Source organism: Oryza sativa, chromosome 2, assembly GCF_034140825.1.
Source record: "Oryza sativa Japonica Group chromosome 2, ASM3414082v1".
Lineage (NCBI taxonomy): Eukaryota > Viridiplantae > Streptophyta > Magnoliopsida > Poales > Poaceae > Oryza > Oryza sativa.
In genome coordinates, this window is record NC_089036.1 from 7701058 (window position 1) to 7753010 (window position 51953).

At 43.3% G+C, this 51953-nt stretch overlaps 5 protein-coding genes across 6 annotated transcripts; 3 read left to right on the top strand and 2 right to left on the bottom strand.

Annotated features, from left to right (window-relative positions):
• The first annotated feature begins 843 nt into the window (after positions 1-843).
• Positions 844-11383, top strand: LOC4328826 (large ribosomal subunit protein uL5). The gene is made up of 5 exons (XM_015771254.3): positions 844-963; positions 1058-1165; positions 1254-1296; positions 1396-1591; positions 11033-11383. Exons 1-5 carry the CDS (start codon positions 961-963, stop codon positions 11229-11231), a joined length of 549 nt encoding a protein of 182 aa, XP_015626740.1. The 5' UTR covers positions 844-960; the 3' UTR covers positions 11232-11383.
• A 2892-nt stretch (positions 11384-14275) lies between these two features.
• LOC9271032 (berberine bridge enzyme-like Cyn d 4) lies at positions 14276-16182 on the top strand. Its single transcript, XM_015767207.3, has one exon. It carries the CDS (start codon positions 14350-14352, stop codon positions 16051-16053), a length of 1704 nt encoding a protein of 567 aa, XP_015622693.1. The 5' UTR covers positions 14276-14349; the 3' UTR covers positions 16054-16182.
• Positions 16183-30712: 14530 nt separating this feature from the next.
• LOC4328828 (aspartate aminotransferase, mitochondrial) lies at positions 30713-34951 on the top strand. Of its 2 annotated transcripts, none has more exons than XM_015770738.3 (10): positions 30713-31013; positions 31144-31229; positions 31794-32000; positions 32199-32322; positions 32584-32688; positions 32771-32943; positions 33383-33542; positions 33631-33726; positions 34382-34476; positions 34563-34951. In XM_015770738.3, the coding sequence occupies exons 1-10, from the start codon at positions 30816-30818 to the stop codon at positions 34633-34635; spliced, it is 1317 nt and encodes a 438-aa protein (XP_015626224.1). In that variant the 5' UTR covers positions 30713-30815; the 3' UTR covers positions 34636-34951. The 2 variants fall into 2 exon arrangements, with proteins under 2 accessions (XP_015626224.1, XP_015626225.1); XM_015770739.3 differs by having other exon boundaries at positions 32217-32322.
• A 219-nt stretch (positions 34952-35170) lies between these two features.
• LOC4328829 (probable LRR receptor-like serine/threonine-protein kinase At5g45780) lies at positions 35171-39792 on the bottom strand. Its single transcript, XM_015770737.3, has 11 exons — positions 39520-39792; positions 39298-39430; positions 39113-39184; positions 37732-37875; positions 37573-37644; positions 37414-37473; positions 37140-37213; positions 36919-37071; positions 36491-36826; positions 35855-36246; positions 35171-35752 (listed from the first exon to the last, which is right to left on the bottom strand). Exons 1-11 carry the CDS (start codon positions 39626-39628, stop codon positions 35435-35437), a joined length of 1863 nt encoding a protein of 620 aa, XP_015626223.1. The 5' UTR covers positions 39629-39792; the 3' UTR covers positions 35171-35434.
• A 3463-nt stretch (positions 39793-43255) lies between these two features.
• LOC4328830 (shaggy-related protein kinase GSK4-like) lies at positions 43256-47730 on the bottom strand. Its single transcript, XM_015771211.3, has 12 exons — positions 47467-47730; positions 46479-46568; positions 46330-46389; positions 45981-46253; positions 45812-45886; positions 45665-45721; positions 45110-45250; positions 44964-45014; positions 44769-44864; positions 44591-44674; positions 43858-43959; positions 43256-43764 (listed from the first exon to the last, which is right to left on the bottom strand). Exons 1-12 carry the CDS (start codon positions 47584-47586, stop codon positions 43708-43710), a joined length of 1206 nt encoding a protein of 401 aa, XP_015626697.1. The 5' UTR covers positions 47587-47730; the 3' UTR covers positions 43256-43707.
• Positions 47731-51953: the final 4223 nt, after the last annotated feature.

The following is a 51953-nucleotide window of genomic DNA, read 5'->3' on the forward strand; positions in this document are numbered from 1 at the left end:
TTATCTTGCGACTAGTTAAGCTAATATGATTGAAATGTACTCGAGCTACAATAATTACAACTAGCGGATATTTTCGTGTAATTTTTTCGTAGAGCAAGATTTCAAAAAGTTGAGTTGTATTTTGAGATACAACTCTTAGGTCCCTCAAATATTTGGATTGCAATCAAAATCTATAATAATATAATTTGATTTTGATTTTGAGATTATTCTTTGTTGGTCATATCTCTTTTTATGATTGCTCATACAAATAAAATTACGAGTAAATTTTATAAAACTACAGTACTTTGATCGAAGTATTATAAAAGTACAGATTTAAGGCGTCGTATTATAAAACTACATATTTAACACAAAATTTATCACAAAACTATAGATTTAATACTAGAGTATCACAAAACTACATATTTTACAGCTTAAATTCCTACCACTACTGCTATGTTAGAGTGATAAATGTGTAGTTTTGTACTTAACATGATGCAAAACATGAACTGTTGTGATAATTTTATTACTAAATTTATAGTTTGGTGATCTTCCACCTTAAATATGTAGTTCTTTGATGAATTCGGTCCTAAATCTGTAGTTTTGTGATACACCTTTTTAAATCTATAGTTTTATAATAGTTTGTCAAAGTATATGTAGTTTTTTGAAATTTACTCAAAAATACCGAATAAAATGTTCTTACCATTAGAACATTTAAAATCCCAAAAATAATCCAAAACTCATCAAGCGGGCACATTTGTACGTGGTAGAATTTGGGCTTTTGGCCCATTTTGTGGTTGCATCGAAGCATTGGGCCATTCTTTTCGCTGTCGTTCAAAAGGCCACTTACCACAATTGGGCCCATCCAGAAACCTCTTGGTCGCAGCCACCGCCTAGGGTTGCGCTCTCTCTTTTATCCCAGCGCCGCCACGCCACCTTCCCTCCTCCCTCCTCGCCGCCGACGAACTCCCGGCCATCTCCGCCATGGTCGCCTCCTCCCTCCCTCCTTCCCGACTCATCGCTGTTCATCTCCTCAACCTAACACCCCTCTTCCGCGTGCGTGTGGTGAGTTGTGGTGCAGGCGTCGGAGAAGAAGCAGTCGAACCCGATGCGGGAGATCAAGGTGCAGAAGCTCGTCCTCAACATCTCCGTCGGCGAGAGCGGCGACCGCCTAACCCGCGCCTCCAAGGTCACCAACCCCCCTCCCCCCAAAATTCTCCCAACCCTCCTCTCGCCAACCTCCATTTCAACCCCCCTCTCTCTCCGGTTTCTTGCAGGTGCTGGAGCAGCTCAGCGGGCAGACCCCGGTGTTCTCCAAGGGTAGGTTAAGCTCTCCGCCATTGCCGTCTCTCTACTCTAGTTTACTCTTAGCTTCGTTGTGGTGATGACGAGAGTTTGCGGGGGGCGCTTTCTTTGCAGCGAGGTACACCGTGCGGTCGTTCGGAATCAGGCGTAACGAGAAGATCGCGTGCTACGTGACGGTGAGAGGGGAGAAGGCGATGCAGCTGCTGGAGAGCGGGCTCAAGGTCAAGGAGTACGAGCTGCTCAGGAGGAACTTCAGTGACACCGGATGCTTCGGCTTCGGTATCCAGGAGCACATTGATCTTGGCATCAAGTAAAGGCCCCGTTACTCTTTCTCGGATGAAACATTTCGCTTTTCGTATCTGCCTGTTTATGTTAGTCCTGTGCCTAGAAGATTTTAAAGCATTCATTGTCTCCATTCCCTTTTGTGACCTAGGATAGCGCTTCCAATATTTGCTTGAAATTGCCTCATTCAATAGATTTGTTTTGGATTGATGTTTACAAGTGATAGAATTTTATTAGTTGTAAGTTGCTAAACCTGAAGATGGTTTTTTTAAGTGTTCTCGGGTCATTGACAATTCATTTGGTACCTAGGAATTGTTAGCATACTGCTAATGCTATAGATGTTTATTTGATTGAGGCATAAACATTGATGCTTTTGTTTAAGTGGTGTTGTGATTTCTAAAGAGCATTGAGCTCGATTTTGAAGCAGACCATGGACTAGATCTTTTATAATCTGGTCCATTTGAAAACTTACTTTATAAATAGACCTTGACAAAACTTATAAAATAATTGGACCTGAATCTCGGCTCCAAGATCATTAGCACCAATATTCATGGTCTATTTAGATTGTGCAATTACCTTTGCTTGGCCTAGCAAGCTCAAGCTAGCCCATGAAAGCTATGGCATAAAAAAGCAAAAGTACAATGCTTGGATGTTTAGCCCGACAAATTGCCATCGGATGCTAACCGATTTGGCTTTTTGTCTTGGGTGAGCTTTTCTCGGTAGTTAGTTGGCCTTACTAAGCAATACTTTTTTTTTCTTTTGCTAATACTAAGCAACTCTCCTTGCTAGGCTAGGCTATGCTTTTCCTTGCTTGGGATTCAAACATCCTCAATATCTTGTCACCAAAGATCCTAGCATTGATACCATGGCACAAGTGGCACAAAATCCACATTACTAGATGGTCCGCGCCAATAACTTTGGTTCTGGGCTCATATGTTTCTAACATATTAACACACCCATCCACATAATGGTACATGAATGGTGTAGTGGTAAGATGTCTAAACTTGCCACCTAGTTGAGTTCGATCCTTGGCCAGTGCAATTTTTTTAGTGATGTCATTAAACAATTGGTATATTAATCAACTTATTATAGAATATAGCTCATTATCAACTGTCATATGAGCTCACATATGCATTACCAGGAATGCGTAACACAACATGGCACAATATTGATGCACAAAAATTGTATCTAAAATATTTTGTTGGCGATGAGCTCATATGAGATTAAGAATTTAATGGGCTATCATCTATAATAAGTTGACGAGTGCTTAAAGTGGTTAAATGAACTCTTACGTTCCTGGAAATCATGTGATCAAATCTTCATGATGGGTGTTTTTTCCTGTCTAGTCTTCTTTTGCTGGTCCATTCAAGGTGTGCATGCCACTTAAAAAAAGGAAAACAAAAAAGATTCCCACCCAATGTTCGAACTAAGCTTGCTAGGAGGCAAGAGCAGGCATCTCATCACCACACCACACATGTATAATTGTTCTAATGGTGTGTTAATATTTTAAGAAGTATATAAGCCCAATGCCTGATGGAATAAGCCTTTTGTTGTTCTGTTTTGTTTTTAGCATCTTAGGACAACATCCTTTCAGTTTTGCTTTTAGCATCTTAGGACAGCATCCTAGCGATCCTAGGACAACATTCTTTCAGTTTTGCTTTTAGCATCTTAGGACATCATCCTTTCAGTGCCCGTCGATCCTCGTCGTAGTCGACGTCGCCGTACCGAACTGCCTCCCACATGTGCCGCACCTGGAGCCTCACCCTCATGACCGCAGCTCACTCGATGTAGTTGGTCTTGGTGAAGGCAGGCCAACCACCGCCGGGGCTGACTTCCCTGATGACGGCCTGAATCCCGTGGTGTCCACGGTACCGGTCCGGGGAGGGAGAGACGAGCCGCCTGCAACGGCCGCGATCTCCGTCGACCAAGCCGTTGCCGCCGGGAGCACCGCCGTCATGCGCACCCCTGCCAAGGGGTCCGCCAATGCGTCCAAGCCCGTCTGGGCTACCGCTGCCGCGCGCGCTCCTGCCAGGAACGCCGCCGACGCATCCACGCCCGGCTGGGCTGCTGCTACGGCGCGTGTGGGGTTGCGCGGCTGCCCGTTGCTCCACCCGCTCACGAGCTGCCTCCCTCGTCAGCTCATCAGCAGGGATGTCGTAGGCGGAGACAGAGCTGCTGGAGCTATTGTCGCGCAGAGCCTTGAGCTCTGCCGCCGCCGCTTGCGCTGCATCCGCCGCTGCTTCCACTTCCACCCTTGCCGCCACCAATTCCGCCGCAGGCAGCCTTGACGCCCTCGCTGCCATCGCAGCAGTCTCTGCTGCCGCTTGCTGGCGTTCCTCGGCCGCGGCGAGCTCGGCCTCCTGCCGGAGCCGCGCGCTCGAGGCGACCGAGCGCTAAGACTGTCCTGCGGGCATGGCATGCTATTGGGGGCCTGCAGTGTGGGGGAAGAGTTTGCCTCTGACGAGCTGCTGCTCGTCAGTGCAGGGGAAGAGGGATGAGCAGGAATAGCCGATGTTCCAGCTGCCGGTTGAGGACAGAGGGGAGCTCGTGAAGGGGATGAGCAAGAGATGTCTAGACTACAGGATAGAGTGGCTCTAGTACCAAGTCATACTATCCGGGGGAGGTTGGATACATATTTATAGCCATAGCTTGCTAGCTGCGGGCTAGTCTAAAGGTGAAAGGAAAACATAAAGCATAAAAGGGATGCTGTCCTAAGATGCTAAAGAGCAAAACCGAAAGGATGTTGTCCTAAGATGCTAAAAGTAAAACTGAAAGGATGCTGTCCTAAGATGCTAAAAGCAAAACAGAACGACAAAGACCAAAAACCAACAAGGCTACTAAGAGCACAAGGCTTATTCCATCAATGCCAAGGTTCCTGGAGCTGACCATCTAGTGACGTGGATGGTTCCTGGAGCTGACCATCTAGTGACGTGGATTGCTTACAACGTGTGACAAGGTCTTGGCGCCATCATCTTTGAGATAATCCAAGAAATGCTATTGACAAGCGTCCAAATCCAAAAAATGCCATTAGCAAGTGTGAGTTCCAAGAAATACCATCGTACAAACGATTTTGTCCCAAAATGCCATCGCCGTTAGGGTTCTGTCTATTTTGCACTGTTAAGTACACTGTTCATCCTATAGCACTTAATGTCGCGGAGTTAAGTACATTGTTCATCTTATAGCACTTAATGTCGCGGAATGGACGGAACCCTAACGACGATAACGGCGATGGCATTTTTGGACAAAGTCGTCGTATATAGTGTATTGAAATTCTTCATTGAATACCCATAAAAAATCTTTAGCGAAGAATTCCCTTAGACCGTAGCGCAAAAACTGAAATTAAATCCAACTCCAGAATATCTTTGATACGAAAGGTGTTAAAAAGAAAACACTAAAGAGACAAGCAATCATACACCTTCACTTGTTTTGAATTTAAACTCTTAAAAGCCCTGAAGGCTATCTCTCATAAAGAAGTACACATCCATGGGCAGAAGGGACACTAAAGAGATTTTAAGGGACTACTCCAAGGGGCTCTAAAGGGACACTACTTTCCCTAACATCCACCCCTCTATTTATAGTCGAAGATGACGGAAATCCCACTACGAAAATGTTCAAATTGCCCTCTGGGTGAAACCCTAGCTCAGATGAAATCTAGGCCATCCGTTGTTCCTTCTCAAAGGAAATAACTCGGATGTCCTCCATGTTGTTGCCCGCTCCAGATCCCATTTTCCACATAAAATATGCATCGAACCACTCCTCCCGCGCACCTTGCTAGCTAGGCCCACCTACCAGTGAGATGAGCTGAAGGCTGAAGCTTCTCCGGCACGAGCAATCTACGGTGGGGCCTGCTATCCGCGCGTATGCTCCTTGGCCAATCACCACACGTACTTGGTCGTCGTTGATCCACGTCTTTGCCGCTCGCCGAATACCCGTTCACCACGCGTCTCTGGGAGGCGCGCTCCACCTATGCGACCTTATGCGCTTGTGCGGCGAGTATGAGACAACCGCATGTCCCGTACGGCTTTCGCCTCCATGCCCTCGCTGCGTCTTGCATCTAGCCAGGCCTCATCTGCAACTATCGTCTTGGACCATCACCTGGACCAGCATGGTTCGGCCTCCCTGCCAACAAGGCTGCTAGCCGGACGCCTTACCGCCTCCGTCTTGGGTCAACAAGCAAGAGCCTAATTGGCTTGACCTCCTCCAAGCCAAGTCGATCAGACTCATGCACAAGTGCATGGCATTGGGCCACGTGCACATATGCGCAACCCAATCACTTGCTTGCATGAGTACAGTACACATACGCTGTCCAAGTGCATGTATCGTCTAGCATTGTACATTACTCTTCGCGAATCTCAGACACTTGCACACTTGACCTTGTGAATCTCGTTGCGAAGTACTACTGACACGGTGTTCGTTCATCGGGCACCGCCTTGTACTCAACCGTGTCAACTGGCATCCTTTACTCTTCTGGACCTCAACTCTTCCATGAGTTTAGTCCCGATCTGCCGTTGACCTAGAGAGACCTCCAAGGATCCTGACGTCAGTCCCACCTTGTCACATGGCCTCTTGACTGCGTCGGACCTCCGTTCCTCCCTGAGCATAGTCCCGGTCCTCGCCATTGACCAAGGTTGACTTCGATCACCTGCACACACACGTAAACAAAACGCCCGTTGTTCGGGCATAGATATCACAACCTTACTCGTGTTAGTCAGCACACATTTCTTGCACTTCCGACACTCGCCAATTTTCCATCACAATAAATCAAAACCACAATTTGTTTCACAATCTCCCCCTTGATGGAAACATTGGCAACTTCAAGCAAAATTTTGAAAATTTGATTTTGCTCCACAAAGCAAATAATATTGCAAGTCAAACTTGGTTATTTGAAGAGATTGAAAAATCAAGACCAAGTGACAGATAAGGATGCAAATGCAAGCAAGTGCGTGCGGTGATTGGCCGAGGAGGCGTTCGCGCGAATCACGGGTTCACCCTGGAGTGCGTGCGCATGAGAAGCTTCGGCTCGTTTGGACATCTGAGATATTTCCTTTGAGGAGAAGGAACAACGGATGGCCTAGATTTCATCTGAGCTATGGGTTTTGCCCCAAGGGCAATTTTGACATTATCTTAGGGGGATTTCATCCATCTTGGGCTATAAATAGAGAGGTGGATGTTAGGGTGAGTAGGCTCCCTTTGGAGCCCTTTGGAGTAGTCCCTTAGAGTCACTTTGCCGGCCCATTTGCCCATGGGTGTGTACCTCTTTATGAGAGATGTCCTTTTGGGCTTTTGAAGTTTAAATTCAAAACCACAAGTGAAGGTGTATGGTTGCTTGTCTTTGAGTGTTTTTTTTGTGACAACAGTGCAATTAACATTGTTAAGAATCCGGTTCAACATTCAAGGACCAAGCACATTGAGATACGGTACCACTTTCTCCGAAAATATGTTTAGAAATGTACCATTGTGTTAACGCCAAAATTTACCAAAATTTGGTAAGATTCTTTAGTGGATTTGGTTAAGGAAAGAAGTCAAGCAGCCGATGTAATTTTATCTAGAAGAGATCGAGTTTAGGAAGGAATCGTGAAGACCATGGCATAACAGTTTAATTCTATCTAATAATTAGGTAGTTTTTAGTAATTTTCCTTAAGTTTTGTCTAGTGTCTGATCAAGACTTCTATCTTTCTTTTTATCTTTAGGAAACTTGTAACGTGTCCGATTAGGACTCGTATCAGCCCGAGGGTATAAATATGTACACTTGGGGTCATTGCCATTTATCTCTGGATCAATATTGGCGCATAACACCCTCTTTTCCGAGGTTTTTGTTACCTGCAGAACTTGGCACCTAACGCGGGGCTGCATGTCTTTGATCTTCGGTGAAGGGGTAACCCCTAAGTTCTGCCGGCCCTGGTAGTTGTATTGGTTATATTGGTGTTGTTCAAGGCTCCATCGCTTTGACCTCTTGGATTGCTCTGGTTCGGTTGGTATATTTTACCTACCTGATATTTGAATTGTATTTTTAATTGCATTGTGTTTAGAGACGCATCAATTTAGTTAGGACTATCTTGGTTAGGTCTGATCTTGTCTTAGCCGACATATCTCTACAATCACAATGCTATTTTAAATAGATTTGTTATATCCATCGCATTAGAAAGTTTTATCGACTCATTGAGATCAGATTATTAAACGCAATCTCGTGCTGCATCGGTTAGGTCCGACCTCAATTGTTATTAATAATCAAAGTCTTGTTAAGCCGATAGGTTCGTGCTAATGTTTCATCGGGGGGTTTATTTGATGTGTTAAATTTCTCTTTGATGATTTTACTGTCTTAGTCAAATTTAATACATGATCACTTTGATTGGTGTCATATTGGCTTGCTTAAATCTATCAGGTAATTATCAACCTTATGCTACATCCAGTTGTGTTCGCCCTGTAGGGTTGTGGTTGTAAGTTAGATTTATTTAAGTTAGTAAACATGAATCAATGTTTCATTGGGGTTTCAGTCGATAAGTTATTTAAATGTTGCATCGGCTTATAAGGATTATATACAAGTTGGTTTTAGCCAATTGCAGCAAGGTTTTATTGATTGCCTAATCTTTTGGATTTAAATTCTAATGACATCAGATTCCCAGCCGATGTATGCTTTAACCATCAGATTAATATTTATTCTATCATATCATTGTTGGCTAATTGGTTTATTGGATATTTATTTCATTATATTATCATCAGTCGATTGTCTTTATATCATTATTTATCTAAGTGTCAGAATCTATATCGGACATATAGCCGATGTGTTCAAAATCCTATCAACATCGTCTGGTATCGCCATATCGCCTTATTGGTCGATCGACTATGTGATCATCAATTTATCTATCCTGTCAGTCGCAATATCAAACTGACTGGCACGCCCGCATTCGAATCCAAATTTTTGGACCTGCACTGAAGCTAAGCAGATCTCCCGGCAGCTAAGCAGATCTCCCGGCATTGTGTTTGTCGACATAGTTCGCATCAACACAGATTTGGCACCATTAGCTGGGCGTGGATTTTTCGTCAACACATTGTGCTAGAGTTTGTTAAATCCGAGAAACGACATGCTGATATTTTTACAAAACCTCTCTATTGAGCATGATGTGAGTTCTTGCAAAGTGAGTTAGGGGTGATCCACCCCTGTGGATTGCGTTGAGAGGGAGTTCTTTTCTTTTGCATGCATTTGTAACATTTGCATCATGTTTACTTTCTTGCATTGTATTATACATCTTTTCATTAAAGAGCTTTGTTAACAATTTACTGGACATCTTTTTGATACTCATCTCTTACTTTTATGCAAGCTAGATCTTTTGTCTAGGTTACACGTGCTTAAGTAGCTTGTATGTTCATGCTATGCTCTTCATGCGCATTGATACTTGCTTAAATTGAATCTACACTTGAACTTAATTAATGTGCACAACTTGCTCTAGAAGTTTGCTTTTGATGCAATATCCTTCTCATAGATATGCCATGTTTTTATCATCTTAGCAATAGCTTTCGGCACATCCTTTTGAATGCTCACGCTTGATTGTTCATGGGTGCATCAATTATGTTCTTTCTATGCTTTATGTGTTTTACCACTGCTTTTGTCCCAGGCTACTGAGTGTGTTTACGCATAAGTAGTGCTGAAGATAGCACTGAGACTACCTGTAACAGGAGCTCTAACTGGAAAACTTGTTTGAGATTTGATGACACTGTTTGGCGCCCTCATCACTCGCTGACTGATAAGATTAGGCGTACCATCGCGATTGTGCTATAGTTTTCTTCAAAAATCCGAAAAGGAATAAAATGCAAATGTGATAGAGCTAAAAGCCCATGTTCTATGTTTTATTACCATCTTGATACTCTCTTGAACTGGGCATTAGCATGGTATCATGGGTTCATTTTTGTTTTTGATAATGTTAATCTTGCATATTTATGCGTTGGATTGCTTACTCTTAAGCTTCTTCTAGAAATAGCATGAAAGCTTGCTAGTGATATAACCTTGTTGCTCTTGTCATGTTTCATACTTCTTTTGTATATGTCTAGCTGGTAACCTCCAAAGTTCACTCAAATTAAAGTTTGCAATGTCTCATTTTTTGCATTTTTGCATGTCATCATTGCCAAAGGGGGAGAAATATTCAGCAAAATGCACTCATTGAGAATTTAAAATTTTGCTTTAGATCTTGGTGAAAAGGGGAGTTAGGCACATAGGGGGAGCATTCTTGCATTTGCATCATACATTACTCTTCGCGAATCCCGACACCTGCACACTTGACCTTGTGAAGCCCGTTGCGAAGTCCTCCCAACATTGTGTCCGTTCATCGTGCACCGCATTGTATTCAAGCTTGTCAACCGGCATCCCTGATCGTTCTGGACCTCAACTCCTCCCTGAGTTTAGTCTCGATCCGTCGTTGACCCCGGTTGACCTCTAAGGATCCTGACGTCAATCCCACCTTATCACATGGCCTCTTGACCTCACCGGACTGCTCCTCCCTGAGCATAGTTCTGGTCCTTGCCATTGACCAAGATTGAATTCGATCACATGCACACACGTAACAAAACTACCGTTTTTCGGGCACAAATATCACATCCTGACCTATGTTAGTCAACACACACATTTTCTTCACTTTTGACACTCTCCATTTTCCCATCACAATGAATCAAAACCACACTTTGTTTCACAGTTGGGGGTCTATTTATAAAATAAGTTTTGTAAAAGAGCCACATTGTCAAAAATCTAGAAGGTCTGGAACCACGAAACAGTACAAACTTCGTATTTCTATGGTAGAAACATCACCCTATTAGTAAATGTACTGTGAGTTAGAACTCTAGAACCTCTGGGAAGCTCTTCTCACCATCAGTGCAATTTTGTCATTTGTCTATTTTGTTTACTAATTGAGCAGTTCACTTGGCATTCAGCATCAGAGCATGTTTACTCATGATGATTGTTTTTTATACTTGCAGAAAAAAACTATCTAATTGAATTGTCAATTTATCCCTTGTTTCACCTTTGGATACTTGTTAGTACTGTCTTTTTACGGACCCAATTACCTCTATCCATCATGGACGTATTAACAACTGTTTAGTGACTGGAAATGCTTGGTTATTTGAATCATAGAAATGCCTACCAAATTAGCAAGTTTCATACTAACAAATGATCTGAGCAACCCTTTGGAACTTCTTCACAATCCAATTTAGAAATGATCTACACGCTCACCATCTTTGATCTTGACCGTCCACGAAGTTTGTCCACATATGCACCATAATAGTTTCGTATGTGTAGTTTGCATTGCTCTTGAGCTGTGCATAGCTGATGATGGAGAGAATGCACCAATACGATGTTTGGTATTCGCCAAAAGCACATTGAAATAAGTGTGTTTTTGTTTTTAATTTATAATTTTCTGCACACATCACATGGTTTTACTATCCTTCGAAAAAATACGGCTAAACCGTCTCTTGTGTGCTGCAGGTACGACCCCTCAACAGGTATCTATGGAATGGACTTCTATGTTGTGCTTGAGCGTGCTGGCTACCGTGTTGCCCGTCGTCGGAGGTGCAAGTCTCGCGTTGGGATCCAGCACCGGGTGACCAAGGAGGATGCCATGAAGTGGTTCCAGGTCAAGTATGAAGGAGTCATCCTCAACAAGGCCCAGGCGAATACCTCTTAAAACATTTTCACCTGTAGGCTCAGCTGTTAGAAAAGCTTTTCCCTTGTTGGGCAGAAGTTCACCTTCCAAGTTTTATGTTACTTGATGAATTTTCCGGCCAGATGTTTTTGTCAATTACCTGAAAGCTAAGAGCATGATCTGATCTTACATCATCTTGTCCAATGTCACACTTGTGCTTTTGCATGGAAACATGTAGCTACCTCTGAATCTGATCACCTACTTACAATTGCAAGTTCAGGAAGGTAGTCCCTTCTAGATTAGATATTTTCAAGAGATTGGCGTTTTTTTTTTCAAATACTACCATTCTTTTTCCCTACTGCTCTAGCTGGCCTGTCGAAATCATTCGTGACCTGAGTTATCGTTGAAAGCTTGATGCCGTCCGACAGAGACGTCGAGCTGCCTCTTTTTTTCTTTTTTTTTATGATAATCCAATGGTTTTACATCGCTCTCTGTTAATTTTATGTTTTAATTTCAAGCGGAGTAGCACAGCTCAAAAGCTTGTGTTCTGCGCGGTGGCGAGACGGAGTTGTTTTCTGGCCGGTCACCGGCTGCAAGAGATTGGCGTTTTCTGATATACCGCTTTTGTCTCCTGCTTCCAGTTGGTCAGTCGAAATGCTTGATGCATCCGACAGAGACATCGAGCTGTGTCTCAAGAATGAATCGGGCCCCTTTTCCTCTTCTTCCCATGCGGTTTATAAAATAAATGCTCGTGGTCCAAGCGATGAAAAATGATTTTAAGGTGATCCTCACTAGTTTTAAAACATATGCTCTGATCATTTAAGAAAAATGAACAAAGCAAAAAAAGTAATAATTCACAAATAAAACATAAATATTTGTGTTATTACGGTTTAAAAGCCAACGATAAAAAAACAGACTTAAAAAAAACCCTAAAATTAAATCTAATTATGTTCACAAAATTTAAACTTTGAGAGACCAAGGACCTATTTAGTAGGGCTCTCAAACTCATAAATCTAATTTCAAGTTATGGATTGGCCCAAACCCCACTTCACCTCTTTATTCATTTTTTGATCATCACAACCAGCTCCACTTTCTTTCCACTGGGACTGAAAACGTTTGGTTGGGTCTGCCCTGAGACTAAAAAAAAAAACTCTATAATGTTTTTTTTAAAAAAAGCCTTGAAATTTAGCTGTGGGCTTAACAGGAAAATTTGGCTAGTTATCTTTCATCAATTACCATCACCTACTAGCTGAATAATTAGGAGTATTTTTTTTTAAAAAAAATACCACATCATGTTCTGGTTTTGGGGGCATTCTTAACTCAAAATCCCAAGTTTTATAATTTGCTTCATGCAATCTTACGTTTTAGGGCAAAATATTTCTTATAACCTTTAGGTCCAAGCCTAAATCATCCACTTTGGCTAATATTTTTCTTTTAAAACTGTAAACAATTGTATGAGATATTTTGTCTTCCTCCGTTTCATAATGTAAGACTTTCTAGCATTGCCCATATACATATAGATATTAATGAATATGAGCAATGCTAGAAAGTCTTACATTGTGAAACGGAGGGAGTATATAATATAAATGTCAGTTGCTTTGCAACTAGCGTTGATCATCGATGGTTTGATAATTTATGTGTATATTTAGCTTATTCTCATGTCATGAATTACGTTAAGTTTTTTAATACCACAGTGCAGAATTGAGGAAAAGAAGATAAAATACACGAGAGGGATGCATATTTTGAGTCAACTAGTATGAATTTATGTAAAAAATAATCATATAGTACCTCTATTTTTTAATAGATGACACGGTTAACTTTAGAATAATGTTTGACCATTCATCATCGGGCTAATTCGATCCATGCCACCGCAACTTTGCCAAATTAAAAAAATACTACTACTATTCATCGTATCGGCTGGGCGCCACTGCAATTTTGGGAAATTGGATCCATACCACTCCGTCGCGTTTTCCATCCACTCCCGTTGACGCCGTCTTTCCCCGTCCGAGGACTGAGCCAGAGGACACCACCACTGACTCCGGCTTCGGCGACGACACCGACGCAGGCGCAAGCGGCGGCGGCGGCGGCGGCGGCTTAGGGTTCTCGTGGTGGCGCAGGCGCGAGTGAAGGCCGGAATCCCGTGCGGAGCAGCCCCCATGCCATGACGGCGGTTGAGGACACCGCAGGGAGCGATGCGGCTGCTCCTCGTCGCCTCGCCGGTCGTTCGCTGCGAAAAGGACCTCGTCGTGCGCGTCCTTGGCCAGGGACGCTGACGCTGCTGGCCGGAGACGGTGGCGCAGCCGCGGCCCACTCTGCCGCCTTCTCCTTGGATGCCTCGGCTTCCTCACCACATGCCCCGACAGCACGATGGTCGCCGAGTCGACCCGTGAGGTGGCTTTCGTTGTCAGCGTCGTCAACGGCAAGGCCGACCTGGGTGGCGGCGAAGGAGCTCGGCGGTGGCGAAGGAGCTCGGTGGCGGTGGCGAGGGAGCTCGGCACCGGAGACCGCGCCGGAGAGACCCCACCAGGGCCGGCCGTGACCGCGCCAGCTTGTCTTCCGCTCGTGCCGGCCGTCGCGCGGTGTGGAGGGGATGAGGATGAGACGGTGTGAGAGATGAGATGGAAAAAGTGACGGGAGTGGCATGGATCCAATTTTCTAAAATTACAGTGGCACCCAGCCGATATGATGAATAGTAGTGGCTTTTTTTAATTTGGTAAAGTTGCAGTGGCATCGATCCAATTAACCCATCATCTTATTAGATTAAAAAAATAATGTAAATATGATAAATTATAAGTCATACTTAAAGTTTTTTAATTATAAAATATGTTGCAACAAAAAAAATGACATTTATATAATTTTTCAGTAAGACAATTAGTCAAACGTTATGCTAAAAATCAACGGCGTAATTTGTTAAGAAATGAAGGGAGTATAATAGTAAAATATGAGGTTTTTTTTGAAAAGTATAAGGCTTTTTGAAATATTTTATCTTAAAATCGGAGGTTCCTTAAAAATAAATCACAATAATTGAGGTTCTTTCTGGTTATGGATGCCTCATTACGTGTAGCCACCAAACCCAAAGATCGAGCAGGTAGGTGACCCGTTCGACGCAGTGGGAGCGGAGCTGAGCAAAGCTCCGGCCGCGACCTCGAGCAAGACGACGATGGAGCCAAGCCGCCCGCGCCTCCCTCTCCTCCTCCTCCTCCTCCTCCACTTCTCGCTGCTCGCCTCGCCGTGTTCCGCGCGGTGGCGAGACGGCTGCGGCGTTGGCGATCTGCGCGAGAGCTTCCTCCGGTGCGTCGCGCGGCGGTCGCCGGCGACCGCCGCCGACCCGTCGCGGCTCGTGCACGCGCCGGGCGACGCCTCCTACCCGTCGCTGCTCGACTCCACCATCCAGAACCTCCGCTTCGCCTCGCCGCGGACGCCCCGCCCGGCGCTGGTGCTCACGCCCGTGACCGCCGACGAGGTGCGCGCCTGCGTCGTCTGCTGCCGCGCCCACGGCCTCACCGTCCGCGCGCGCAGCGGCGGGCACGACTACGAGGGCCTCTCGTACCGCTCGCTCGGCCGGTCCCCGAGGTTCGCCGTCGTCGACGTCGCGGCGCTCCGGGCGGTGCGGGTGGACGCGGCGAGGGGCGTGGCGCGCGCCGAGGCGGGGGCCACGCTCGGGGAGCTCTACTACGCGGTGGCGGAGGGGAGCGGCGGGCGGCTCGGGTTCCCCGCCGGAATCTGCCCGACGGTCTGCGTCGGCGGGCACCTCAGCGGCGGCGGGTTCGGCCCGATGATGCGCAAGTACGGCCTCGCCGCCGACAACGTGGTGGACGCGGAGGTGGTGGACGCCGAGGGGAGGCTCCTGGACAGGGCGGCCATGGGGGAGGGCCTCTTCTGGGCGATCAGGGGCGGCGGCGGCGGCAGCGTCGGCATCGTCGTCTCCTGGACCGTCAACCTCGTCCCCGTCCCGGCCGTCGTCTCCGCCTTCACCGTCCACCGCCTCCTACTCCGGCGAGGTGGCCACGACGAGCAATCTCTCCTCCGCCTCCTCACCAAATGGCAAGCCGTGGCGCACGCTCTCCCCGACAACCTGTTCGTCAAAATGTCCATGGAGGCCAAGACCATCAACGACGGCGACGACTCAACTCGTCATCCATTGGTGACGTTCAAATCATTGTTTCTTGGAAATTGCAGCGACATGATCACCCAAATCGACCACCATTTGCCCGAACTCGGCATCAAACCAACCGATTGCAGGGAGATGAACTGGCTGCAATCCATGCTGTACTCCTACGGCTACACCAATGGCCAACCAGCAGAGGTGCTTCTTGACAGGACACTGCAACCCAAGGACTACTACAAGATCAAGCTCGACTACCTAACCTCACCAATTCCGACACCCGGCCTGATCGAATTGCTCACCAAGATCGTCGAAGACGAAGACGGCTCCATCGACATTGACCCACAAGGCGGCGAGATGAGCCGGATACCGGAATCCGGCACGCCGTACGCTCACCGGAGCGGATACCTCTACAACCTGCAATACTTTGTCAAGTGGGGAGGTGACAAGAATGTGTCCTATGAGGATGATCATCTGAGCTGGGTGAGGGGGTTGCATGAGCTGATGACACCCTATGTGAGCAAGAACCCCAGGGCTGCATACATCAACTACAGGGACCTGGATTTGGGGCAGAATGTGGAGGGAAACACAAGCTATGAGGAGGCCAGGGTGTGGGGGGAGAAGTACTTCAGGGGAAACTTCAGGAGGCTGGCAATGGTGAAGGGTGAGGTGGATCCTGATCAGCTGTTCTGGAGTGAGCAGAGCATCCCTCCTCTGGTTGTGAGCACAAGGGATGCTGGATTGGTTTCAGATAGCTGATGATGGTTCAGTCTGCAGCTTGATGTATAGTAAGAATCTGTGCCTTTTCTTCAGCATATATTTCTCCAATAATGTGTGCTAGAAAATCAAATACTCCTAGTTCATCGAATAGACAAATCTTTTTTTTTATCCCGAGTACAATTTGGATGCACAGATGCACTCAAGCGTGCACACCAAGATCACGTGCGCCAACACCAACGAGGGTGTGTCCTATAGCACATGTTTTTGAAAAATGGAGACTTGTAACCTCATGTAGGCTGCGTTCTTTGCCGGGAGTTCCCAACTCCCCCACATTCGTTTTCCATGCGCACGCTTTTCAAACTACTAAACGATGTGTTTTTTTTTTTGCAAAAAGTTTCTATACGAAAGTTGCTTGAAAAAAATCATATTGATCGATTTTTGAAAAAAAATTAACTAATACTTAATTAATCACACGTTAATGCGAACATCGTTTTGCGTGCCGGGTCCAACCCCTCCTCCGAACCCAGCCTTAGGCTATTCACGGTACAGTGAGGTGGTGTTAGGTACGTCACGATGGAGATTCTTCTCCACGTACGAAGATGATAGGTCCGTTTGACACAGCTCCAGAGCTCAGCCAAATAATTTCAGCTCCACTTAAAATGGGTACAGAGCTGACTAGAGCACTATCATAAAATAAACTAGAGATGTGGAGCTGGGTTTGGGCTTGTCGGAGGACGAACTCCTCGAGCGGGGGACCGTGAGGCCCCTCCTTTGTTGGTTCGGCCGAGGGCAGCGAGTGAAAGCTAAGGAGCTGGGAAGATTGGAAGCTGTCAAGGGGATCGGGCCCCTCAAAAAGGATGAGACAAAGGGAATTATACCGGTTCAGGCCGCTAAAAAGTGTAATACCCTACTCCTGTGTATGATGATTTTTCTGAGCTTTCCAAATCTCTGAACCTCTGGTGTACAAACTAGGGCTAAGCGATCCAACTCTTTGTTCTTCGACCCCCCCTCTTCACTGGACATGAACCTCCTTTTATACTCCAAGGGGTTCTCTCACATGCGCGGGGGTGTGCCGCCCAGTGAAGGGAGTAAATATTCCCTATATTAAATATGTGTCTTGCACCACAACGTGGAAGTCCTCTTAGTATCGGCTGTTGTGCGGGGCCCATCAAATCATGTCGGCTGACGCAGGCCGACACGGGAAGGATCCCCCTCATTCACCATTTAATGGAAGTGGATTTTGGGTGTGCGAATGCACCAGGAACACCATCCCTGGTGTGTAACTCTGGTTGTCTTTCCTTATCCGGAACTCTATCCATATCCGAAGGTTATTTCCGTATAAGACATGGTATGTGGTGGGTCCTGCCGAGATTTAGTCAACTACTATTAGGTATGTGGTATCCATAACCCTGACAGACTTTGTAAATCATTGCTGGGAATTATATTTCTAGTAATGTCGTTAAGAAATACCAACACATTCTTTAAACCAAAAGGCATAGTTGTATAACAAAATGTGCCTACAGGAGTAATGAAAGCAGTTTTTTCCTCATCCTTCCTAGCCATGCAGATTTAATGGTAACCTGAATAAGCATCTAGGAAACACAAAAAGTCGCACCCCACGGTGGAGTCAACTATCTGATCTATGCGTGGCAAAGGGAAGGGATCCTTAGGGCATGCCTTGTTAAGGTCGGTGTAGTCGATGCACATCCAGAGCTTGCCGTTCGCCTTGGGGATGAACACCAGGTTTGCCAACCACTCCAAATGGATGACCTCTCGGATGAACTCGGCCTCTAGGAGATGCGCCACCTCCTCGCGGATAAAAGCTTGTCGCTCCGGGGCCTACCGCCGCACCTTCTGTCGGACGGGTCTCGCGTCCGGCCGCACGGCTAGATGGTGCTCGATCACTGTTAACAGTGAAATTTGGTAAGCCCGGAGTAGTCATCGGCTTCGAAGTCCTGAGATTAGCCGATGAGAGTTGTCAAGTCGTCAGTTGTCGGATTCTTGCTATATTCGGTTAAGGAAATTGATCTACTAAAGGAAGCTTATCCAGAAGAGACCGAGTTCAAAGAGAATGCGGCATGACAAGTTATCTATTAATTAGGAATAGTTTGTTAGTTTCCTTTTATCTATAGGAAAGTGTGTTTAGTGTCCTATAAGGACTTTATCTTTTACTTTTATCTTTAGGAAAGTTTCTTTCTTGTCCGACAAGGACTTGTATCAACCCATGGGTATAAATATGTACACCCGGGGTCTATGTAATCTATCTCTACGATCAATACAATTCGGCGCATCGCCATCTTTTACCTTTTCTACTTTATTTTATTGTCCGGCGGGACATGGCGCTTGACGCGGGGCTGCATCGGTGTTCGATCATCAGCTAAGGGGTAAGTCCAATGTTCCGTCGGCCCAGGCAATTGTCTCATCTACATCGGCGTCGTTCAAGGCTGCATCAGCACATTCGACCTCTTGGATTGCTCTGGTTTGGATGATATATTTGCCTACCTATTTATCATATGTCTCTGTTAATCTAGTCTTAGCATATCAATTTACCTCTATCGGCTTCTCGCTTTAGGGTTTCTGCCGGTATCGGCTAAATCGTGTTGTTAGATTAGATTAGCTTAGACATCTACCACCCTAAAAACTCAGTCAATGGCTTGATTGTCTAGATATTATGTTTCTTTTCATACTTAGTGCTGCATCAGTTAAGTTTGATCTACTAAGTCATGCTTAGAACCATAATCTCTAGCCTGCTTCTTGATTGTCAATAAGGGTTTCATCGGGGTTTCAGCCGATGAGTTATCTGGACGTTGCATCGGTTCATAAGGATTGCACATACATATAAGTTGGATTTAGCCGATGACAACAAAGGTTTCACTGTTTAATCTAATCTTGTGGATTTCATGACATCGGACCTCCAGCCGATGTGTGCTTTAACCTTCGGATCCATGCTTATTTATCATATCATTGCTAGCCGATTGGTTTATACTGGATTATATTGTTATTTTATTACATCATCATCAGCCGATTGCATTTATATTATTATTTACATTGGACATATAACCGATTGCTTAAACCCTATCGCTATCGGCTGGTATCGGCATCGGCTATTATCGCTATCGGCTGGAACTACTCCATCGGCTTGTCAGCCGATCGGCTGTTTTGATCTACTATTTGTATATCTTGTCAGTTGCAGGATCAAACTGACTGGCACGCTCGCATCTCACCAATCTTTGGACCTGCACTGGAGTTAAGCAGATCTCCCAGGCCGGTGTGTTCGATTTTTTCGTCAACAATCACCTCCCTGTGGACCCCAGGCATGTCCAACGGCTTTCAGGCAAAGACGTCGGCGTTTGCCCGCAGGAAGGAGACGAGCGCGTCTTCCTATTTGTCGTCCAAGTTACCACCAATCTTCGGTCTTGGACGGATCATTGCCAAGGATAATCTTCTTGACGGACACCTCGTCACCAGAAGTCATCCGCTTCTTCAAGAGACGAGAGGTGGAAGTCTCAGGCCCCCCGCCGCCGTTCTCCGGCTGCGAGGTTGATTGCACGTTGCTTCGTGCAAGTCAGGGCGATCTTGACATCGCCACTAATGGTGATGGGGCCGCCGGGGCTCAGCATCTTCATCTGGAGGTAGGCGTAATGGGTGACCGCCATGAACTTCACCAATGCGGGCCTGCCAAGGACCGCGTTGTAGGGCAGATTGAGATCCGCCACATCAAAGTCGAGCCGTTCGGTGCGGAAGTTGGTAGGATCACCAAAGGTGACCAGGAGCACAATATGACCGGACGGCCACGTGTGTCCCGGGGTCACTCCTATGATGGGTAGCGACGTCTTAAGCTTCATCCCTGGGGCCTTGATGGCGTCGAAGGCCGCGGGGGAGATGATGTTTAGTGCGACCCCGCCGTTGATTAGGACGCGCTTCATCTTAACGTTGCAGATGGTTTGCGATACCACCAGCGCCAACTGCCCTCCCCGGGAAACCACTGGCGGGTGGTCGGTTTGGTCGAAGGTGAGCTTCACCTCCGACCAGCGTGCTCGCCGTGTCGCCTCATGGGTAGGGACAGCGGCCAGAAGCTCGCGCTTCATGGCCTTAAAGCTACGGTCGGATGCGTGGGCGCATGCTCCACAGTCGACGGTGGCGATAGTGGTGTCAAGCTCCTAGAACTCCAGGTCCTCATCACCATTGTCGACGGGGGCCTTCTTCTTGGCCTCCTCTCGCCGCTTGTCGGCCGAGGTCTCCGGGGCTTTACCCTCCCGGTGACCCTGCCGCTTCTCCTGATGCGACTTCTTGACGCGCTTGGCCAAGGACTTGATCGTGCGACAGTCAGCAAGGCTGTGGGTGGAGGTATTGTGGATGATGCACCACTTATCTAGTGAGCGGCTCTCACAAGGGGCGGCGGTGTCCTTCTGTTTGATGCTCGCGGCCTTTTCTTTGTGCGGGGGCCGCAAGGTGCCTTCGGCGGTGAGGACGTGGTCCTTGTCGCCGGATCGGACCGATCTCTTCTTCTTCCTCTTCTCTCGCCGCTTGGAGCAGGAGGAGGACTCAGGGGCAGCCGCAGCCGCCGCGCCAGAGCTGGAGGAGTTCCAAGCCCACGCCTCCTCTTTGCGGGCCACGTGATCCGCGAGCTGAAAAAGCTCCGCGTATGTTTTGTGCTCCTTGGAGGCGACCTTCTTCAGCACGCGGTTATGCCACACGCCCCCCTAAATGCGTAGATGACCGCGTGAGGAGGGATGCATGGGATCGATGGTGTTGCGGACCTGACAGAACTGCTAGATGTATGAGTGGAGGGACTCATCGTCCTTCCGTTGTACCGCACGCTGTTAACGACGAAATTTGGTAAGCCCAAAGTCATCATCGGCTTAGAGTCAGTATCGGCTTCAGAGTTATGGAATCAGCCGATGGGAGTCGTCAAATCACCAGCAACCGTGTTCTCGATGGAGTTGGATCAACTAAAGGGAATTTATCCAGAAGAGTCCGAGTTCAAGAAGGATGCGGCATGGCAGTTTATCTATTAATTATGAATAGTTTGTTAGTTTCCTTTTATCTTTAGAAAGTGTGTTTAGTGTCCGATAAGGATTTTATCTTTTCCTTTTATCTTTAGTTTCTTTCCTGTCCGACAAGGACTAGTATCTCCCTATGGGTATAAATATGTACACCCTGGGTCATTGTAATCTATCAATCTATCGATCAATACAACTACTCTCGGCGCATCGCCACCCTCTTTACCGAGGTTTTTACTTATCATTCGATGGAACTTGGCACCTGACGCGGGGCTGCATCGGCTTTCGATCTTCAGCGAAGGGGTAAGTCCTACGTTCCGTCGGCCCAGGCAATTGTCTCATCTACATCAGCGTTGTTCAAGGCTGCATCAGTACATTCGACCTCTTGGATTGCTCCGGTTTGGATGATATATTTGTCTACCTATTTATCATATGTCTCTGTTAATCTAGTCTTAGCATATCAGTTTACCTCTATCGGCCGCTTCTCGCTTTAGGGTTTCTGCCGGTATCGGCTAAATCGTGTTGCTAGATTAGATTAGCTTAGACATTTACCACCCTAAAAATCAGTCAACGGCTTGATTGTCTAGATATTATGTTTCTTTTCATACTTAGTACTGCATCAGTTGAGTTTGATCTACTAAGTCATGTTTAGAACCATAATCTCTAGCCTGCTTCTTGATTGCCAATAAGGGTTTCATCGGGGTTTCAGCCGATGAGTTATCTGGACGTTGCATGGGCTTACAAGGACTGCATATACATATAAGTTGGACTTAGCCGATCACAACAAAGGTTTTACTGTTTATCTAATATTGTGGATTTTATAACATTGGACCTCCAGCCGATGTATGCTTTAACCTTCGGATCAGTGTTTATTCTATCATCTCATTGCTAGCCGATTGGTTTATACTGTATTATATTATTGTTATACTATATTATCATCAGTCGATTGCCTTTATATCATTATTTAAGTCAAGTGTCAGACTCTACATTGGACATAAAGCCGATAGCTTAGAACCCTATCGTTATCGGCTGGCATCGGCTATCGGCTGGTATCGGCATCGGCTGGAACTACTCCATCGGCTTGTCAGCCGATCAGCCGTTTGATCTACTGTTTATATATCTTGTCAGTTGCAGGGTCAAACTGACTGGCACACCCGCATCTCATCAAGATTTTTGGACCTGCACTGGAGTTAAGCAGATCTCCCAGGCCTCGTGTTTTTCGCATCAACACGCTTTTGGCACGCCCGGTGGGACCATGATTTTATATCCACATGTTTGAAGAAGAAGTCAATGCCAAGATCATGGTCATAGTGGAGGATTTAACGGAGGAACAAAGGCAACAGATGGAGCAGTTTGTAGCTGATTTTCAAACGCGTTGTCTTCAATGTTTCATCATGACACCAGAAGAGCCAACTCAGAAGACTCGATTCCCCAAGCCGATAGTTGAAATACTTCAAGATATAGTTGATGAAGCAGTTCATCGCACATTGTTTGATCAGTTTGGAGTTTTGATGAGTAGACTACAAGATGTGGTCAAGAAGATAGTTCCTGAAATAATTGTTCAAAAGAATCAGCTCGAGGGGCAAGCATATCAATATCGGCCAGAAGAACTTCGTCAATATGGGCATGATGAAGAATATCAATATGACAATGATTTGCCCGATAGAATTGCAAAGATAATAGAGGAGAAGTTTGGAATCAAACCTAAGGAACATACTTCTGTGTATCGGCTGCCATATCCTGAGTGGTTTAATAGGGTGCCATTGCCACACCGATACAAAGTTCCAGATTTCTCCCAGTTTTTAGGGCAAGATGATACATCTACAATGGAACACATCAGTCAATTCTTAGCACAATGTGGGGAGGCATCGGCTGAAGAAGCTCTGAAAGTTAGATTTTTTTCCATTGTCTTTGACTGGATCAGCTTTCACATGGTTTTCATCGCTACCATCAGATTTTATCCAAGGATGGGCCGATCTTGAGAAGCAATTTCATGACTATTTCTTTGTTGGAATCAAAGAGTTGAAGCTTTCAGATTTAATATCGGTTGAGCAGCAAGAAGGAGAATCGGCTATGGAATATATTCAGAGATTTTGTAATGTCCGCGGTCGATGTTATAGTTTGAATCTAAGTGATGAGCAGCTCGCAGATCTTGCATTCCAAGGATTGTCAGCACCTATCAGAGAGAGATTCTTCTGCCACGAGTTTGACAGTCTAGCTCATTTAATGCAGACAGTATCGGCTTATGAAAGCCGATTGCAAGAAGCAAGGGAAGATCAATTTTGGAGTTAACAAGATCAGACAGAAGAGAATTTTGGAGCATGGGTCCTCACACTCCAAAACTGGGGGGCATGTGTTAACGACAAAATTTGGTAAGCCCAAAGTCATCATCGGCTTAGAGTCAGTATCGGCTTCAGAGTTATGGAATCAGCCGATGGGAGTCGTCAAATCACCACCAACCGTGTTCTCGATGGAGTCGGATCAACTAAAGGGAATTTATCCAGAAGAGTCCGAGTTCAAGAAGGATGCGGCATGACAGTTTATCTACTAATTAGGAATAGTTTGTTAGTTTCCTTTTATCTTTAGAAAAGGGTGTTTAGTGTCTGATAAGGACTTTATCTTTTCCTTTTATCTTTAGTTTCTTTCCTGTCCGACAAGGACTAGTATCTCCCTATGGGTATAAATATATACACCCTGGGTCATTGTAATCTATCAATCTATCGATCAATACAACTACTCTCGGCGCATTGCCACCCTCTTTACTCTCGGCGCACGGGCGGCTCAATGCACATCCAGCCAGCGCTCGATGTCAAGCCGAGCGTCCGGTTCTCCGTAGATACACTCATGGCGCCCACAGCTCCCTGCGGGCATCGACGAGGGGTGTGAGGACGAGTGGCGGGAAGCTGCCGCCACCCGGTGTGCTCTCCATCTTGACGACAAAGAGAGGGCAATCGTACTACGTGATATACCAGCCGCCGTTGTCCGGCCGCCAGCGGCAAGCTGCCGCTGTGCGGTGGTGACCAGGTTGGCCACATCGTCCAGCCAGCACCGGACCGAGGTCTCTGGCTCTGGATCGACAAGGGGTGGCGCAGAAGTGCGCCCTGAGGCGTGCCACCGTCGTCGTGAGGCGGCAGCGCACTCTTTCTCAGCGTCCTCCCTTGCCTGCCAGCAGTGAGATGGCCGAGTCCCCAGACTTATCCCGGCCCTCCCCTCGCCTAGGATTGCGGCGAGGGGGAGTCGAAGTAGGTCGTGCTTGGTGACGAGGGTCAAGATCCTCCTCATCAGCCACACACCACCAGCTTGCCGTCCATGACTCCCGCCATGGATGTACCGGACAAAACTTGGGGCGCACGAAGATGAGTGCTCCTCAGGTGAACACGAACGCGCCCCCTACCTAGCGCGCCAGCTGTTGGAGGATGAACTCCTCGAGTAGGGGACCGTGAGGCCCCTCCTTTGTTGTTTCGGCTGGGGGCAGCGAGTGAAAGCTAAGCAGCTAGGAAGATTGGAAGCTATCAAGGGGGTCGGGTCCCTCAAAGAGGATGAGACAAAGATAATTATACAGGTTCGGGCCACTAACAAGCGTAATACCCTACTCATGTGTATGATGGTTTTTCTGAGCTTTCCAAGTCTCTGAATCTCTGGTGTACAAACTAGGGCTAAACGATCCAACTCTTTGTTCTTCGATCCCCCTCTTCATTGGATATGAACCTCCTTTTATACTCCCAGGGGAACTCACATGCACCGGGTGTGCCGCCCAGTGAAGGGAGTAAATATTCCCTATATTAAATGTGTGTCTTGCGCCACAACGTGGAAGTCCTCTGAGTATCGGCTGTCGTGCGGGGCCCATCAAATCATGCCGGTCGATGCAGGCTGACACGGGGAGGATTTTGGGTGCGAATGTGCCAGGAACGCCGTCCCGGGTGTGTCCAGGTCGGTCAAGCCGGCTCTGAATGGTTGCAAGTCACTGTGCCCCTCATCATTTTGACGGGATAAGGCATACCTACCGCACCGCACGCTGTCTGACACACGGCCAGGGCGCGCGTGGCTTGCCGCCATCTCGTCTGTCACTCAACCGGTCATGCACCGGTCACGATTCGGTCAAGCGTGCAGCACGCCACATTAAATGAGGCGTGGCACGTCCGCTCCGTCTGCACTACCCTTGCATGATGGCCGCGTGGTGACCGTCCCAAGGGGTAGGGGCGGAGAGGGGCGGCTACCGCTCATCCATGGGCCCAACCCCTCGGGGGAAGTGCCACGTGGACGTCGAGGGCGACCTCTCCCCTTTAAGCACGATATCCCCGGGCCCATATCATCGACAGTAGCCCCCGGCCGAACCAACAAAGGAGGTGCCTCACGGTCCCCCGCTCGAGGAGTTCATCCTCCGACAGGGCTACTCCACAACTCTACTCCAAACCCAACTCTGGAGCTACATTTAGGAGTTGGAGCTCTACCAAACAGGCCCAATGTGTCTCTTGTGAGCCCCTCGTCCTCCTGTTAGGATCCAATTAGGAAGGGAGCCCGCACATTCGCGTGGGCATTCATGAATCATTGCTTAAATATTTGATATATCTTACTATTAAATTGTTAGTTTATAATATGTAATATTTACTTCATCTATATAATCACCTATCTATAAAGTTAAGCTTCTTCATCATTTAAGAAGACGAAGAAGCTTAACTTTATAGGTAGGTGATTATATAGATGAATTAAATATTACATATTATAAACTAACAATTTAATAGTAAGATATATCAAATATTTAAGCAATGATTGTAGAGAGCATGACCCATCTATTCTTCTCCTGCACATTTGCACAACAATGCTGGCAGCAAATAGGCATTCAGTGAAATCTAGCGCTGGAGCTCATGAACATGATTACAACAGCTAAGTATCTTTTCATCTCAACTTCTTCTTTGAAGCTCAGGCGATTGGTTGTTGGCACATCTGGTGTAGAAGGAATGATTTTATTTTCAACAATGTGACTATCAGTTTAGTCAAGTGGAAATCAGAGTTCAAGAAGGATTTTGCTCTGCATATGCACAGAGTAAAAAAGCAGACAAACCCATCCTGCAATCATGGATTGATTCTCTCTCTCTTAATTGTTTTGTATTTTTGTAAATATTGTAAACCTTTTATTTATTATTAATATAGCGCAGTAGGAGCCTCTCCTGCTCCTGCTGTTTCACGTAAAAAAAATCATTTAAGAAGACGTAAATCTTTAGGTTTAAATTTTAAGTCTAAATTAAAAAGTAAGGTATTGTTTTTCTTTTTAATTGAATGTTTTGGGCTCTTATTTTTAACAAATCTAAATAAAGGTTACTGCTAATAGATGTGTTTTATTCCTTGTTTTAATTGGTTCACATCTAACGCAATTTGTTATACGTACTTACCTATCAATCAATAAAAATAGAGTAGATATATTCTAGACCTCGCTGCCTATAATATGTGTGATCTATATTTTTCTTAAATACATTTAGTCAACCCGAATGTTAAAACTCAAATTTAATAGTAAGAAATATAATATTAAAACCAACTATCTACTGCTATAGCATAGAATTCCCTAGCATAGAATAGAGGGAAGTCTATTCATACGTAGTCACTTAAAAACGCAGTGGTTCTTTCCGTAAAAGATCTAACCAGTAAAACAAATTATATATAACAAGGGCTGAAATGAAAAAATTATGTTGGCCCAATGAAGAGACGGCGCACCGTAGGCAACTAGAGATACGTGGTTATACTTAAGCCTGGTTTAGTTGAGGAAAATTTTTAGATTTGATTGTTATATTAGATATATTAGACATATATTTGAAGTATTAAACGTAGTATAGTAACAAAATAAATTATAGATTCCGCCAGGAAACTGCGAGACGAATTTATTAAGCCTAATTAATCCGTCATTAGCACCACATTGTTAAATCGTGGCGCAATTAGGCTTAAAAGATTCGTCTCGCAATTTCCTAGCGAACTGTGTAATTGGTTTTTTTCTACATATAATATTCTATGCATGTGTCCAAATATTCGATTGTGACAGTGTAAAAAATTATGTTTGGGAACTACTTAGATGTTTACTTGACAAAAACATAAAATTAAAACCGAAACATAAAACTAAAACCGATTCAAACACAGGCTATGTTTAGTTACAAAATTTTTCTTCCAACTTCCAAATTTTCCATTACATCAAAGGTTTCCTACACAGACAAACTTCCAACTTTTCCTATCACATCGTTCCAATTTTAACCAAACTTTTAATTTTGGCGTGAAGTAAACGCAGCCACATATGACTAGCGGAAACATCTTCAATTTTTATAATTGTAGAGATTTAGTCTAACTTAAAAAACTTTAATTAGAAAAAAATTTAAAAAGACTTTTTATGTGAATAAAACTAAGGGAGTACTTGCTCTGTGGCGGTGGCACCGTACGAGGTACCCAACTTTTTCTTCCACGGAACATAAGAAAACAGCGTACATATCATGCGTATGGTACACACGCACACATCTTTTTGAGGTGAATTTTTTTTTGAGGTGGACAAATGCACACATCTGCCGAGCCTGCAATTAGCGTACGGTACACAAGCCATTAAGGCAAGGTTTCCGGGCAAGCTAGTACCGCGATGAAAAACACAAGCGATTAGGCCAATGTTTCCGGGCAAGCAGAGGCCGTGGCTTGCAGTACTAGTGCCAGTGGGTGCAAGGTGATCAATCGATCCTAGGCTCAATACTCTGAACGGTAGTCTAGCTGCCACGGCTGCAGCTAGAGTCGTCATCCGAAAATCTGAAAAGAACGGACCCTGAATCAATTCCACCGGCAATCGACCGGCAAATGATCACTATCGTTGAGTTTAATTACAAACGTCGGGGAATAGCAGTGAACGTAACCTTCCTATACGGTTTACAAGAGTATTTATAGAAGATAAAAGAAAAAATAACTAACAGGAAAAGGCATCAAGTCCTACTCGAAAATTAATCTGAATATAGTGTAGACCTAAATTCGGATCACATATTTAACAATCGCTACCTTGAGACGAATTTTCTCTTATAGCATAAAAATTATCAATCACCAAAATACCTCATGTAGGCAAAATCACCATGCGCCAAATAGTATGTAGAATTAAAGTATTAGAAAAGTTTTGGATGGATTAATTTGAACAAAATCATAGCGAAATGATTAATCACAAGTTAATGCCAAAAACCGAACAATCTCTATCTCCACTATTATAAAAATTAAAGATGTTTTTGCTGGTACTTTGTTTGGTTGTTTGTTTGTTTGCCGGTATTATAAAAATCTCTATCCCATGTATTTTTGTTTGTTTGTTTTTACACTAAAATGCGACATAAGCGACATGTTAATGACACGTGGGATGAAGACCGGGTCAACACTCCCACGTAGGCGCCACGTCAGCCAAAACCGCTTCCAATACCACTAAGAAATATATTTTGCATTGGTTTTGATAGTTGGAGGAGTCGATATACCCGGTTTTTTGTTTGGAGGTTTTAAGTCATACTTGGACCATAGTTGAGGGAGTCGAAGTATACTTTTTCCACAAGTCTGTTCCCTCGCTCATCTCTTTGGGCCATCTTATATTTCTAGAATAAGTCTATTCTGCATCCCTATTCTCTTTTATCATGCCCTGAATTAAGTCTGTTTTGAATCCCTCGACCATATTTTTCTTTCGTGCTCATTGGTTCGTGTCATGCCGGGCCAGTCCACCATGCCAAGGCATCAACCCAGACACGGCCCAACTATCGGGCTAGGCCGGCATGGGCTCGACACCAGTCATGGCATGCCATGCTTAGACCGGGCCAAATAGCCATGCTATGGGCCGGGCCGTCTAGCCTAGCTTCGGGCCTTATGGCCATCTATATGACGTGCTAGTCTGCCGCATCAAGAGTGAGGCAACGTCAATGTGGGTGCCTACACACAAGCGAGGAGTTAGGGTCTGTCCTTTAGCCTTCCCGTTTAAAATTTTACACCGTGATGGTACTCATGAGGAAATTAAATTTGAAAATATACCGTTCATATCTTTTTTTTCTTAAAAATATCCTAGATGCAAATCTTTGGACACAAATATACCGTTGGTCTTGCTGAACCGTTGTGCAAAATTGACGTGGGATGAAGATGCAGACAGTCTTGTAGAGGGGCAGCGTGAGACCGCGCGGTGTCGAGCGACGAGCGTGTCAAACCGCGAGCATTCTCGTGCAACAAGTCTACGAAAGTGTTTCGAAAATTAAAGGCAAAATTTGCTCTTGGACACTCGAAAAATATGGTCTTTGCTGAGGAACACCATAAGAACGTGTATTTGCTTGAGGACACTTAAAAAACATGGTAATTTGTTGATAGATACTTATACGTATTATTTTATAATTTTTCGCTATTACAGAGAGAGAATTTTCACAAAATGACACTTTTGCCCCTGAGACCAATCTTCGTCGACGGGGATCAAATCCGGTCGACTCAGCACCAAAACCGGCCTCGCTGCCCGTCGCTTTGTCCACCCCCGCCATCTTCCACAGCAGTTCGTCACGGTGTGTTCTCCCCGCGGGCGACAACTCCATCCATTCATTCACAACAAAGAGCAGCAGCAAGTGGAAAGTCGTCCGTCTGCCCATCGCGACGGCGTCCTTGCCACCGCCGCTCGGCGCCTCGTCCTTCAATCATTCGTCCGCGACCCATCCTCGATGTCCAATGCCACGAGCCGTCGCCAGCCTGTGAAGTAACAGCAACAGGAGTAGCATTTTTGTCTCTGTTTATGAAGCAACAGCAGCTGCGAAGCCAACATCCTCGCCGGCGGCAACCCCATCCGTTTGTTCAAAGGCTCGCAACAGCAGCAGCAGCAAGCTAACTTCAAGCTCGCAGCAAACAAAGAGCAGCGGTAAGCCATCAAACCTCGTCGGTTCTCAGCCGTTGTCCTCTGCCGCGAGATCCAACCATCCGTCTCGGTCGCGGCTCGTCGTGGATCTGCAGTCCTCGTCGACGGTCGTGACGCTGCCCCTCGTCACCGCCCGTCGCGGTTGCCCCTCATCGTTGCTCACGGCTGCTTCGCACAACCTGTGTAGGAGGAAGAAACGGAAAAGGAAGAAGAAGACGAGGGTAGAATAGACATTTTATGTGATTTCTCTCTCCTCAACTAATTGAATATTGTATTTTAATGCTCGTGGTGTCCCGTGGTAAATTACTATGTTTTTTCAGTGTCATAGGACAAATTCACGTTTTCGAGATGACCCCTAACCAAGACCGCTTTCTTTGAGTGTCATGTAGCAAATTTTGCCAAAATTAAAAGATTAGCGATCAATTAATGATGATTAGCGATTAATTATCTTATTATTTAATCACTAATTAATTGTTGATTAGCGGCAAGTGTGACGGTCTCGCTCATTGAGCGTGCGAGACCAATGCTAATTTTATGCAAATAAAATTACATCAAGTATATTTCTGAGAAATAAAAAAAAAGTGAATGGTATATTTTAAATTTAATTCCTCGCGAGGTGCTCCCACACTGTGGAACTAGCAGTAAAACGGTAAAAGAAAAAGAAAGAAAAAAAAGAGTTGCGTCCGCGCCGACTGGTATTCGCAGCCATCCGTCCATCCGTGTCAGCGTCACTCATCACGCACGCACCCATCAAAAAGCTTCGGAGGACGACGCAAGGAATCATCAAAGCGAGACACCTTTTCTTTTGGCCTCCTTCCTCGCGAAAACCACCAAACCAAAACCCACACACCCACAGCTTTTCTCCCCCTCACTGCTTTGCTCTCCAGTCTCCACCTCCTCCTCCTCGCTGCCGCGCCGCCCATCCGCCAGCCATGGCGATGTCGTCGTCCCGCTCGGCGGCCGCGATCCGGGGGCGGCGGGTCGGGGCGCTGGCGAGGGCGAGGAGGCACGCGACGAGGGCGATGGCGTCGCTGTTCGGCCACGTCGAGCCGGCTTCCAAGGACCCCATCCTCGGCGTCACCGAGGCCTTCCTCGCCGACCCCTCCCCCGACAAAGTCAACGTCGGCGTCGTACGTCTCTCTCTCTCTCTCTCTCTCTCTCTCTCTCTCTCTCTCTCTCTCTCTCTCTCTCTCTCTCATTGGGATCCCCGATCTCGCTTGATTCTGACGGAGATGTTGGGCGGGGATGCTGAAACTGCAGGGCGCCTACCGGGACGACAACGGCAAGCCCGTCGTGCTCGAGTGCGTGCGCGAGGCCGAGCGCCGGATCGCCGGCAACCTCAACATGTCAGAACGAGATCCCTCCCTGTCTCTTCCAGTTAGCTTCAATGCTTGATTACTTGTGCATGTGCGGATCTGAGCTATACCTGCTGTGTTTTGTAGATATGAGCTTCAATAATCTTTGGTTCTTGATTCATTTTTAGTTCCATTCTGAAATAAAAGCATGCTGATACCGCTGGTTCGTTCTGAAGCGTGATCTATCACTAGTATTTTGTTTTCAAACATGATCTGGATCATGTGTAAAGCTTCCTTTTCCTTCTTCAATCACGCAATGTATGTACGCTTGATGCGAAAAAAAAAATTATTGTTGTCCCATCCTGCCGCGGTTTAGACCTCCTGTAGGCATTCTGTGGTAAAATGGTTTCCAGATGCTTCTTTATGCTCTTTTGTGGTGTGGAAGTAAACATCATTGCAGTACAGATTAGACACTCCAATCCTTTTTTTTTTTTGTCCTGAAAAAAATGATCAACTAAAGCATAATACTGTCTTGCAGTTGATGCTACACCTGTTTTAGTGCTGGACCGTTGGAGGTTGCCTTAAGTTCTAATTTCCACTAATTTTGTAAAACAGGGAGTACCTTCCAATGGGAGGAAGTATAAAGATGATTGAAGAGTCACTAAAGCTGGCATATGGTGAGGATTCTGATTTCATCAAAGATAAGAGGATTGCTGCGGTGCAGGCTCTTTCAGGCACAGGTGCATGCCGGCTCTTTGCCGATTTCCAGAGGCGTTTCTTGCCAAATTCACAGATCTACATACCTACACCTACATGGTCCAAGTGAGTTGGAATCCTGCTGAGACATGAATTGTTGTTGTTTTCTTTACATCTAAGAAAAATCTCTTAAAGAAAGAAATAGGAAGAGAAAACATAGATGTAGATGGTGTGTATTACTGTCTCTACATGATATGGTAGGCACCTGTGATTCTTGCTCTCCAATATTGTTAACATCATCAGTATCTAACATTCTAACCTCAGTGTGTGTAACTTCTCCAGTCATCATAACATTTGGAGGGATGCTCAAGTACCTCAAAGGACATTCACCTATTACCATCCAGAGTCAAGAGGGCTTGATTTCGCAGGACTGATGGATGATATTAAGGTGATTCGTTTCTCCAGTATTGTTAGAAAGATATCTTACTTTTAGGAATTATTACATTGTTGCTGGTATCTGTAGCAAGATCATGGATATTGTTTGAAATTAGATATTTGTAGAGTCAATACTGATTTAGCTTTCTTTCTCATTGATAAATGATAAGTTTTAGGTACACTTAGTTTTTCTCACTTTCTTATAGGTGCTTCTGACCTGTTGATGGGTTTCCTATAGCTCCTTTTAATTTATTTTTGTTCCTCTCATCTGCAGAACGCTCCAAATGGTTCATTCTTTTTGCTTCATGCTTGTGCCCATAATCCTACTGGAGTTGATCCTACAGAAGAACAATGGAGAGAGATATCCTACCAATTCAAGGTAGCAGAAGTGAAAAGGACTGGCTTTTTGTTGGTGTTATCACCAACGACAGATATCACATTTTCCTTATGTGTTTTGACAGATAAAGAATCATTTCCCATTCTTTGACATGGCATACCAAGGATTTGCCAGCGGTGATCCAGAGAGAGATGCTAAGGCAATCCGAATCTTCCTTGAAGATGGGCATCAAATTGGATGTGCTCAGTCATATGCAAAGAACATGGGACTGTATGGGCAAAGGGCAGGGTGCTTGAGGTATTCACTCGCCTAGTGTCATTTATGCTTGAAAGTTATATAGTTGTGCAATGCAGTGCTCCTATGCTCTGGATATAATTAAGAGGCACAAAATTTACATCATGTTAACTACTGTTGATTCAGGATTTGTACTGTTTTCTTCAGGGAGAGCATAGCAAAGCTACTCTCTGTATTGCATGACTAATTCCATGCATGGTCCTTGAAAATGAAACGTGTCTTAGAGCATTAGTTATTTGATTTCTCAAAAAAAAAAGGAATTTGCAAGTGGAACTCATATCTAGCGAGACTGAAATATTTTCCCTTCAGGAAGCCCTCCTGTTCCATTAAGGGGAAGAGTATATAACATCAAATAGAATTGAGTGATCCAATTTGTTATCTTTTCTTTAAACAATGATCATACTCTAATGATCATAAAACTGATTTTGTATTGCTGTTTCAGTATTCTGTGTGAGGATGAGATGCAAGCAGTTTCTGTTAAGAGCCAATTGCAACAGATTGCAAGGCCAATGTACAGCAACCCACCTGTTCATGGTGCACTGGTTGTCTCCATAATCCTTAATGATCCAGAATTAAAGAGTTTATGGTTGAAAGAGGTCAAGGTAAGAAGTCTTAACTACGTAAGTTCCTAATAGATTAATCTATGTGAAGCATGGAAAGGAGTTTAATATCGCCACTGGGTTGTCTCAGGGTATGGCTGATCGAATCATTGGAATGCGGAAGGCACTCCGGGAAAATCTCGAAGGCCTAGGTTCACCATTGTCATGGGATCACATCACCAATCAGGTAAAGAAATCATGAAAATGTACCATTTCTGAATATGAATTCAGTGACATGCAAATTATACCAGTTCAAAGTAGTTGCCAGCATCTCCAAGGCCCACAATAGATATAGTCAGGTTGTACCATAAACTTGTTGGAGTTTGGTTCATTGAGGTATTAGTTCATGTGGACTGATGTACTCTAGTGCTGGTCCTGTTGCTTGAACTTCCAGCATAATTGCAAACTAGTCAAAGTGGATTTTGTATCATAAATATTGTGTTCTAACTCGAGGCCTTGTCAAAGTGGTTGTCTTGAGTCCCAACTAATCAATTAGAAATGGATAATTGTACAATAGCTATTAAGTCTTGTCTGGGTATAGTTGATTCGGTAAGTAACAGTGTCAGTCAAAAACTAGTAAGAACCACTAGCTTCACTCGTTCTCCTTGTAAGCTTACAAGTACAGACATATCCATTTTGTACGATTGATATATGTTGGGCAAGAATTATGTGCAACTTAAATGTCCATTTACCCATACTTGGTTCAAATTTTCACCATGTATGCAACTTGATATCATTGTGTGTTATGTTCACTCAGTCTCTATGGAGATTGATATTCCACATTCAGCCTAATATTATTGTTAGTTATATGGTGAATATTAAAAACGTAAGCGTATTTGCAGATTGGAATGTTCTGCTACAGTGGGATGACACCTGAACAGGTGGATCGCTTAACCAATGAATACCATATTTACATGACCCGTAATGGCAGAATAAGGTACAATAACAGTACTTTTAGTTTTTCATGTTGCTGAATCTTTGTTTTAATCGAATAAAAATCTAACTTTCTGTCATTTCTTTCAGCATGGCTGGTGTAACAACAGGAAATGTGGCGTATTTGGCTAATGCTATTCATGAGGTCACTAAAACGAAATGAAGCTACTTCCTCTTCCCTCTTCGGCCAATGAAATGAGGCTTGCAAGCGGCGGCGTTTTTTTTTTGGGGGGTGGTCTATTGACCTTTAAGATGGTTGTACTAGAGAAATAATCCAGTGAACATGCTGGTGTTTCTCCAACTTCGGATTTTCCCTGTATGGAGGAGAGAACTAGAAACCTACCCAATTTTGAGAGCTATAGATGCCGATCCTGTTATTTCAATCGTCAGATGTTATGCCTGTGGCAGCCTGGCAGGTCACCTCAGAAACAGAGATATGTGAAAGAGAATAAATGCAAATGAGCTGAGCATTTTGACAAGTCATGTGTGGCCCTGCCGACCGACCATGAGAATTTAGATAAAATTTGCTGCTTTTTTTGTATGTGATATCAAGACGAGGCAGGCGTATTCTGCTGAATATTTTTTGGTAAACGTAGCATGAGAGTTTAGCATGTAGACTCGCAGGAATAAGCCGTCTCAGCGAAGAACATTTCATATTGATTCGTGCTTTTGGGCTCTTTCATACTGATTCTTGTAACTGAGAAAAACATGCAAGATGCAATGTAATTTTCTCGAGAACATATTGTAGGATGGGTAGCATACTGATTTGCACTGTACAGTGCATACGCCAACACGACCAGAAATGACCGATCTACCTAGCAGTTAGAGATTGGATCGTGAGGCATTTGCAACACCAGCAAACTCCTTGCAGATTCCAAGTAAAACTACATCCAGACTATACACGTTTTTGTACAATTGTCATCCTTTTGTTTGTGGTTCTCCCCCCTGATGTACAATTGTGATCATCTGGGACCAGATAGCTCAATTGGCTCTATTATGAAGGATGATGAATCATGAGGATCCTCATGCCTTACTGAGAAACTGCAAGATCCTCCATAGGGAGGCACTTCTCTATTCAAGTCGATGCCGTTCTCTGGCAGGGTGACATTAGCTTCAAGGGCATTAAGGACTTCCGACATCTTGGGACGCAAAATGGGATTGGTCTGAGTGCATTGCAGAATTACGTCAACAGAACACTCCAACTCGGCGAAATCAAATGAATATTTCAGATCCCTGTCAACCAGTTTATCCAGTTTATTTTCTTCCTTGACTTCTCTAACCTGCAGAGAATTAAGATTAGGTGGTAAGAAAGTATACAAGGATATGGGCATCAAATGACAGTAGTTAGGTAATTAGATAAAGATTGAACTAAAAGGAGATACCCAATCTAGAATCATTCCCTTCTGAGATTGCGCGTGCCCATTGCTCAAGGTTTTAGGCCCAGTGATCAGTTCCAACAAGAGAATACCAAACCCATAAACATCGGTCTTTTCTGAAGACTGTCCTGTTGATAAATACTCTGGAGCAATATGTCCAATAGTGCCCCTAACTGCAGTAGTAACATGTGATTCTTGTCGGTCAAGAAGTTTTGCCAATCCAAAATCCCCAACAATTGCTTCAAAACTTTCATCAAGCAAAATGTTAGCTGCTTTAACATCCCTGTGAATGATTTTAGGATTGCATTGTTCGTGAAGATACAGCAGTCCCCTGGCTGCCCCAACAGCAATCCGCATACGCTTGCTCCAATCAAGAGATGGTTTTCCATGATGGTAATCTACAAATTAACTTTGTGTTAGTAAGAGAGTGAAATGGAAAAGAAATGATAGGAGAATGATGCAAAATCAACCAACACAGGATCACAACACACATCTTTGTAAGGAAGCTATCATAGTTTTACATAATCATCATTTTAGCTTTTGGATCAACAACAGTCTACCTTCAATAAGAACTACAACTGGAAACTGGCCCAGCTATATTAAAACATAAAATCAAAATTTGTTTTGGACGATTGTAATTACCTCTCAAGCGATCAGCAACACTGCCATTTGGCATATATGGATATACAAGCAACCTTTCTTTTGAGGTCATGCAGAATCCATATAACCGCAAAAGGTTCCTGTGCACAGCTAGACCAATCAACTCCACTTCTGTCTGAAATTGAACTTCACCAGTAATATCAGGATCTTTTAGTCTCTTTACAGCCACCAAAGCTCCATTTCTCAGACAGCCTTTATAAACAACACCAAAGCCACCTTGACCTAATATGTTCTTTGAGTTGAAATTGTCAGTTGCACTCTGAAGCTCGTGAAATGAGAAGTGCTTTAGATGGCCCAATTCAATTTCAAGATCTTGGTCTAGAAGTAACAAAAGAAAAGAATGTTTATCAGATGCTATATATTCTGAACTCTGCAATAAGAGAGTAGATGCTTAACCCTTTGAAAATTACCAGCAGAAGCAAAAGGCAAGCGCCATCTGCAATATTTTAGCCAACAAATGACAAACAGAACAAATACTGTGGCACAGATGATGCTTAATGAAATTGCCAGAGCTAGTTGATGATGGCTGTTTGTTTTTTTCGACGGGCTAGAAATTGTTGATTCTGCAAAGGAAGGCAAATTAGGTCCAACAGATAAATATGCAAGTATATGACATCAGGTAAACAATTACCATTAGTTAATACTGTGAGATCTTTGCAACCATGCATAATTGATGAATTGCAAAGGAACCTGTTTCCTGCAATACTGGAAATCAGAGGAAAGTGATCATCAGGAGGGTATTAAAACTGATGAGAAGGAATTATGTGCATATGCTTTGGGAAGGAATTATGTGCCTACGCTTAGTTTAGCATAAGAACACAGAAAATATGCAGGTGCCAAACACTTTGGTTAAGCAAATGGAAGGAAATAAGCAGAGCTTATCGTACGCACTCTCACCAACTTACCTGTAGTCATGTGCATAGATTTTTGGAACCGGGCCGCTCAAATTATTGGATGATAAATCACTGAAACAATTTTCCCATGTTGGGTAAAAATCAATAATTACGTTTATACACAACATTTATAACAGAAGAGAGAATATAAAGTGGTGAAAAGAGACATACAGGAATGTGAGACCTGGAAGCTTTGCGACATCTTCAGGGATCTGTCCAGACAAGTTGTTCTTATCTAGGCGCCTGAAGGATTCACAAACAGAAGTCATATTTTGGGACAAGCAAAATATGTGGCACAAAATTTGAAGCAATATTTTGGCATCTGCTCACAGATAGTTTAATTCAGTCAGCCGCCCTAGAGAACTTGGGATTTCACCAACAAACTGGTTACCAGAAAGATCAAGAGCTTTCAGATTGGTCAACTTCCCAATCTCTGGAGGAATGCCACCTGATATCATGTTATTCTGTAGTAACCTGAATGAAGACAATAAAAATGTTGAGTAATCAAGTAATGGTATTTTGTTTCATTTTATGAGGACAGACAGATGTCAAGCAAACAAGTTCATGGGAATCAGTATGAATACACGATCAACTTAAGTATATGACACTGCAAGATGTAATATGCTCATGTCCTTACAAATAGGATGAAGACAATCAAATGTTGGACAAACCATACTCATAAACATTTCAATGTTATATTCAAATATGAATCAAATGAATATTCTATAGTGGTCACATAGTAATAGCCTTCAATCCACATATGCAGCACAGTTGATCATTCTGATTTGTAGGGTTAGCCAAAAGAAACATGAATCTCTCTACAGATTAAGATACATTTCTACTAAAGCAGTCAGTTAAGGTGACAATATACTTCCAGACTATTTATATACTAAAAATAATAATTGCTATAGAATCTGCATATAATTTTCACGTTTGGGTCTGTAGACAAACTTTGGTTATGAATTCTAGTGCTGCAAGGTTCAGAAAAATGTTTATAGAACAGAAAATGCACTAATTAGTGAGTCATGATTATCTCAACTCTTTATATGGATCTATTTCAATGATACTTAGACCAAACAAGGTGAGCCGCACATTCATTATTACCAGGCCTTGAATCCTGAGAATGTCATTTATTATAACTAATAGGAAGTGTGACTTGCTCACATGAAAATGGTGTTCCAATGCTAGCATTGGAAATGCTTCAGTTGTACGAAAAGTGTCATTTGCCCACATGAAGGTCTATAAAAAATATTAAAAATGGAGATGCCATGGCATGGCATCTGTCCCCCACTCTTTTCAGATGAAGAAAATGAAATTTTATTCAGAGGTGCCATGCTATGTCAGCTGTCATCTCTCAAGTGATGTATTTTACACATCTGTCTTGGCCTGGCTCTGGAGAGTAAATGTTCAGTGTTCACGGACCCTACATGGAGTTCTCCTAAGTTCAACTACAAGAGACATAGCCCATAGGGTAATGCCCTCACTTTCCAGCTCTTTAACTATGGAGATATCAATCGATCAATCACCAATCGGATGGTACCAAATCCAAAACAACAGTTGGGGAAAACTGATCCTACCAACCCAGCTCAACTAATTTTGCAGTGCTACGACTATGAGACAATCCGTGCTCACTAATAAATGCATTAATGGAACAAGAACAAAACCTTTGCATTTGATAAGGTTCGAATGAATTCGTTCAAGAACCCCTTACATTGTCTGCAGGTGGCTGAGGTTCCCGATGCTCGGCGACAGCGTCCCGGCCAATCCGTTGTTCGCCATCTGCCTGCAGCAGCACAGCAATCCAACCAAAACCGCCATAATCAACACCACCACCACGAGCAGTAGCAGCAGCAATAACAAAATCCCACGAACGAATCAGGAGAGGGGAATCCTCACAGCGAGACGACGAATCCGTCGGGGGAGCAGGCGACCATGGACCAGGTGCACGGGTCGACGGAGTTGATGTCCCACCCTCCCATCACCCCCTTCTCGTCCCGCATCCTGCTCTTCACCGCCATCAGCGCCGCCACTGCAAAAACCCCCCACATCATATCAAAACCCTAACCCACCTAGGGTTCCCGTTCCCCAACCAAAACCCACGCTACCCAACCCACGCACCTTCGTAGTTGAGCCCCTTGGGCGACAGCGGCGGGTCCCCGGCGGCGGCGACGGCCCACGCGGCGACCACCACCGCCGCCGCCACGGCGAGGGCGCGGGGCCCCGCCATGAGAGGAGTCCGACGGCGACGCCGGGGAGGGCGAGGAGGAGGCCGCGCGGGCGCAGCGCAGCAGCGGCGGCGGAGGCGGAGGCGGTGGCTTGAGGTGGGCTACGCTGCAGCAGGAGCTCGGGCTTGGCGGCCATGGGCGCCTGCGCGAGTATAATACTGCCACTGTATCGAGCTAAGCGACGGGGGTGCTTAGCTTAGGCGGGGGGTGTGATTAGATTAGAGTTAAGATTAAATTAGCGCAATTTGGTTGGGAATTGGGCATCTTAATTACGAAAGAGATCGCTAATTGGGCCTTAATTACGTTTATCGCGAGTGGAGGCGGGTGGCTCTCTCCCTGCCTCGGGAATCGCGCTCCCAAAAAAGGCTCCCGATTTTTATTTATTTTCATTTTCGTTTTTTTTGGGATTCTTTTTTGTTATTTGGGTCGGTGAGAAATGTGAAATTGTAAATAGGTCCTCGAAATTATAAGTAGCTAGGGAATTGGCGCTTCCGGTCTGCCTTGAGCCCTCCTGTTGTTTTGCTGCTTGTTTTTTTACTGCTCCTGATTGAGCTAGCTCTGACACAACACAATTGTTTGTTCTCTTTGGGAACACTAAACATTTGTTTCCTTGTGACAGTTTCTAGACAATTTAACATTACTGTATGTGTGGACAAGAGGGCCATTAAAACACAGTTTTTTTTTTTTTGTAGGGAAGGAGGGAAGAAACAAACAAATGATGGCACTGGTCCTAGACAACAGTATTGGTAGTTGAGAAAATTGAGCATGCAGAGAAATGCCAGATTGGTATCGAGTCCCATAGTGCAATTTGGTTTGGATATTGAAGCTACAGAGGGTGATAAGGTTAATTGTGTTTTCATTTTCTCGATATTTTATAGCTCAATGTTCTAGTACATTTTTTCATTAAATCTATGACTTGCCCCGAGCTTAATGTATATCCATATATTATACTCGTTACGAGGCTGGCCTATATTATTATAGGTGGGCGAGGCATCAATAGATGTAAGCAGCATATCGCGCATATCAAATAAATTTAATACCATAATTAGTCAATTTTTAATTGTATCTAGATTCGTGAAAAATCTTAGCTATTATTCTGTACACAACGGACTTAGATATCTTATATATTGGGCGATAAACAATCTGGGTAGCAACAGCTAACCACTCCTACGGTCCTATCATAGCTTCGATGTCAACAAAGATGGAGCCATAGAGGACCATCTCATGTGATTGCAACTAGATTTAGGTGCTATCCACAAGGAGACTAACAACACCTGTATTTAGATCCAAATACATTTCGTCATCACTCATCAGTACGATGGAGTTAATCACAAAATCTTTTCCTCTGCATTTCATTGTCCCCTGAAATTTTCTGTAAGGCACTTTATCTTGAAAAAACACGAACATGTAAATGGAGAAAATGTGTCCTTGGAATCAAAAGTTTATAAGGAAAAAGCATATTTTACATCTTTAAAAAGTTCACTTTCATCCTTCACCTGTTATAAACAGATGTGATTTGTGCCATGTCAGCCACCACACATCACCACAAGCACCTTGCCATCCTTATTGCTTACTTTACCGTTTGTTCTCCGCAGTTAGAACAAGTGCAATAAGATTTGGCTGCTTCTTCTAAAAGTACCGATTAGGTTGTGGTGGAGAAGGGAACTGATAAGGCAGAGAGGATAAGCTGTTTCTTATGCAAATACAACATCTATTAATCTTTAAAAAAGTGAAAAACAAAGTGCTAAAGAGATTTATCATTTTCCGTGTGCATGTTTCCCAAAATGCTAAATGTTACTTTTTTTGCAAACAACATTCTATACGAAAGTTGTTTGAAAAAAATAATATTAATTCATTTTTTAAGTTGAAAATAATTAATACTTAATTAATCATGTGTTAATGGCTCATCTCGTTTTGTGTGTATCTTCTCACTCTTCTCTTTTCCCCTCCTCTCAAATACAGCCAGTGTGAGAGCAAACAAAATAAATAAAATTATACCATAATATTATGGTTTATGAATTAGAGATGATATGTTAAACGTGTTGTGACATCCCGGCCCAGGGCTTAATAGGATTAATAGAATACTCATATCAACAAGTTGCAACTTCTTTTCCGGAAGCCGATCTCCAAAGAACTCCTGGGTGTGCACGAGTGAGGACAAAGTGTGCCAACTTGTGTTAGTCTGTGAGGACAGTTTATGACCTATAAAAGCTATCATATGTAAGCGGGCCGACCTGGGAGAGGATAAAAAATGTGAGTTTTTCAACTTTAACTAATATTTAGATTATAATTTATAGAACTACATATTATCAGAATCTAGGTGAGAATATAGATTGCTTAGGGGAGTTAAAGACTGGATTATAATTTATAGAACTACATATTATCAGAATCTAGGTGAGAATATAGATTGCTTAGGAGAGTTAAAGACTTGAGAGGCTCCTCTCAAACATGGTCATTTCTTCTAGAATCTAGAGCTCTTCAAACAGTCTAGACTTTTGTTCAGATTGTGAAAATATGTAGTTGTAGAATATAGTAAATGAATTAGAAGGAAAAAAATTAGCATTTTCAGATTCTCACCAGTTAGCTTCTCAAAACACTCAAGCTCTTCAAACAGAGCTAAATATGGGAGTGGGAGTAATGTCTTGGTTAGTGGGATTAATGTATGGTATGTTAATAGATTAATTTAGATGCAATGTAGCCTGGGATGCGCATTAGTCCAAGCATACTAATCTCCGGTAAATGTTGCCCAAGACGAAGACGAGAGCACAAGCACAAACTGCTTTTGCATGTGTATGGTCTATCCTGCCTGATGGTAGTACCTACTGCCAAGCCAAACCAGGGAAACCATGAACCATCGTCAGTACTTTCATTTCGGCTTGTATATGTCCACAATTGTAGTGCAAAAACAATCTGCTGCATCGTTAGGATGCCGATTCCTGCGACTGTGAGACCAGCTCAATCAACGGCCTTCAGAAAATTCAGATTAGGCCCTACAAAATCTGACTCCACCTGCTCACCTTAGAAATTTGCAGCACTGTTTTGTTCTAATTCCAACTTGTCAGTTGTCAGAATCGTGATTATTGACCAAAGAACTTTGAAATCATGCAGGTAGACAATGAAATCTGGGGACGGTGTGAAATGAAGAAGTCATCAAAGCAGCAAAAATAAAACAACACTGTATGTATATGCTTTGTTTACAGACTTCTATAAGTTTGTAGCCTTCCCATAGTCAACAGCAACTGGAAAAAAAATAGCTATAAAAGATTAATAGAGCAGGTGTGTCAGCATGATGATAATAAAGCAAATAAATAGTGTTCTGCTCAACCACACTAAACAGACAGCATCTCTATTGATGAAAGGACCAGCCGACACAACCAATTGGTTCTCAACTGTTGCTTTTATTCTCTCAATATAGGATTGGTGCAGACACCTGCCTTAAATCCTTACACAACTCACAAATGCAGACCTCAAATATATTACTCATTTATCAACAATTTTATCCTAGTATTCCAGTGACAATGATAATCACAACATTCATCTTTGCAGCCAACAGATGAGGAAAGTTCTCTGAACCATATGGTAGAGGAAACCAGTAGGGGGGGGGGGGGTAAACAAGTTTGGGCATGGGGTATCATAACAAGAGATTTTTCCATTAGGAACATTTACACAATTACATCGACAATAGGGCATGAGAAACACTTACAGGGGCACTACAACATTAATCGTGGGAGAAAGTAGTACAGTACTTGGGATCTGATCCCTTTCAATAGCTTAACAATACACCATCCCCATTCCCTCCAGCTATCCCCACAGTACTTGGCTAATCCTGACCACCATGGCCTCCTAATAATGGAGGAGAAGCATTAAATTAACATGGGTTGGCTGTGCCTAGCACACCCACCTCATATAACACATTGGCGCCAGCTCATGTTCAGCTTCCCAATAATGGTCAGATTCTACACCTTAAATGTGAGAACATGCAAGTTGCCCTTTGGCACAAACAAGCATCGGCTTCGCAAAGTAAAAATACCATCCAGCTGTCCTATGGTCCGGCAGCAGGCAAGAAATTGAACCCACAATGTCACCGAGCATGCTCTGGTATCAACCTGTTGATGAGCTCTGGCGATAAATTCGCTAGCTGCAAATGAACAAGCAGGCACATAAGTCGGTCTTTTCATCTTAACTTAGTATTTTTGTTCATGAAAGGTATATCTGCCTAGAAATTACTTACTTCTTGCTTAAAGTTGAACAGTGGGGGGAATGGACGTCCATTTGGCAACCTTGCGTGGGGTTCTCGCAATTCATCAAAGAATGAATGTGCACATGCTTCGAGCTGTAAATTGTAATGGTGATTAATCAGCATATTGCATGAAGTTACACTGGTATGAATTCGAAAACACTGATCATATAAATTCAAGGGCAGAGAATGGCAGCATTATAGGAATGAAAAGTAAGATAGATTGTTGTGGACTCCATATTCACAAGAACATAGTGAACATGAGAAATCCATAAACCTCTTGTTCAAAAAACTGAAATCAATAAACTGGTAGAAACTAGAAAGATAAACGAATATATTGATTATTTTTTTTCTGTTCCTCCTCGAAAACATCCACGCACATCCAAAATAAAGGGTTAAACATAATCTTTCCTTTTGCAAGAATATCCGATTAAATGCTGTACACCTTTAGGAGAGAATTAACAATGACATACTGGTGTTATCCAACCCAAATCCAATGATTGACACTAGTTTTATACCCACAAAATAAAGGATGCGTGAACAAATAAAATATATTGATTATTGATAGAAGATGTTAACAGACGAAAACTGAAAGTGATGGGCGGAACATGACCAATCAAGTTGAACGAAACAACTAATGCCATAATAATTTGGAGCAATCATTAATAGGTAGATGGCTTCAACAGTTGACTTGAATCAGTCAAACAAAATGAGATGGAAAACTCACGGCAGTGCATCGTAGATTTGGTGCATACTGGAGAAGACGTGATGCAAGGTCAATTGCTTCTGGAGGCATCCGCTTGTGGAAAATCTGCAGCATAGGATTTGCAGGTTGTAATATGCACTAGTATCATAACATCAATTAAAAAAATGGAATGCTAAAGTAAACAAAACAATTCTAATACCTTGTGCCATGGGTGAGCTTTAATCTGAGGAAATCTGAATTCTGTGTAGTTGGGATTCATGCAGCGGATTTCCTCACGTGTTGGAGTACCAAGAACCTACCAACAAAGAAAATTCATTCAGTTTATGAAAATAGAAAAACATTAAGAAATTTTCTTTAGACCGCATGTACTGTAGAGCAGTGCCTAACATACTACCTTTATAATCTCGACAAGCTGATCCACTGCACTTTCACCAGGAAAGAGAGGCTGGAAAAATGGACAAAAAAGATGTTTAGTTCAAAGTTTGCTATAGTCAACCTGATAAAAAAAAACAGTCAAAGAAGCCACAAACAGGAAATAACCTGGCCAAGGAGCAACTCAGCAAGAACACACCCAGCTGACCATATATCAATTGATGTCGTGTATTCGGTTGCCCCAAATATCAGTTCTGGAGCACGGTAATAACGTGAACATATATACGATATGTTTGCTTCACCTTTAACCTGCCCAGCGATTGAATGGAAAAGCAGATCAAAATGAGGACAGTAGAGTTGCATTACAGCAATATAAAAGAAAAAAGAAATACAGCAATGTGAGGTTGATCCAGAAATGCACTGTTTTTCCCCAGTTTCTAATTTGTCCACATGAAAACAGCAAGAAGATATTCTTGCAACAAAACGAACAAAAGATCTAATCCAGTAATTTAAATTATGTAAATCAAACTGCTAAATATACCCTCTTGAAAACCAGAAAGAATTGTGCTATACAAAAATAAAATAAAATAAAATAAAATAAAATGAGCTACTTCAGTATTTAAATCATGCGAATTAAACTGCTAAACTAAACCCTCTCCAAATCATAAAGAACCACTCCAATATAAATATCTGTAATCAACACTAAAATGTGCATTAACTCACCAACATTTTTGCGCTCCCAAAATCACATATTTTGACTTGGTGAGTAAGAGGATCGACCTATTAAAACCAATATAAAGTAAGAATCAGCTTATATTCAGATACTGTTAACCACAGGTTATTAAAATATCAAGCGTGAAATGAACATACCAAAAGATTCTGAGGCTTCACATCCCTGTGGCAAACTCCAGGTACAGTATGAATGTAAGCCAAACCACGGAATATCTATACAGAACAGACAAGCAATATCAATATCATGAATACAACTATGGAAACTAACAAAAAGTAGTAAGCAACTGTATTGTCAATAACATCTTACCTGGTAAACATACAATTTGACATATATAAGTGGCATCCTTTGGTTCATGTTGCTATAATGCTTCAACACACGATACAGTGACTCAGGAACAAATTCCATGACCAGGTTAAGGAAAAGTTCATCTCTGCTTGTTGTAGAGAAGAAGCAATGCTTCAAAGAAACAACATTGCAATGATCCATTGATCGCATAATCTGCAACTCCCTGTTCTTGTAACGCTTGTCCTGTAAAACCTTCTTAATGGCGACAGTCTCACCAGTCTCCAAACATTTTGCCTGAATGATAAAAGAAATACCAAATAAGAGACAAATAAACTTTAAAGGAGGACAATGTTACACTGCAGAAGTTTACCTGAAAGACGATTCCAAATGATCCAGTTCCCACAACTCGTTCTGCCATGTAGCTAATCGTCTACAGAGCACAAAAATCAACCCAAGTTAGATAACCTTACACATAAGATTGAATAACATATTGTGGCTTCCATTTATGTTATAATTTACCCTTTTAGGTTCTCCATTCTTCCCTCCAATCGTTGTGGAGATTATGTGGCCGGTGACAGGATCACTCCCTTCCATAAGAGAAGCACCGTGCTGTCATGTAGCAACAACCAGTGAGGCAAGGCAGAACATCAACAATCAACAAAGAAAGAAAAACCACTAAAACAAACAGGTTCATGACATCTACTGCCTCAATTATCTAAAGCGGCAGCACATCACTAATGATTCCATCCCATAGCACTAGAACTATAAATCCAAGCGATACATACTATCGACAATCTCCTGGATTGCTTCATTTCAAGGAGCTTGGACCAAACAGGTGACACAAATGTGCTGACTTGGCACGGCTGATTACTGCAAGACTAACTGCATACCGGCATTTACCCTACGAATTCATAACAATAAGCTAGCAAGAGTCCCAACAAGACTAATCAGATGACTTACAAACCTTGCTAATCGCCCCAACACCAAACATCGCATCGCGCGCTCATTCAAGGGCTCAACTCAACTGAATGCTCACCACCAAGGCGCTAACCAACTAATTGCCCCCTCACTAGAACAAATTAAACCATAAACAACCATAAATAAGTACTAGGAAACTAGTATCATCAAGCCGTCCAAGTTTGGACGCAGCTGGTGATGGGATGGAGAAGCGCTTGCATGGCGCACACGCAAAGGACAACCCCGGAGGAGGGCAGCGCATCCCCTCCCCTCCCCTCCCCTCCCCGCCAAGCAAACGCGCCATGCTGCGTCAACCCCCACCGCCCAATTCAGCTCGCCTCCGACCTCCGAGCACGAGCCGGCGCGCAAACCAGGGAAGCGGAACACCCACAGATCTACGACGCGGACCAAACCAACCGCGGAGACCAAAACCACCTAACGCGCCGCGGAAGACGAAGACGAAGACGAAGAGACGGCAGCAGCAAGCAAAACCGCAGATCTGGAACCCCCCCCCCCCCAGAGCAAACCAACCGCAAGTTTCTCCGCTCACCTTTTCACCGGCGGGGGCGACCGCTGCGGCGGCCGCGGCGGAGCGCGGCTGGTCGACCTGCATCGGGTCCGCCGCGGCGCCGCCTCCGGTGGGGTGGGGCCCGCCCGGCAGCGTGGCCATGGGGGGGGGGGCAAATGGAGCGGCCTCCTCTCTCTCTCTCTCCTCCTCCTCGGCTTCTCTCTCCTCTCGTCTCCTCTCCTCTCTTCTCTCTCCTCGGCGAGGAGGTTGGCTTGGCTTGGCTTGGCTAGGCGACCATGAGATGAGACCTTCCTTTTTTTTCCTCTTTGTTTTTTTATTCCCTTCTTCCACCACCCACTACAGGAAGACGGCGTTTTTTCATACAAGGGCTTGGAGTTTCGGGAAATAGCAGGCGGGGTCGGCTTGTCCGAAGCGAGGTCTTACATTTCAGCCCCTATAGGGAGCTATTTGTGAATTTTGAATGTTTTAAGGGTTTTGTGTAAGTTTGTGAGGGGGGGACAAGGTCAATCTGTCAGTCTGGCGCTTGGAATCTCCCATGCGGGGATTGAGAATTCCGTCATCTTTTCCTTTTTTTCTGGTTTACCCCTTTAGGAATTTGGAAATTGGATATTATGCCCTGAAGATTATTTGTAGCTTTCCGTTACTCTAGGCATAGGTTTAGTTCGAACGTACTTTGTTCGTACTAACTCATTTCCTCCCGTGCGAAAAACGAGTTATCGCACAATTAAGTACGTAATCCCTCAATCCAAAAAAAGGTAACCTACGAAAGGATGTACCCGTCTAGTATGTGCAGATTCATTATATTAGAAGTTTTTTTTCCGGAGGGAGTACTTGTTAAAATGCTTGATAAATATAAAGTAAATTGCATCATCAGTACACGAATTTGTCAGTAGGTGCAATCTAGTGCACGAACTTGTAAAATGCTTGTTTTGGTGCATAAACTTGTCTGGTGCGTGCGGAGGAAGGCGAAAAGGACGCTACATGACTAATCTTATTGATTTAGAGGTTGATTAAACATATATCTGAGAAGGTTGCAATTAGACATGCACATCTTCAATAAAAAAAATAGAATATGATATAGTGATAGTAGAAAAAGATGAAGAAAAACCAAGCAATGCCAACGATATTTTGGTCCTCGTTTGCACGAACTAGACAAGTTCATGTACTGAAACGGATATTTCACAAGTTTATATACTAAATTACACACATCTAACAAGTTTGCGTACCACCAATGCAATTGACTCTAATATTATTATTATGATTTTTGAAACAATATTTTATAGAATTTTTTTTAAAAAAATAATATTGCTTGGTATTTTGGGAAGTAGTGCGCGAAAAATGAGAGAGTAAAAGATAAGAAAGAGGAGTAGCGAATACATCTTAGAAGTTTCGAAAGCCGTGTTAAAAAGGATCCTCCTTGTCTGAAAGGCGAAAACAGTGTAGGAAGGTGTCATGGTTACGGATAAGGTACCTTATATTAATTCTACGATTTATGAAATATACAGATACGTCACACCTTCATATGCGTGATAGATTTCCGTATACGATAAGAAAATCGACAAGAGATTATAGAAATAATCCTCACGGATAGAAAAGGGTTAGGATTATACTATATCATGTAAGGTCTGAGGTTTCCGAGTTCTACTTGGAGACTAAGGGGATTCACGGTATAAATACATACCCGCTAAGGGTCCAGGGTATCAAATAATAGCACCAGCCAACCCGCCACCATAGAAGCAATCCAGAGTACTTGAAGCCTACTCGCCAGTAGATCACGTCGAGACTCTCTTGATAAGGATCTCGCTGGTAGCCTCAGAATCAGTTGTTTTCTATTGTACTATGTGGATTTTTATATCAATCTCATATAAACTAGATTAGGGCTATTATCTTACGAGGGGCCTGAACCAGTATAATTCTTGTCTTTTTGTTTGCTCGATGTAGAATCGTATAGATCATCGTAGCAACGTACCCCAATACCCATACTATTCGGTCTACGGGTATCCCCGCCGACAGGAAGAAAAAATGAACATGAATATGGACAACTATGTGAATAAAAGTAAGGACCCTTTCCTCTGGAGGAAAAAACATAGAAATTTTCAAGGATTTTAATTTTCAAGGATTTTTTTTATGAAAGCCTTTGAAATAGAGGGTTGAATCCTACCCTATCCTTTGAAATACGTATGGAATGGACAATCTTATAAAGATCTTACAGAAAACTTAGCAAGAGCTCCAACCTTTTAGAAAATTTTCTTTGAGTCTATCTCTCTTATCTGATTCTTGTGTTCTTCTTACGGTCCAATCAAACGGGTTTTCTACATTTTTCCTGTAGTTTGCAATCATTTGTTTTGCACTTGCATTTTCTGTCAGAATCCTATATTTTTTTTATTCTTATGTTTTTTCATTCTTATAATTCAAAAAGGTCCTTTTGCAGGTATTTTATCGGGCTAAATTTTACTACTATTCTAATTAGAATCTCCCTACCATTTTACATTAGCCGGATATTTCTATCTGCTTAATGAAATATTCGTGGTCTTTAAGAAAATTCTTCCCACTGTTATCTACTCCGTACTCCTGTATTTTTTTTCGAATATAAAGAAGTCGCGCACGTTTTGCGTGGTCTAAGGATCGGTCGATTTCAATACAAGTACAGTGAATTGCGTGGTCCTGTTTGGGAAGAAAACAGCTGCATGGTCTACGATTTGCATTTGAATTATTTTAAAAGAGATAAATTCATGTGAGAACAATATCCTACGAAATCTACTTTACTACTCTTAAATATCTACAATTACTTTACTAATTCATGTGAGTAGGAGTAGTCTAGTACTCGGTGTATTGCATGTCAACGTCTCATAGGTAACGTAGACAAGTTTTTACACAAATACTACTGTACTTCAAAGTCAGCAATTGATTGGACAGCTGATATTATTGATTGATTCCCACCAGACTTTGTTTTCAGTATGTCGCCAATACTATTCCAGAGTTTTTTTTTCCAACCGCCATTTGTTTCACACTCTATATGGTGTAAAGTTTCGGCATATCACATCAGGTACTCCCCCCGTCCCATAATATAAAGGATTTTGATCTTTTGCTTGCACTGTTTGACCACTCGTCTTATTAAAAAATTTGTACAAATATAAAAAACGAAAAGTTATGATTAAAGTACTTTAAATAATAAAGTAAGTCACAAATAAAATAAATAATAATTCTATTTTCTTAATAAGACGAATGATCAAACAGTACAAGAAAAAAAAATCAAAATCCCTTATATTATTATTATTGAATTGAGGGAGTATTATATAGGGTGTCGCATATGGTGTTCGTGCACTAATAAAAAAAACTAATTACAGAATCTGTCAGTAAACCGCGAGACAAATTTATTAAGCATAATTAATCCGTCATTAGTAAATGTTTACTGTAGCACCACATTGTCAGATCATGGCACAATTAGGCTTAAAAAGATTCGTCTTGCAAATTAGTCGCAATCTGTACAATTAGTTATTTTTTACCCTATATTTAATACTTCATGTAGGTGTTTAAACATTCAATATGGCATGGTGAAAAATTTTAGGGTGGGATCTAAACAGGGCCTATCTCTGTCTCAAAAGACAACGCTCCCTTCGTCTTATTACTCCCTCCGTCCAAAAAAAACTGATACTTACATCATAGTTATACTAATACTAATTTCATCTATCACCCACCTCCATCTCAAAATATAAGAACTTATGATCGGATGTGATCTTACCTACTCCCTATCTAGATATATTGTACTAAGAATATTCCATTTGATTCTTATATTTTTGATACAAATGTAGTACTAGATTGCTATATTAACGAGGACATAGAAATCTTTTAACATTTTCTTAACGTGTCTTCCACTAGCTAAAACTACATGAACAAAGGGAGAGGGGCTATGTTCGAAGGCCAGAGCTGCCGCTGCCGCGCAACGCCATACAAATGAACGATCGATTCATTGTAGCAGCTGTTGCAGCGCCAACCATACCTATGGGTACCGAACAGACCCTTGACTAGCAGGATTTTTTAGAGTAACATACTAACATGCAAATTTTATAAAATAGTATGATATTCAGTCCAAGAAATTAATTCTAAATGGTATGTATAATTCAACCTTTCCTTACAGAGGTTTTACCAGAGGTTAATCAGAAGGTAAAAAAAAAAAACCTTTTCGACGAGTTCCACGGGTTTGCTCAAATTTTTTATTGTATTATTATGTAAACTAGAAAGAAAGCCCACGCATATGAGCGGGCACCTTATTTATTATCTATAGAAATAATGTTAATAGAATTAAGTCATATTTCACTATGCATATTATAAATGGTAGATTTCAACTTATAATTAAAAAAAAGTCTTTGTCGCTAAATTGACCCTAGACTTTGATAAACGATAAGAATTTTCTTATATTCAAGCAAAAATCACTTTTGTCTAGATTACACGTAAATTCGCCTATTATCACCATTACTAATTATCATTGTTGCTTGATGCCTTTTTAA

What these genes read in the sequence shown, in the direction of transcription:
- LOC9271032 (XM_015767207.3), top strand. Translation starts at nt 14,350, where the DNA reads ATGGAGCCAAGCCGCCCGCGCCTCCCTCTCCTCCTCCTCCTCCTCCTC.
- LOC4328826 (XM_015771254.3), top strand. An exon ending in GCCTAACCCGCGCCTCCAAG is followed by an intron (nt 1,166 to 1,253) that starts GTCACCAACCCC and finishes GGTTTCTTGCAG; the next exon opens with GTGCTGGAGCAGCTCAGCGG. An exon ending in GACCCCGGTGTTCTCCAAGG is followed by an intron (nt 1,297 to 1,395) that starts GTAGGTTAAGCT and finishes CTTTCTTTGCAG; the next exon opens with CGAGGTACACCGTGCGGTCG.
- LOC4328828 (XM_015770738.3), top strand. Translation starts at nt 30,816, where the DNA reads ATGGCGATGTCGTCGTCCCGCTCGGCGGCCGCGATCCGGGGGCGGCGG. An exon ending in CAAAGGGCAGGGTGCTTGAG is followed by an intron (nt 32,944 to 33,382) that starts GTATTCACTCGC and finishes TTGCTGTTTCAG; the next exon opens with TATTCTGTGTGAGGATGAGA. An exon ending in TATGGTTGAAAGAGGTCAAG is followed by an intron (nt 33,543 to 33,630) that starts GTAAGAAGTCTT and finishes GGGTTGTCTCAG; the next exon opens with GGTATGGCTGATCGAATCAT.
- LOC4328829 (XM_015770737.3), bottom strand. Translation starts at nt 39,628, where the DNA reads ATGGCGGGGCCCCGCGCCCTCGCCGTGGCGGCGGCGGTGGTGGTCGCC. An exon ending in CTCAGCCACCTGCAGACAAT is followed by an intron (nt 37,876 to 39,112) that starts GTAAGGGGTTCT and finishes GTCTTCATTCAG; the next exon opens with GTTACTACAGAATAACATGA. An exon ending in CTGACTGAATTAAACTATCT is followed by an intron (nt 37,645 to 37,731) that starts GTGAGCAGATGC and finishes TGAATCCTTCAG; the next exon opens with GCGCCTAGATAAGAACAACT.
- LOC4328830 (XM_015771211.3), bottom strand. Translation starts at nt 47,586, where the DNA reads ATGGCCACGCTGCCGGGCGGGCCCCACCCCACCGGAGGCGGCGCCGCG. An exon ending in TCAAATTGTATGTTTACCAG is followed by an intron (nt 45,887 to 45,980) that starts GTAAGATGTTAT and finishes TGTTCTGTATAG; the next exon opens with ATATTCCGTGGTTTGGCTTA. An exon ending in CAAATCTACGATGCACTGCC is followed by an intron (nt 43,960 to 44,590) that starts GTGAGTTTTCCA and finishes TACAATTTACAG; the next exon opens with CTCGAAGCATGTGCACATTC.